The sequence below is a fragment of the Pipistrellus hanaki genome, assembly GCF_964339955.1.
Source record: "Pipistrellus hanaki genome assembly, chromosome: 1".
Taxonomy (NCBI): Eukaryota; Metazoa; Chordata; class Mammalia; order Chiroptera; family Vespertilionidae; genus Pipistrellus; species Pipistrellus hanaki.
This window is the reverse complement of record NC_140503.1, coordinates 66,741,955-66,814,043: the sequence shown is the minus strand read 5'-3', so window position 1 is coordinate 66,814,043 and position 72,089 is coordinate 66,741,955.

The following is a 72,089-nucleotide window of genomic DNA, read 5'->3' as shown; positions in this document are numbered from 1 at the left end:
GCACTTGGGGAGGGCATCCCTCAGTGGGGAGCAGGCCTAAGCCATTAGTAGGACATCCTTAGCGCTGCCATGGAAGCGGGAGAGACTCCTGCCACCACTGCTGTGTTTGCCAACCATGAGCTCGGATTCTGGCTGAGCTGCACTCCCCTTGTGGGAGTGCACTGACCAACAAAGGCCAGCTCCTGGGTTGAGTGTTGGCCTCCTGGTGGTCAGTGCACATCATAGCGACCAGTCATTCCGCCATTTGGTCATTTTGCATGTTAGCCTTTTATTATATAGAACTAGTGGCCTGGAGCACAAATTCGTGCACATTGAAAGGAAATTAATTACAAGAAATATTTTAATATCAGTATTTGCCCTTTATAATAGTAGTGTCACAGCTGAAAGATAATTAGTAAAATGTATATGCAAATAATATATAAATTGATTAATAAATAAACAATAACAATATGATATAACAATAAAGAAATGATATAAAAACAACAAAAACATGATATAAAAAGAACATTGATAAAAACTATGACTGATAAATTGAATAAACTTATTCTAATATCTCCTTGTATACCCATTAAGAGGAAAAACATTTTTATAGTGCTTGACTAATTTCCTTTCAGAGATACATTGTGTCAACAGTTGTTCTTCAGATATATTCTGTCAACAATGTTGCTTTATTTCAGCTTCAGAATGTCAACAACAACAAAAATTTCATGATCAATAATGACAGATCAAAACACACGCATAGCATTAGCGCCAGCAAGATCTTCACATGTATCATGCATGCACAAGTCAACATTTATTTATTTTTTTATTGCCAGTTCATGTCATATGTACCGGTCAGTTGGTCAGTTGGACGTTTGGATGGATGGATGGTCTGTCACTTAGCCTTTTACTATATATATTTATATCTTGGCTTTATTTTTGTTAGTGCTTGCTGAGTGTGGTAGTTTGATTGATTGCATTAATGGCCACGAGTGATATCTGTGCTCTTGGCCATGACTTTGTAGTTCCTCCCATGAAAAGGTGGAATCTATTTTACCACTCTCTTGTCTAGGTTGGTCTGTGACTTGTATGGCCAATAGAATGAATCAGAAATGACAATGTGTCACTTTTAAGCCTGGGCCTTATTAGGCCTTCCAGATTCTTAGAATCCTACAGTTATCCAAGTTAGTTTGCTATATGATGAGGGACATAGTCCATTTATCACCCCAGCCTTGCCTTTGCCAATATCTAGCATACAAATAAAGCCTTCCTAGACCAGCAGTCCCTGCCCCACCCCTGCTGACTATAGTTGTATGAAAGAGTCTAGTCAAGTCAGTTCATCCTGATCTATGTCAGCACAAATTCTCGGCTAATGTAAGACTCATGAACAATTATAAATACTTATGTTTTAAAATTTCTGAATTTTGGGTGCTTTGTTATAGAGCAATAGCTAACTGACACAAACAATATGATTTTTTCAAATTTTCCATGGCCTCTTTAGTTTCTAAATTACTGATAATATTCTGTTTAATATGCCATTTTACTATTAGTTTTCTATTTTTCCCACCTCCAATGTATATTTGATTCTCTTAAAATCCTATATAATAAACAGGCAATATGCAAATTGACCATCACTCCAACACACAAGATGGCCACCACAAGATGGCTGGCAGGGGAGGGCAGCTGGGAGGGAACAGGCCTGCAAGGGAGGGCATTTAGGGATGACTGGGCCATCAGGAGAGGGCAGTTGGGGGCAACCTGGCTGGCAGGGAGGGCAGTGCACATCATAGCAATCGATTTTCATACCAGCCTTTTATTACATAAGATTTTTTATTTTTAAATTAATTTTTTTTCTTTTACTCTCTGTGCTTTATTTTTGACTAGAGGCCCAGTGCATGAATTCATGCACCTTGAAAGGAACTGTGGGCTGTGAGGCTGCAGTGGGCACAAGGGCAAGTCTTGGCCCATCATCCATACAACCATTCAAGCCCCTCCCACTATGGCCCCAGGTCCCCTCTCTGCAGGCAGCCCCGCTCCCGCCACAACCACTCCCAAGGGCTGACAGCGCCAGTCCTGCTTGCACTGCTGATGGTGCCCAGTGAGTGACGGATCAGCACTAGGCACTGGCAGCAGATGCAAGCAGCAGCTTTGGCACTGGCTGTGGGTGTGAGTGGGACCCGATGCTGGCAGTGGGTGTGAACAACCGCTCTGGCACTCGCAATGGGTGCAAGAGGCAGGAGTAGGGGAAGGTGGAGAAGCCCTGAGGGGTGATTGGGGTCAGTGCTGGGTGCCGGCAGTGGGTGCGAGTGGGGCTGGCAGCAGCAGCAGGTGTGAGTGCTCGGTAGGATGGTGGTGTGTGGGAGCAAAGAATTTTCAGTAACCACCAGAGGCTCACCTTGGTGACAGCAACCAGTACCCCCCTCCCTCCCCCCCTGCCTTGGTCTGGTGCTCCAGCTCATTTGCTCAACCATCCCACTGTAGCTGACACCCATCATGTTCAGCATGTGCCCCCTCATGGTCAGCGCATGTCATAGTGACTGACTGTTTGGTTATTTGATTGTTCCACCGTTCGGTCTATTTGCATATTAGGATATATACAGTTTCCTAAGATCTATGCTTTTGATCATTAATTGACATTGACGTATTTTTGTCCAACCTCTGTTTAACTCAGTTAATGAAGTTTCAATGATTATAATTTTTATTCTTAACTTCTATTCATTTCTTATATAATTCTGTCTCTTCTTTTGCCTATAGATTTTGTTCTTGACTTGCAGTTTCTACTTCTTCTTTCATGTCTTTTACACCTTTAAGTATATTTGTTATGTTCTCATTCACATTGTTGTTTTATTGTTTTATGAGTTCTAGTTTCTCCAGAAGTTGATCCTGAGGAAATTCAAGTACAAGTGGTTTATTTGGGAGGTGAAGGAATGTGTGGGAAACAGCAAAAACACATCTCAGAGTCATCACACTTTTCTCTCTTGCCTAGAAGCAAGGAAGTTAGAATCTATACTAATAAAAGGATAATATGCTAATTAGACCGGGGGACCTTCCAGACATCCTTCTGGACACAGTCATGGTGGTGGGGGCAAGGCAGAGGCAGTTAGGGGTGATCAGGCTGGCAGTGGGGGCAGTTGGGATTGAGCAGGCCAGCAGACAGGGTGATTAGGGGCAAACAAGCAGATAGGCAGGTGACGGGTTAGAAGCCACTAGTCCTAGATTTCGAGAGGGATTTCTGACTGCTGGTTTAGGCCTGATCCCTGAGGGGCCCCAGATTGGAGAGGGTGTAGGTGGACTGAGGGACACTGCCCCCCTCCCACCCATGCATGATTTTTATGTACTGGGCCACTAGTACTTACATATTGGCCTTGGTTGAGGACTGCTCTGGGGTATTAAATTCTTGCCACATACATCCTGCTATGTATAAGCACAGTGACTTATGCCGATGCTTTGAAGACAGCCCTCAGGCAGACATGCAGACACCTGCAATTGGGAGTTGACAATGAACATGAATTAGTAAAGTCTAAGGCCCAAAGCATACTGGCAGGGCAATCAACAACATTTGCTTTAAGAAGTTTATCCTCGCATTGGCTTTGTTGCTAACTCTTGCTTATGTCTGTTTTATAAGTTTTAACTATGAGCTCATCTTGAGTGCTGCACTGTGTGTATGTGTGTGAATTCTGTTTTCTGGACTCAAGAAATATTTCTCCAGAGTGATTTTACTTTTAGTTCTGCATTGTGTCCCTAGGGAAAAATAAATTTTTTATTCATTTCTCATTTTAGGGGCATCCTGAACGATGAAGGTGATATAAATTCAGTCTCTAAATCTGTACATGGAGGCTTGGGATTTACTTCATTTTCTTTTCCCCAGAGCTCATAGGTAAGCTTTCTTGTCATCCCCCTTGGGTAGTGGTCTATTTTCTTTCTGTTATACTTTTCTCTTTGAAAGTCCTGACTTTTTGCTCAATTTCAGTTCTACTCCCTTGCATCATACAGACCCAAAGTTGTGTCTCTGATGCTTTGCAGCCCTAAGCCCCTGGCTGTCCCCAAACTAGAGGACCCTACTCAGGGCAGCTGCAGAGTCAGCTCATGTACTGCAATTAGTGCTTTCAGTTCCCTGGTTTCTGCCACCTGAGACCATTCTTTCTTTTTCTTTCAAATTCAGGTATGCATTGCACTTTTTGTCATGTTTTTCCATTATTTCTAAATGTTGGTAGCAGGATGACTTCAGATTTATCTGAGTTGGCTGTTCTGTTGGAATTGATCATTTAGATTTTAAAAGTATAAAACATACTTTGAGCATTTAAGCATATAAATATGAATGCTTTAGTAAGGTGTGTGCTATTCAAGTAAAAAAGATAACTTGGCCACTCTACCCTAATCAGGACTCTTCAATTAATGGGCTATAGTAGCTTTAGACAAGCTATTTACACTTTTTATGACTCAGTTTTATCATGTGCAAAAAGAGAATAGATATTTTGCTAAGGCCTCATGCAGGAATGAAATTCTATCAAGTAATTTACAATTTAGTACACAATGCTGATGCAGCCGATTTAAGGTAATCAATGTAATTAATAAATTATGTCTATTTGCCTATTCCGTTCACTACACTGTGAACATCTCATGGGAAGAAAAGGATAAAGTTTATCTCTCTAAATATCTAGTGCCTACTTCAGTACTGACCCTTCTTCCATTAAGTAAGAATACTTTCTTCCTGTTGCTTCCTCACTGCAACCAAAGCACCAACTTCGTTCCTAACCAAATGGTCTTTAATGTTATCTGCTATTGCCCTCTCTCTCTCCTTTTTTCATGGGAAGTTCGATGAAATGGTAATTTTGTATCTCCCCTCTTTTATAGATTCTTCTACATTTTCATTTATAATCTTGGCCTACTTCCATCTCTATAATTTTTATTTCTCAGTCAGTTTCATGCCTTCTCTTTGAATTCTGTTCCTAAAATTTTAATATGGTTGAGGGTCCTGTGTTTTAAATTTTACGTTCTTTTCTCAAATTGTGTCATCTATTATTAGGGTTTCTGTTACCATTTGAATGCTGGTAATTTTTAAAACTGATATGATACCGTGTGTGTGTGTGTGTGTGTGTGTGTGTGTGTGTGTGTTTAATTTAGTATAATAAAAATACCATAAACTGGGTGGCTTAGAAACAACAAGCATTTATTTCTCATAGTTTTGGAGGGTGGAAAGTTCAAGATCATGTTGCTGGCAGATTTGGCAGCTGATGAGGGCCCACTTTTTGATTCAAAGACAGCACCTCCTTACTGTGAATTCACATGATGAAAAGGTCATGGAGCTCTCTGAGGCTTTTGTTTTACAAGGACAGTTAGCTTGAGCCCTCATGACATAATCATCTCCCAAAGCGCACTTCCTAAGGCCATCATTTTGGGGATTAGGATCTTAGCACATGAATTTGGTGGCAGGGGTGGTGGTGGGGGAATAGGCACAAACATTCAGACAATATCAATATATTTTATTTATTTTATATGTTTACGTGTCTTTTCTGTAAGCAAGAGGCTTACCTAACATGTTCACCACTGTGTCCCCAAAGCATGAAACAAGACTTGGCATGTAGTAGGCAGTCAGTAATATCACTTGAAAAAATGACCAATTTCAGTATGTGATACCTTATCTAAGCACCATGTTTGGTTTCATCAGCAGAGAAATAGAAGTATTTCTGAAAAAATAACCTCAAACACTCAAAAGAATATCAACCAGAGACTATGGAGACAGCAGTGGAGATAGCAGTGGCAGTGTAGATTTTGCAATTCCCCCCTAAAATAGATAGTAAAATACAAACCTCATATCTAACCCTTAAGATAAAGCTAGGTGATAAGGCATCCCCATGAACCCCAAAAGACAAGTGGATAGCCCATACCACATGCAGCCATAGAACAGATTCTAGGGACATTAGTGGGAGAGAAAGTGGAGAGAAGCAAGGGGTGCAAAGAAGAGAGAAGCAATGGGCTGGAAAGAAAAGGTACTCCTTTCTGGTGACTTGCTGGGCCAATATAAGAGCAGCGGCTGAGACTGGAAGAGGTGTGCTCACTCCAAGAGCTGGAAAACTGCAGCATTCTCTGTCTCTCACCTCGCTTCTGCGTGCTCTCAAAACGCATGCCAGGGCTTCCTTCCAGGCCAGGGTCCCATGGTGAGGAGAAGCTGCTAGAAATGGCATCAAAACACAATAGAAAAAGAAAAGAGTTATATATAGGGGGTGGAAAGCAAATTAAAGAAGTCTCAGAAGGCAAACCACTATATTTATTTTTATTGAGGTATAGTTGGCATGTAGTTAATTATACATACAGTATTTGAAGTGTGCAATCTGACCAGTTTGGCATGTGAAACTATGACTGTGCTCAAGATGCTGAACACTCATCATCCCTCCCCAAATTTTGTGCCCCTTTATGATATCTCCCTCCTGCCCACTGTGTTCTCCACCAGGCTTTCTGTCATTGTAAATTACATTGCATTTTCCTAGAGTTTTATATAGATTGAATCAAAGTTTCTATTTTTTCCTTGGCTTTTTATAAAAAAAATATATATTTTATTCAATTTCAGAAAGGAAGGGAGGAAAAGAGAGACAGAAACATCAGTGATGTGAGAGAATCATTGATTATCTGCCTCCTGCATGCCCCCTATTGGGGGGTTGAGCCCACAACCCAGGCATGTACCCTTAATTTGAATCCACCCTTCAGTCTGCAGGCCGATGCTCTATCCACCGAGCCAAACAAGCTAGGGGTTTCCTTGGCTTTAAAAAAACAAAAACAAAAACAAAAACTGTGTAATTACTTTGAGATTTATCCATGTGGTTGCATATCTATACTATAATAGAGGAATATGCAAATTGTCTGGGACACCATCACAGTAAGAGAAACAACCAGCAAGCTGCATGGGGCAACCAGGCCAGCAGGGGGGGCAGTTGAGGGCAACGAGGCCAGCAAGGGGGCAGTTGGGAGTGACCAGGCTAGCAGGGGGACAGAAAAGGGCAACCAGGATGGCTGAGGGCTGAAGGGCAGTTGGAGGTGGAACCAGGCTGGCAGTGTGTGTGTGTGTGTGTGTGTGTGTGTGTGTGCGTGTGTGTGTGTGTGTTGGCTGCAACTATGCCAGCAGGGGGGAAAGTAAAGAATGACCAGGCCAGCAGGGAGGACAGTTATGGGTGACCAGGCTGGAAGCCAGGTGAGCAGTTAGGAGCCAGCAGTCCATGATTGTGAGAAGGATATCCTACTCCAGTTTAGAGGATCGGGCCTAAACCAGAAGTCGGACATCCCCAGAGGAGTCCCGGATTGGAGAGGGTGCAGGCTGGGCTGAGGGGCCCTCCCCCTGTGCATGAATTTCATGCACCAGACCTCTAGTTATAAATAAAAATGCTATGAAGGTTTGCATATACATTTTTGCATGGGCCGTCTCTTCATGAGTAAATATCAAGAGATGGAATGGCTAGATCACAGGATAAGTATGTGTGTAAGTTTTTCAGAAACTACCAAACTGATTTCCAAAGAGTGGTAGTATTTCACCTTCTTATCAACAGGGTATGAAGATTTCCAATTCCCATGTTCAGCAGCATTTGACATGGTCAGTGTTTTTAATTTTAGCCAATCAAAGTATCTCATGTTTCAGCTTTGTGTTTTTCTACTGATTAACAATAGTGGACATTTTTGGGTCTTATTTCTGTATACATGAAATTTGCCATCTACATAAGTTCTTGGTAAAGTGAAATGCCTGTTTAATTTTTTTGTCATTTTTTATTGGGTTGCTTGCTTTGAAAATTATGAGTTTTAAGAGATTTTTATATATTTGGATGCAAGTCGTTTATCAGATAAACCATATTATATACATATTATATATATTTATTTTAACCATACTAAAAATAATGTAAGAGAATGAATGCTCTGTTAATGTAAAAAAAAATGTACACTAAGATCCCTCCTAAAAGCTCAGGAAAACTAAATGCATAAAAATCATCACCAGGAAAGTATTGAATTCAAAGTTTAGATAAAATTACTATAAGAGAAAGAGGATTAAGGAGCGTCTAGGACTCTGCCTGATACATAGGACAAGGTTCTTTCCTAAACAATATAAATAGTTGCATTTTAGAATCAGAAAATTTCATTCATTGTATGTTTATTGCTTTGTCTTAATAATTTTAAAAGGAATACACCACCAAAGGGATGATATATGGTTACAAACATGTCAGTGAACATCATTTTCGGTGAGCTTTTACAATGTGATAGAAAACTGAGATAAACTTCTTAGGCAAATGGCTCGCTCAACAGATTTTTTAAAAGGGGAAAAATGGAGAGGCCCATCTATCATGTAAAGATTTCAGAGAAGAGTATCTTACGCTGGACGAGTTGCACTGTGCATAGTGTTAGTATTGGGGGGGCAGCATGAAAACTAGTTTCCTGGAAGACAGTGAGGAAAGGTCTGAAATGGAAGAAAACAGAACAATAATTGCTACAAAGTCACTTGCTGACATCATCTCTGCAGGTGGAAAAAATAGCATAACACAAAGGTGTGGCTCTGATGGTTAGAAACAGGGGAACTACTTCCTGATAAAATGTTTATGACTCAGGAAAAATATACAAGGAAGAAAGCAGATGGAGAAATGGCAGCCAAAAAGTGGTGTGTGTGAGGTGGGGGAAAGGATAGCTAGAAAGAAAAGAGGGCAGAACAAAACACAGATTAAAGCAATCTTTTTAAGGTTTGCTCTCTCTTGAAAAAATTTAAAAATATTTTCAGCAAACAACATTGGTTCTCTCTTGGTGTTGTTTTGTTCTGTCTTCCTTTCTGCACTGCTGTCTGTTCTTTGTTTTGCATCCTGGCTTTGCTGGGGGAATTCTGCCTAAGCAGACACCCAGGGAACTGCCAGCTATGTCAATCAGCTGTCATAACTAGGGCCAGAGACCAAAAAAGAACAGCATAAGCGAAAGAGGAAGAAAAAACTTAAGAAGAGACAGAGATGGTGTGTGGGAGTGTGTGGCTGGTGGGGGAAGCAGAGGGAGCTTGCTGGGCTGGGAAAATACATTTTACCCATTTCTCCCAAGTTACTTCAGCTATACTTTTTTTTTTTTTTTTTTTTTTATGTTCTGTGGGAAATCAAGAGCAAAGGCTCGGCTTATCAGTGATTGCACTGAGCCAGGATTCAGAAGGCTGAAGGCACATCCTGTACCAAACTCTGAAACACTGACCTCAGTAGAATCCCCACCCTGAAGATCTAATGGAAAAATATGTGTCTCGTTGCCTGTGGTGGCTCTGTAAGATATGTAGGGTAGGAAAGACAATAGGAAAATTTTAGAGTTAAACACTGGCTTCAAATAAAAGAATGGCCAAGGCAGTGGGTCCATTTCTTATATAAAATGCGGTATGCTGAAAACGTTACAAAATCCAGCCATTTGCCTGTGTTCATATTGGTCTCAGAAGGGTCATTAGATCTGTATTTCTGCCAAACACAGCTAGAATTTGCCCATGCTGCTGCCCAAATATAGACCTTGAGTTCAGTGTTGTGTCAACCATGTGCCTTCTCTAATCCAGAATGGACTTGCTCATCATCATGCTCTTTCCAGACCTGACATAAACCACCAGGACTACTATAGTTAACACTGAGAATACTGACTAACCTTTGGCTAGAACTATTTGGCCCAACAGTTGAATAAGATATCTAGGTTTATAACCCTAGCTGAGGTTCAAGACCCTTATATTAATAGATAATCCAACCCAGCTACAAAAGAAATTGAATTACATAACCTATTGTTGCTACTAGATATTGGAACTACAATATGCATTCTTTGGGTAATCAATATATTAGAACCCATTATCCAGGCACATTTGTGAGGTTAGAGTTTCCAAAGCCCTCGCAAATACAAATGATATTTCTGATGCCAAATTTGTCTTTAAAGGCTTTGACATAATTGAAATATAGATAATACATTCAAATAGCCATATGCCTATCTGTACATCATTATTGAAGAACACTCATTTTAACAGAGGTTGGAAGTAACACTCCTTAATGTGTCTCCAGAACCACATCCTTTACATACTTTATCTGAAATCTTTTCTGGCCCAAACCACTTTGATCCAAATAAAATCCATTTTTAAATTTGTGACATCTCATGAGGGAAATTCACGTCTACTTGTGATTATTGGGTTCAGGGCAAGGTTTTTTTTTAAACAGCTACCTCCAGAGAATTCAAAATCAAGCTGGAACAGATGAGAAAGCAAGCTTTCTCTTAATATGAAGTTTACTTTGAACAAAGTTGCATTCACTATATGCACCATAATAAGAAAGTGTGTGCACACAATAATATTTTTACAGTGAGTAACATCTTGTCATTTGTCAACACATTTGTCTTTTATAACCCCTTGCAGCTAAATTTGGTTAGTAAAAGCCTATATACAGACATCTATGTATTTATGTGCTCATCTCTGGAAGGTCAGTCAGTGCACTTGGTAAGCTGGCTATTTTAACACAGAAGGATAAAAAGGGATAAGGAGCAGATACATGGGGAGAATATTAGTCTTTATGTTAAATGCTAGGCTTCTCTGAAACTGTACATTTGTCACCAGATCAAGTTAAAAAACCGATATGAAAGAGGATAGCCTGCAGAGATACAGTGAAGGCCAAGTTCCATCATTCTGCTCCAAATTCTTAGTTGTGTTTCTTGAAATGAATTTATTTTTAAGTAAATCATATTCACTTTCTTTGCCAGCATGCAACAAAACTTATTTAATATTCAGAACCCATTACTGTGACTTGCTGTACTAAATTCAGAATGTGGATATAGAAAAGTGTAGTGAGTGGTGATCAGAAAGGATTATTATAGAAAAACATATGTGAAAGGTATAGACAAATCTCTTTTTTTGGGGGGGTGGATCCTAACTTCTATAGTAGGGTCATGCTCAAATAAGAGGGAAAGGTAACTAGACCCATGATTAATAATGTAGAAATTTTGTGATTTTATTTCTAAGACCTGTATTACTTTCAGCACTTAACAATGAAAACATATGCACTTATGGAGTATTAACTTCCCTAAGCTTCAAGAAGGAAAATTTTATGCCTTACTATTTCTGCCTGGTAGATTTTTAACCTAAATTCCAAACATTTGACTCCTCTTTTCATTCCATAAAATATCTGGAAAAATTTTCCATAAGCCTTCTCAGAGACCAGATAAAAATGTCCTTTCCCTGTCCCCTGTCTGTCACCTCCCATTTCCTGTTCATACTTCTTGGACAGCTGCATTTAGTGCTAGGTTCATGTCCTGAGTCAAAAGCTGTGACTTCCAAAGAGAGGAAAAGTTTGAAGTGATAGATGTTTTTATTTGCATCCTCAGAAAAGTATTTTTCCTTGGAGTGTTGGGTAAGAAGCTGGCAGATCAGCCTACAAGTAAAGAATGGGATAATGTGATTCACTCTTAAATGCCTTTGCTTGTTTTTGGAGTTAATGCTCAAAGATCATTCTTCTCAGAAATGTGTTTCTCCATGTGACCCGGAATTAGAAAGAAAAATAATGATTTACCTTAATCCTTGAGACAGCAACATCTTTGATGAATGTTCAGAACATTCCTAGGCATATTTGACGTTATAATTTCTGGATTTTTCCATAACATAATATTGATAGAAGGGGTCTGGATGTTAAAATTTCAGTATTTCCTTGTACCATAACATAATTTTTAGATGAATGTGCTCTCTGGAGGTAGTTCCTGGAATAATGTAAATTTGTCCCAGCAACCAAGCTATGTGACAGAGTCAATACACAGTAAGATATCTGACATGCTGTGTCTTCTGTTGAAGTGTGTGTGTGTGTGTGTGTGTAACTCTATTTAGAGCCCTTCAAAGTTTTCCAGCTTTCCCTAGCTTAACTGTTATCTTCATTTCTCTGTAGCTATCTCCTGGGCTTTGAAGTGCTGTGCTGTATTGCCCCTTGAGTACCTCAGCAGGACTTGAAATTCACTGTTAACATTAACAGGGTGAACACTGTTAGCAAGGTACTCTAAGTCAATTCCTATGGTCCACAGAGATAAATGGCATTCAAAGGACAGTTCTAAAGATATAAGATCAATAGAAAATTATTCAAGTAGTTGCCTATGTTATTTGGGCCACAAGTTTTCAGCAAGTTGTAAAGTTCCTTATTTTTTCTCTAATTTATTTATGGGGAAAAATCTACCAGATTAGTAGAAAGTATGCTTATATCTTTTGCACATTTAAAGAGATGTTGCTGATATGATTTTATTATTAGTAAAATAACTTAGATTATAAAGTTCCACATGAGACTGTAGGCTTTTTAAAGGCAGGAGATATTAGCTATATTTGTGTCTTTTGTTGTAGCTGATAGAGCACTTTATGTGCAATAGGTGCTAATGCATTTTTAAAAATTAATAGTCCATATTTGGTTTTCTCTGAAAGTTTTTCTGGAAGGCTCCCAAAGTGTCTTACTAAAATAGAATGTTACCAAAAGCTCTAGGAGTAATAGATCAATAATAACCCCATTTCATTGAAGAGGAAATTGTTATAAAGTATGTTGAAACGACTTCAATGGGGCCTTAATATAGAAACAAGCTAATAAATTCTAGATTTATTTTGTAGGTTTTTTTTTTTTTAACCTAGAGAGACATATAGTTTGACTAATATAACCTCTCCTGGAATGAACATATAGACATGTGGGAAAAGAGAGGGGAGATGGATGGAAAGACATTGGCAAAAACTAGAATGGCTCATCTGGTTTAATTCTTTTCAGGAATTTAATTCAAGTTTGTATTTGATGCCTATTATAAGATCTGTATGTTACAATTTATAGAATATGTAGAAGAGGGTAAAGACATATTTTTTTTTTTACCTTCTGGAATATAAACATTATCTCCAAAGACCTTCTTAAAATGTAAACCTAATTAGCTGGATGAAGTAATGAATTTATTTATCTGCATCACTAAATACTTAATCATTTTACCTGCAAAGACCAGGGACCAAAAGTAAGGGAAGTTAAAAGGTAAATGATGGTGGCAGAGAATGGTATGGGCAAGTACACTGGGCATTGTCCAGGAATAATGTGCTGGTGATGGAAGTGGGAATTTCCACAGGGGAAATCCCTTGGCAGAGGAGGTAGCCTGAAGTTTCTGAGAACCTGCTGGGGAGATGATACTGAAACAGCTCTGCTTCACAACCTGGCTTAGACCTGGTCCTGAGTGCTTCTATGGCGATGATGGGGGCTGAGTGAGGAATTGTTAATAAGACAGAGGGACAGGGAGTGTTTCAGATTCTTCATGGTTTTCTTAAAAAAATGAAATTAGTGATTCTTCAGAAAACAAGTCTGATGACAAGGACTTAAGTCTCTAACAGTGTTGTTCCTGACCTATTAACCTGATTATGGACAAGGCATGTTAAGAGTCCAATGAAAATGTTTATTCTTTTCTTAGCTATTTTCTTCTCTTCAGACCTGTACATAAAACCAGTGAAATCCATTTTAACCACAGCCAGTCCTTTCTCTGCTCAGATTTACTTAGAAACTCTTATTATAAATCCAAATTTATTATGTACATATTTTCTTTGAAATCATTCAGCCACCTTATGGTATGAGCTCATGTTTGCTTTATTGATATTTTTAAAAAAGCATATTGCCATATTAAATTACAGGTTTTATTGTAGATCCCAATGGATATTTCCTTGAATTCAGTTACAATTTTAAAAGTTGGTAGGAGAAATGTGATTTTAGCGTACTGGTTTTAAGTCCTTTGGAACTTGACCACACTATTCTTGTGACAGATCTGAAGGTGAAATAAAAAATGGACAAGTTTAGACTCACTCTTAATGCTTATGAATGGATTGATTCTAGAATTAGATAGTCAGAAAAGGGAGAAATCTTTTCAGATAAAGGTGCCAGGGAAATATTCAATTCCAAAATTTGAGTTATAGTTGTCACGTTGGTTCCCAGTAATAAGAAACAACTCAAAGTACTTGAGAATTTATAATGGACTACAGAGACATGACCAGGTACATGAAGGCAAGAGTGCAGTCCTTGGAGATGGGTCAAAGTAGTTCCTATGAGCCAAAAAGTTCTCTTTCTCTAATTCCCTCTCTACTTCAGGTACACATGGTCACACAGTTCTCAAAGGTATTTGCTATGCTTCCAATTGTGTATTGAGACTAACTGAATTCTCTAATATTCTAGTTCCAAATTCCTGTGAATAGATTGACCCAATTTGGATCAGACAGTCATCCTTGGTCTAATCACCTCTTTCCAATTGGGGTTGGGTAGGATGAACAGAGAAGTGAAGTACTAATGAAGACCAGCCAACTGGGGACCTACTCCTCCGAGCAATTTCCAAAAAGGGGCAAGGCAACTGAGTTGCACAAATACCCAAGAGTAAGAGTAATGGTAACAGAGTTTGAAAGGAAATCCAGTGGGTTCATTGGGGGAAAAAGAGAAGACAAGTAAAAGAAAAAAAAATAAATGGCAGTAGAGGTAAAAGTAGCTTTTCATCAACCAGGATTAGAGTCAACCACTCTTGAACTTCTGAGTGGGAATATTTCCTCTCCTTTGCCAGTGTGAGTGTGGGGAATGCTGTGAAAATTTCACATCCTACCTAGAGCATTTCCTGACTGGTCATTTCCTACTGATGCTTTTAACCTCTAAGCTTCTGCAGTGCTTGTAGTTTGTACCTCATAGAGCTCTTGCTAATATACTATCTTTTGTTTTGCTTAGTGTTGTTATGCAGAGAAATGGTGAAAATATACAAATACAGCCTTCAGAGTAAGATTCTTGCTTTTGTTTCTGCTGGAGTGTCTGAAGTGGAGTACCTGAGACAGTGAGTCTCTGAAAATTGGGTTACTCAAAGGCAATACCCTGTCTTCACTCCTCAGCATCTATTATTTTCTGTAAAATCAGAAAATTGTACTGGAAGGGCTATCACATGCCTTCTTGCTCTACCATTCTCTGATTCCAGAGTCTAAGATCTAAGAGCTTCCCAGTGAATGGAAAAATTTGTGACACACCACAACATTGGGGTGTCTGTGACAACTTTAGCCTGCAGGTGCTGCTGTGGTGTAAGAAGAATTCAAGGGTGGGGAGGAGCCCATCAAACAATGGGAAGAAAAAGATGTTTTTAAGGACTCTGTTTACATCCCACGTGCAGGAGTAGGTCTCCCTGCCCCAGCATCTCTGTGAAAGGCCTGGGGTGGGTTTCCGAACAGGGCAAGGACCAGAGGGTGTGTGTTCTCTCCAGCTGGACCTGGATATCTGAAAGGATGTCCTGTTTACATTTGGCACCAGAGCCCAGTGATTGCACCGCCCGAGTGCCCCAGAGATGAGATGAAACTCAAATGGATTTTTCACACAAGTTTAAAAAATAACATTCAGCTGACCCTGTCATCATACCACCTGGGATTAGTTTACCAAAGGCCTATATTTAACCAGAATGCTTCCTAAGAAGGGCGACGCCATGGTACCACTGAATGCAGGTTTTGGTGTTACAGAGGATTTTCTTCATCCTTTCTCTTTCTCTCCCCCTTATTTTATTTATTTTATTTTATTTCTTTGTTCCCAGTACTTTTTTTTTTTAACAAAGAGAAGAGGAAGTGGTAGAAGATTGACAGCCAGACTCATTTTATAAAATGACCTATGTAGGTAACTGAACACTCTGAATATTGTACAGTGTAATATTGTCATAGGAAAGCATTCAGCAAAGAGAAAATTAACAGAGCAAATATATTTTAAGGCTGGAAAAGCCTTTTTTTTCCCCTCCCTCCTTCCCTCTCTCCCTCCCTCTTTTTAAAGAAACTATTTATCTTTAAGAGAGTGTGTCAGAGGTGATGGTGGAGAGCCATAACAAAGAAGAAAGGAATGAGGAACTAGATAAACAAGTTACTGTGAAAACTCAGTGTAAATTTAGAAAGCCTTAAATACCTGAGTTTGTCTGTCCCCAGAGCTGAAATGCTGTGACTGTGAGAGTTGTTTTCCATTTGTTCATTGTGAACCTTTGTTAAGAAAACCCATTTTCTTCTCATACCTTCTCAGAAGGATCCTGTCCTTTTTTACAGCTTGCCTTTTGGAGCCTCTGGATTATAGTTAGTAGTAAATACTGTCAACCTTTACTGTTGGCTACTATTTTGCCTGAAAATCTTTCTGGTATGAAATGAGTGGGGAAATATATATGTGGGTATAGTTTCAGAGGTATGAATTCTTTCTCTCCAATGAGATCATAAGCTTCCTCAAGGTAAGTCACCACAAAATTCCATATTAGACACCATGGTGCCTACATGGAAAATAATCAGGGAAGAACCAATCAACCTAGAGACCTCTGACTTTTGGTCTTTTCCCAAAGAATTGGCACCACAGTTCATGATTTCTTTGTTTATTCTATATCAGTTGTGACTAATAAGCCTCAGATACCCATTTGTGTGTTTTTCATAATGCCCACACTGCTCTGGCGTTAAGTAGAACCAGGAGTAGCGATTGAACGGTGAAGCATGGAGGCCAAGTACTCATAACTCACCATTTATCAAGGGTTTGCAAGACAACTGCATTTATTTCAATCTGCTTGTGAGAGAACTTGCCTCGCAATCAGGTCAGCACTATGAACGTTGCACTGTATTTATCTTCAGTCCCTAAACATTGTGTGTAATCAAGGAAGTGAGATGGAGTAATAAAAAACCATTATAGAGTTCTGAAAACCCTCAATTTCATATTTACATCTTGGAAGCAGTTCATTCTGACTTCATAACTCCTTAATTAGAGGCGCAGTTTTCTTTTCTGTAGGGCATTTTTTTTTTCCACCCTCACAATGCAAGCATACATTTGGTAACTAATACCAGCAATTAGCCTCATCTGCTATGTAAATGAGTGTAATTGCAATTAAATACTTTAGTAGGCCCAAAGGGAAAACATGCAATCATTACAAAGTAAGTAGGAGAGCATGGTTAAGGGACATTTAGAAGTGTTAGCAGAAGTGGCTTTTCCCTGTGGTGTCAGGAGCCTTTTCTATGGTGAATTATTTCACTGGAAGCCCCGGAATTTGACTTGCATTTTTTGTTTTATTTTTTTCTAGAGAGAACAAGAGAAAAGTGTCCTTTTCAGCATTTCTAAGGGTTGGTTGGTTTTAGTAAAAATCAATTTGGTAAATACAGCAGTCCTTCCTTAACCACAGTTTTGCTTTCCGAGGTTTTAGTCACTCACAGTCAAACACAGTCCAAAAATATTGAATGGCAAATTCCAGAAATAAACAATTTATAAGTTTTAAATTGTCTGCTGTTATGAGCAGAGTGATGAAATCTCAAGGTATCTGCCAGGGTAATGAAACATCCATTTGTCCTATGTCATTCACTAGTTCTTTGGGTTATCAGGTGTGCTCAAGTAACCCTTATTTACTTAATGATGCTTCCAAAGTGCAAGAGTAGTGATGCTGGCAACTGGGATATTCCAAAGAGAAGCCTGAGAACATTTCCTTTAAGTGAAAAGGTGACAGTTCTTGACTTAACAAGGAAGAAACAAAAGTTCTATGCTAAGATCGACAGTAAGAGTGAATTTCCACCAGTGAAATTGTGAAAGAGGAAATAGAAATTCCTGCTAGTTTTGCTGTGACATCTGAGACTGCAAAAGTTATGGCCAGAGTGCATAATAAGTGCTTAGTAAAGATAGAAATGGCATTGAACTTGGGATGAAAAACATGAACAGAAAATGTGTTCCAGTTGCTGGCAACGTGTTGCACAAAATGCATTGAGCCTCTACAAAGACTTCAGCTAGGGATCCCTGGAAATGAGTGATGCTAAGCCATTTACTGCAGGAAGGGATGGCAGTCATGCATCTCCAACAATAGACTTGGGTTGAAAAATATAAAAATCTTCTGCCCAGTAAGAAGCTGTTGCCACATTTCCAACAGAATTGAGAAGTTGATGAGTATTTGGTACTCTCCGTGATTTCAGGCATCTATTGAAAGTCTTGAAACCTACCCTAGCAGTTAAGAGGGAACTACCATAGATTCTCTTCAGCATGGATCCAGGGCTTAAAACTATTAACTTATGGCTACTTTTAATGTACAGGTTAGAAAACAGCATCATATTTACCAAAAAGGTAATTTTAGTATCAATATTTACTCCTTTGTAGATCTTAGGTTGAGCATTGTTGAAAGACTGTGACACCCACAGGACAGAGAGATGACCTTCTAGGGAATCAGCAGTTCTGGTATTAGCCAGTAGCACCTAGCTAGTAGAGCCCACACTTTGGAGGCAGAGTGGGGGCCTCCAACCCCCACTAGCTGCATGCACTTGGCCAAATCATGCACCTGATTCCCAGATAGTGAACTGGGGAAGACTAGTAAATGCTTCACAGGGTTTCTGAGGATAAAGTTGTCTCATACACTTAAAACACCTAGAATACAGCGTGGCAAAAAGTAAGTGCTCAATCAATAAATGTGTATTAAAAAGATCTTTAGTCCTTCCATTCCTCCATGCAAATTTTCTCTCTGGTTAAAGCCAGACCTCAAGGCAGTACACCCAATGGAATAATTTTATTTTCTAGTTAGAAATGAGCTTATTGTATTTTCAGCATTATGGCATATGACTGTTTTGAGGAATAGGATCCCCATGAATCTTACTGTTAGAGGCATGCATTTACTCTAGGAGTGATTCACACTGTAATGCAGGGGCCTCTTAATGAGAATCCAAGAAAATTTATATATATATATATATATATATATATATATATATATATATATATATATAATCTACGAACAGTGAATATGTAATACTTCATTTTTCTTTCTTTGCTTTTGTTGCTAAGAGTCTCTGAGGCAAATTTGTAGCCAATACATCTTTGGTTATCTATACAGGACTTTCCTGTATCACAGACTTTTGTTTCTCCCTTCTTTATTTTTATAAACATCCATGTCCCTTTTAAAAAAATATTATGGTGTATACATCTTGTAAACCACCTAAATTATTCTGAAATAATAATGTACCACTGAGCAAGTCATTTTACCTCTTTGAGACACAGTTTCTTTGTCTTTAAAATGTAAGGTTGGGATGAGTAACTTTTATTTTATTTATTTTTTTATTTTTCTAGCTTCAGAAAACTGAGTCTTAACTTTAAAGAGTTTTTGTTGTTGAAAATGATAGCCTGTGCAAATGAAGGAGAGACTTTTCAGGAAACAAATGATGCATAATCTCATTATCAGAGCCAAAGGATGGAGGAGAATCTTTTAGCTCTTCTCACTTTGGATATTTCTGCTTTCTCTCTCACTACAAATTATCCAAAGCATTTAAAGACATGATCATGAATATTTCAGTCAGTTCTTGGTTCCTTTCCAGGAGTGAAGGAAAAGGCAGAAGGCTTTGTTTCTGGCAGTGGAAGTGGATGAAGCATTTTAGCAATTTCCCCCAGTTTCTCCTGTACCCTATCTAGGAAAAGAGAACAATGGGGCCTCAAAGAAGAAAGAAATAAGAGATGTCTGTAAAACTTTTTTGCCACTTTTGATGGAAGGGGAAATCTAGAGTTTTATCTCCTCTTGTTCACCTACCACTTAAGAGTTACAGGGAGCGCTTCAAAGGCTTAGCATTGTCCACTCTATTGAACTATGTTATCACAGAAAAGACTGCCAGATGTTTAGCAATCAAACTTGGTGCAGAACATAACTTTAATGGAAAACAGAAGGGTGTTTTGTTTCCTCCCACTGTGCTATCTATCCAAGAGACTTTCAGGAGCCCACTTTCCTTACCCTTTTTGAAAAGCACACATACATTTCTGAATTGTTATAATATGACCCAATTTGATGTAATAATAAGGTGAATTTTGCATATACTTATGAAGTAAGTAACTTGGCATACTTAGGGAAGAAGTTTATGAAGCCTACATTTTCTAGTGTTAAGACCACCTTAGAGAGCAATTAATCAAACATAAATGGGAACATGTGTGTTGGATCCACCCAAAGGAGTCAAATATTTATATCTGGTCAGTTTTCATGGGACCTCAGATTCAATACCCTTTTTTTCTTTTTATGGTAAAGACTTGGTAGCTTTTTTTTAAAAAAACATTTAATTTACTTTATTTCCCCCCACTGATCCCCTCACCCCTCCCCCCGTCCTGCCCTCCTCTGCCCAAGTCTTCACTGCAGTATTGTTTGTGTCCATGCATATAATTTCTTTTGTACACCCCCTTCTTTCTGAGATTCCTCAGTCTGTTGCAAGCTTCTATGTCTCTGGATCTATTTTGTTAGTCAGTTTATCTTGTTTCTTAGGTTCTACATGTAAATGAAATCATGTGACACTTGTCTTTCTCCGACTGGCTTAAGACCTGGGAAGTTTTTAATGGCCTAAGGAGATAGGAATATAGAAAGGAAGAGGGGAAAAAAATTCCCTTCATTATAATGCTTTCTTAAAGAAGAAGAAATATCTATTCTTTTTAGATGGAATTGAAGAAGTGATTCTTTCAGTGGAAGATCATTTGGATTACTTTGACAAGGAAGGAGTCACTACCCAAAACACTAAGGTATTGTCTGAAATGACTAAGGCACAAAGCTTCCTCATAGCTGCAGAAAACTGAGGTGTTCAACTTTTTCAAAACAAATATTTGCTTAAGGCAGGACTGGCTTGTTTATAATGGGGTTGTCCCACACACACAGCTTATTCTTTACAAACTTATCTTCCAGTAAAGTGCTCAGCTGAGGGTTGTAAAACAACTCTAAGACCTCTGGTTGTAGTAGAACCATGGATAAGTATAATGAAAATTTGATTTTAGTGACTACTTCTTCTAGGTGTTATTTATTCTGAGTCTTTCTTATAACAACAACGAAATGATAGCATAAACATTGGAAATTCAAATGTGAAATAATTTATACATTTTATTTTGTTACACTTTAACCTTCAGATATAGTAAACCCAGGAAGAAAAAAATCCCTGGTATAATTGCAGTAAACAAATGTACTCTGGTTGAGCAAATGTACTCTGTAATTTAAGACACAATCTCATCTCAGGTCTCTTGATACTCTCCCTTATCACTCTGCTTGTCTTATTTTCCATTGAATTTCAAGTGTTAGGTAAGCAGAGTAACCTCAAAAAAATAGGCAGTGTGAATTGATTGAATGCTAATCAAGACTACATGAGAGAGTTTTCTTTCACAGACCTTTGAGTATGCTCTGATTGCCCAACTTGATTGACAAACAGTGTTTGGAAAGGGAAATTGTTCAGAAAGTGGTAACAATATCTTTGTTTATAGTGTGACTGTTAAACAAAGTGAGAAAGTTCTCAGACCTACTTTCTAGTTCTCTGGTTCAGGCAGGTCACTCAGACTGTGAGCCTCACTCAGTTTCCATTTTGTCCTCTAAGAGGTGCAAGCTCAGGCTTTGAGGTTAGATTTACTATCCAGATGATTCCATCTTCCTTTCCAACGCATTTCCTTAAAAAAAAACAAACAAGCTTTTCCCCCCTGTTCAGTTGCCTGTATGCAGTCTTAGAGTAGAGCACCCTATGTGCAAATGTTACTTTTATTTTTCACTCTTAATAAAGGTGCTTCAAAGAAAAGTCAAGTTTTGGGCCAGATCTCTTTTCGCAAGTTCATGACCAAGCTCTCTATTAAACAAAATTGCCTACATTGGATTCTAGTGGGTATCTCCTATTTTAGGCACTCCAAGAAGGACTTGACTTTTAGGGAAATGTTTAATATAAAAATATATGCTATTTTTGAGTTAGTACTGTCAAATATTATATATACTTATTTTTTCATATCCATTTAAGACAAATTCATGTCTTTAAGTCTAACATTTTGAGTTAATTCTTGTATATAGTGTAACAAGGTGATCTCATTTTATCTTTTTGCACATATATCTGTCCAGTTTTTTTAAAGAATATTTATTGAATAGACTACCTTTACCCCAATGTATGTTTTTGTCTCCTTTGTCAAATATTAATTGATGATAAAGGTGTTGGTTTATTTCTGGGCTCTCTATTCTGTTTCATTTTCTATATTTGTATTTTTATGCCAGTAGTATGCTATTTTGATTATGATGACTTTTTGATTACTATAGTAGTATAATTTGATATCAGCTAGCATGATTCTTCCAACTTTGTTCTTATTTCTCAAGATTGTTGTGGCTATTCAGGATCATTCATGGTTCCATATAAATTCCTAGAATATTTCTAGCTCTATGAAATACACCATTAGTATCTTGATAGGAACTATGTTGAATATATAACTTGCTTTGAGTAGTATGGTATTTTAACTATGTTAATTCTTACTATTCATGAATACAGTATATGCTTCCACTTGTTTTCATCTTCCTCAATTTTGTTCTTCAGTGCCTTATAATTTTTCAAGTACAAGTCTTTTACATCCTTGGTTAAATTATTCTTAGGAATTTTATTTTTTTAATGCACTTGCAAATGGGATTATTTTCTTAGTTTCACTTTCTGATAGTTTATTATTGGTGTATTAAAAAATGCATCTAATTTCTGGAAGTTTATTTTGTATCCTGCTATGTTACTGAAATTGTTTATCAGTTCTAGTGTATTTTGGGTTGAATCTTTATAGTTTTCTGTATATAGTATAATGGTATCTTCAAATAATGACACTTTACTTCTTCCTTTCCAATTAGGATGCTTTTTATTTCTTCTTCTTGTCTGATTGCTATGGCTAGGATTTTCAGTACTTTGTTGAATAATAGTGGTAAAAACAAGCATCCCTATCTTATCCCATTCCTAATCTTAAGGAGATCCATTTTAGTTTTTTCTTATTGAGTATATGATGTTAACCATAAGTTTGTCATATATATGGCCTTTATTATGATGAGCTATGTCTCATATATTCCCAGATTGATGAGAGTTTTTATCAAAAATAGGTGCTGAATTTTATCAAGTGCTTTTTCTGCATCTATTTTATAATCATGTGATTTTTGTCACTAATTTTGTTTATATGGTGTATCATATATTTTTTTTTGATTTGTGGATATTATACCACAAATCTGTAACCCTAGAATAAATCCCACTTGGTAATGGTGTATAATCTTTTTAATGTATTACTAAATCCAGTTTGCTAATATTTTGTTCAGGATTTTAGAATCTATGTTAGAATCAACCATAAAAATCCTGAAAGTTTACATAGGAATTATAATCTTAGATATTTCTTATAGCTCCCCTCTGACAGCTGTCAGTCTATTTTCTGTATCTATGAGTCTGTTTCTATTTTATTTAGAAATATTTTTTTCTGATATATTGCCTAGGGCAAGGGAGATAAAATAAAACACAAACAAATGCGCCTACATCAAACTAAAAAGGGTTTGCTCACAATGGAAACCATCAACAAAAAAGACAATCCACTGAATGAGAGAACACATTCACATGTGATAGAGGTTGACATCTAAAATTTATAAAGAACTTATAAAACTCAACACCAAAACCCCCCAGTCAATACAATTAAGAAATGGGCAAGGATATGAATGGACACTTTTCCAAAGAAGACATGCATATGGTCAATTGACATATGAAAAGTTGCTCAATGCTAATCATCAGAGAAATGCAAATTAAAACCACACTGAGATATCACCTCACACCTGTCAGAATGGCTATTATTAATAATTCAACAAACAACAAGTATTGGAGAGGATGTGGAGAAAGGAAACCCTTGTGCATTGTTCGTGGGAATACATACTAATAGAGCCACTGTGGAAAACAGTATAGAGTTCCCTCAAAAAAAAAAAAAAATGGTTTGGCCAGTGTGATTCAGTGGTTGAGCATAGACCTATGAACCAGGAAGTCACGGTTCTATTCCTGGACAGGTCACATGCCCAGGTTGTGGGCTCGATCCCCAGTATGGGGCATGCAGGAGGCAATCAATCAACAATTTTCTCATCATTGATGTTTCTATCCTTCTCTCCCTTTCCCTTACTCTCTTTGAAATCAATAGAAAACAAATAAAAATGTAACTGACTTATGACATAGCAATCCCACTTCTGAGAGTATAATGAAAGAAATCTCAAACATTAAATTGAAATAATATATGCATCCCTCAGTTCATTGTAGTGTTAATTACAATAGCCATGATTTGGAAGCAGCCCAAGTATCCACTAGTAGATTTGTGGATAAAAAAGCTGTGGTACATTTGCACAATGAAATTCTACTCAGTGGTAAAAAAGGAGGAAATCTTACTTTCTGCAACAACATGAATGGACCTGAAGAGTATTATGCTAAATGAAATGAGTCGGTCTGAAAAGACAAGTACCATATGATTTCACTTACATTTGGACTTTAATGAACACAATAAACAAAATAGAAACAGACTCATAGATACAGAAAATAAACTGACAGCTTTCAGAGGGGAGAAGGGTTGGGAGCTGGGTGAATAAGATGAAGGGATTAAGCAAAAAGAAAAAAAACCCTCATAGACAAAGAAAACAGGATGGTGATTATTATAGGGAAAGGAGGGGGTAGGAAAAGGTGGAAGAGAATAAGGGGGATAAATGGTGATGGAAGGAGACTTGACTTGGAGTGGTGAACACAATACAATATGAATTATATATCTAAAACTTATAATTTTATTAACTAATATCCCAATAAATTCTATTTTTTTAAATAGAAAAAAAGGGAATTTCCTGAAATTGGATATATTTTAAAAGGAAAGCTAGTTATAGGAGTAAAAGAGAGATTGGGAGTTTATTTTAAGGACAGATTTATTATTTATATACTAGAGGTCTGGTGCATAAAATTCATGCACTGGGGTAGGGGGCTGTCTCTCAGCCCAGCCTGCACCCTCTCCAATCTGAGACCCTCGGGGGATGTCATTGGACCTAAACTGGCAGTTGGACATCCCTCTCACAATCCAGGACTGCTGGCTCCCAACCCTTGCCTGCCTGCCTGATTGCCCCTAGCTGCTCCCCTGCCAGCCTGATTAACTTCTAACTGCTTCCCTGCTGGCCTAATCACTCCTAACTGTTCTCCCCAGCCAGTCTGATTTCACCCCCAACTGCCCTCCTCTGCTGGCCAATTTGGTTCTGATTGGTTGGTTTCTATGGCAGTCAGCATCAAACCTCCTAGGCAGCCATTGGCTCCTCACAGTTGACTCAGATTTAGTTCCGATTGGTTGGTTTCTATGCCAGTCAGCATCTCTGGGCCTATCAACAGGTCCTGATCAGAAAAGCGGGGCTGATCAACATCCCAGTGGAGGCCTGGAGAGAAATGGAGGTGCAGCTGCTCACCAGGCTTGGAAAGAAAGAGAGAGGCAAGTACTGATCAACAGCTGCCACAGAGGCTATGGATCAGACCCTGCTTCTCTCTTCATGCCTCTCTCTGGGCATGATTCGCAGCTTCCTCAGCAGTCAGTGCTGTGTCACCATGCCTGCAGCCATAGCAGTCAGTGCTGGGTTGCTACAGCAGCCCAGTGCTAACTACAGGACTGACTTCTGGTTGGTTGAGCCTTCGGTCATTGTGTATGTGATGGAGCCAGGATTTTTATATATTAGGATATTTTAAAATTATTATTTTGAAAAAAATAAATTTGGAATTGTATGAAAATTAGTTGACAGTAGTGAGATGATCACTAAAGAAGTGAAACTTGTCTGATGAAAGAAGAATATATTTTAAGTCATCTCAGCTATACATTTTGGGATATGTTGATTTACAAGGACACTTCTTTTTCTTTACATCAGCAGTTTACATGTCTGAAATTTTGAATTAATGACTGCTACTGAGATACTTCCTGTCTGTAGACCAGACACATGTCAGAAAATTTTGTTTTTTAAAAAATGTTCCAAGTGCATAAGCCTTGCCTTTAGGATTTTTAAACACCAAATATTGTTTCTTTGTTTGTTTTTTTGGTTATGATAACAGAAATGTTTGATTTATTACCAAGGAAAAACCTAGGGTAAACCAAAGTGGAATTTGAGAACTTAGGATATAGTTGACCTGAACTACCACTTTTCTGTGGATTTAAATTGTTCCCTAAATGATGAATGGAGTATAAAGACTGAGAAAGAAAATTGAAAGCATGTTCCATATTGATGGACAGATAACATTATGTTTATGCTCTATATAAGCATGGGCTTATTGAGTAAAATAAAGGTTGAGCTGATAGTATTGGAAGAACATTGATACAAAATAGATGGTCTTTCCTTGAAGTAGTTAAGCAAAGGGTGTGATAAATAAAGATCACATCTGACCCAAACTACATTTAGAAGCGAAGCAGTATATATAAATACTTAATAATTCAATAATTGCTTCTTGAATGTCCACAGTGCCACTGTTTTGTCATGGAGTATCAGAGAGCTGTTCTTTAAAGTTTAGGAGCCCATAGGACTTGTCCAATGTTTCTGAAAGGCCCTTGCTCTTCCTGAAACATAGCAGGGACTTAGACATCTGATTAATGAATGAGTAGAAAAAATAATGTAAGATGAAGTCTTGGTCCTCAAGGAGCCTATTGATTATGGAATGCTTTATTATTCACAAAATCTACTGACCTACATTATTATCTATCGTAGTCAGTGGTTTTAAGTCTGGTTTGTATCAGAATCACCTGGGTAGGCTTCTTTTTTTATATGTAGCTGTTTGCAGCCCAACATGACTTCCAAAACGGAAAGGTGTTGGGAAATGGTGGAGATTGTGGAGGAAGCAGCATTAGCACTCACAGGTGATTCTGGCACACAGCCTTATGCTGACGCAGGGTGTCACAGTGAAGAAGACAGGCTGTTGGCTATGGAAGTAGTTTAGGTTTGAAACTGGCTTTGGCCCTTTCTAACTTTTTAACGTTAAGATTAACTTTCCCCCAAACCTCAGTTTTCTCATTCATAAATTGGGAGAAAAACAATAACTTTCCTCATATTACTATTGGGTTGAAGATTCAAGGAGATCACCTGTATAAAGTGCATATCCTATAGTTTTGTACAGAGTAAACTTCAATAAATTTTTTTTTTGATTGCTAACTGTCTAGACCCATGACTTATTTTATTTTTCAGTATTGGACCTAAGCTGTGAAAATCACACTCTTGGGTCTCTTGGGGGAGTATGTTTGTCATTTTCCCTCATCTATTTAACCCTGAGAAGAGAAATTGACTCCTCCTGAATCCAAGCAGGACCAACTAGACATTTGGTAAGAGCAGGATTGAAGAGACTGGCATTTCCGATCCTTATTGACTTCCCTGGAGGATGAATGTACTCGTGTTGTTTCAGGATTTCCAGCTAGGCCTGGCCTGGAAACCAGAAGCTAAAGTTATCCCACAGCGATAAGCTCAGGAACTCCATGAAAGGTTGATTTGGATCTAGTTCCAAAGGTTATCAAAGGTTCAGAAGCCAAGAAAGGGATGGCAGTTTAAGGGTTGATGGGAGGGGTGAGGCATTTTACCCACAGGCGAAATTTTTGCTGTAGAGAGAAAAAAATGCATTTTAATTGAAATGAGTTGCCAAGAAAGCAGGTAACTTTAAATGCTTGATAAACTGTAATCTGAGTCTCTAAGATAAACAAAATAAGCAGCTGTAACAGAATGGAGTTTATCAGAGTGTGATAGGAAGGTCAGGCTTGACAAATTGGGAGCTGGGATGTTGAGCTGGCTCATGACCATTATATAACTAACATCTCTGCTAAATTTAAACTCAAGCAGCCTTCTCTGGAGGTGTGTGAGTGGAGAGGTGAAGGGGCAGGCTGAAAACAATGGCCATTATTTCCATAATGTACTTTAAGTTTAGGCCAGGGCTGGATAAGAACTTTCAGCGAACACTATACTTTTGGCAGTTCTGTATTTTTCTGAACTGAGGCTACCTTTTGCCCCATGAAACCCCCCTATTTTTCTGTCAAACTACTATGTCCAGCACATTTTTCTCGGGCCTCCCTGGAAGTGGGATTGTCTCCGTCTTTCCCTTGCAGAACACAAAACATAAACATAAGGGCATTAAAATGGAAACAGGATCTTGGTTCTCACCGTTTCACCAGGCTCCTTAGCACTGACCTCTGACCCTCATTAAGATCCCATGGAAAGTCTGGGTATCTGGGCTGTGGAGCTCACTGTGGGAATTTTGCTGTTGTTATGATTGTTGTTTTTCCCCTCCTGGATTATTTTGGCTTAACCTGGGGCTACGATGTAAAATAAGCCTCTTTCAAGAGCTTTTCCTGATCTTGTTTGGGATAGGGTTAGAGGATGGGGTTTGGCTACTGTTGCTATCAACTCGAAGAATCCATCTGAAATTCATGTGAGAAAAAAAAAAAAAAAAAAAAAAAAAAAGCACAGCACATCTTCCATTGTCCTGCATTAATGACAGGTAACTTCTTGTTTTTGAAAACACATGTAGAATTGTAGAAGATACTGAGGCTTCATGCTTTTTCCCTCACTTGTTCCTTTTTTTTTTTTTTTTACAGTAGACTGCTCTATCAAAGCCCTCTCCTGCATTTTCTTGATTTTATGTTGCACCTCCATATACTTTCATTGAAGAAGACACCTTTCCTGATTATCGCGTGAGGAGGATCTCAGAGAAGTTGATGTTGCTTTATTGGAATTCTTTGTTTTCCTTGAGCAGTTTGAGGCTGAAGTCTAGAAATATAATTGGAAGGTAATTTTAAATATTCTGGTTGAGTGGCCAATTTATGTACACATTTAGGGATAATTAGTAAAAGATTTAGGAAACCCTTTCTTATTGGATGGGCATATGTGGAATATTCTAAAATCTTATTAATAGAGTTCATTTTTTTTTGCTTTCACTTTATTTTAGGACTTATAATTCTCACTTATATATATATATCTGATCTCTACAGTACTCAATCTGCAATTATTTAATGGATGAATTTCTGGAGGAGAAGCAAGGGGAGAATATATAATTGATAGATCAAATAGGCAACTAAGTTAAATTCTAGAATGGGTTCTTACTGTGCCACACCATTCTTTCTCCCTGAAAATACTGGTCCCTCTGCTTATTCCAGGCTCAGAACTTTTGGAAAAGTTGCCTCTTTAACAAATCATCCTTTATTGACACAGTAATCACCTATGAACACCTAGAGAGCTTATTTGATTCACACAGAGCAGGCAGTCATTGTAAGATTGTTGACTGATAATAATATGACATGAGTCGTAGGCACAATAAATGACTTAACTACATATAGGATTAGTACAACCCTGTCTTCTGTGTGGAGATGGGATGGAGCTAGAGGAGGTGTGTGTCTGTTTAATCCACATATCCCGTTCAGGGATCCCCAATTAAAGAGCATGGCCCAACATGGCAAAGTGGAGCTACCTTTATTAATAACTGTAACTTATTATGTATAGCACCTAAGAAATTAAAATATTTTTATTTTTTATTATCTTATTTAGTTCTCAGAAGAAAACTGGGAATCAAAATGTATGGACTCCATTTTATGGTAGAAGAACTGAAGCTCATAGGGATTTAAGAATTTGTCCATATTCACATCTTGCAAATAGTTGAACCTCTTACCTGATGTTTTGTTTGGTCTTGTTTCTTTTTACCACTGGGCTTCATGCTCTTTTCAACCCATCATGCTGTTCTTCTCATTCCATAGCTATCACTGTAATAGTCATAGCTTGTGTGTTTTTTCTGGAGTAACAACCCTGCCACAATGTTATTAACTAGGAGAGCTCCATGACTACTATAGGCCCGAGCTTCTAGCATAATGAAATTGTACTACTAAAATAAGAGGTCTCAAGAGAACCAAAGGTTGCATGCAAAAGAGCCACATGTAGCTCAGAAATTGCACTCTAAGCACATTGGGTTCTCATGCTTCATTTGACAAGCATGATTCTTGCTTTAACTCAGGAGGAAGTTTAGTGTAAACTTCTGGGCCAACTGACCCATCAGAGGGAAGATTAGAACATACCTTTTTCTTTTCTCAGAATCAGGAGGGTACATTTAGTAGCAACTTTCTGAAGGAGCAGAAAGTCCAATATATATAAAATTGTCTAAGAAAAATAATCTATTAATACAAGACAGTCATTTCCATAATGTTTTAAACAATGTACAACCACAAACCATTAATAAAATCCTACTAAGCAACATGAAATTATTGGTAGATTAACTCTTCCCCACCTACCCCTAAACAGCAATAACAATGCACTCTGTGTGGTACTTCCTGTTTTATTTTTTAGCCTATGTTTGATTTCAGCTAATTTAGACTTCATAGTCTCAATTCTCTTGTGAAGCATAGCTGTTCTGGCTTGGATCCTTCCATTGACCCCACTGCATTGCCCAGCCCCAGCTGCAGAGACCCAGTCTTCCAGATTTAGTAGAGATCATTACCATCCATAAATTTTATGTGCATTAAAGGTAGTTTTCCCCTCTTGTAATCATTATTAGTATTTGATGGCCAAGGTATTATTCTTTATCGATAATTTTATAGATCATAGTTAATTTAGAAAGAAAAAAAAATCAGACCTATAATGCAAAGTAGTGCAGTTCCACTTTAGAAAGTGACCTTGTCAAAGAGATGCATTTTTACTTCAATTAAATTCAAAGTCAGACAGTCCCATAGGTAATGTTAGCAATTATAAGAATACTTTGCAAAAGTAGTTAAAAAACACTCAGAGAACTTTTATGTGATGCTAGTTTTTAGAGCAAGAATGACTTTCTTTTAAAACTTCAATTCTTTATGAGATCATTTTGGAGTGTACTGTTACATAAAACATGAGGTCAGTAACTAAGGCTAATTAAATTTTAGTAGGAGCAAAAGTCACCAAAAGGTTTTTGCATTCATCTTAACCAATTCTAAAACAGTGATACAATACACCATTAATAGCCTTAGAATTGCTAATTATTTCAACATGAATAGCTATATCAGTGCTGTCAGTTTAATTTAATACACTCAGGAGAATTCCTGCAGAATGTATGATTTCTCTATTATTCCCTGGTTTTCAAAACCACTAAAAGCTATAAATTTCTTTAGTTCAGAGACAGAGACTGGTACTCTGGAGACTTCTCACCTTTTTGAGGAATGTTGCAGTTGTTATTTATTTATTTTTTTTAAAGAAATGAGAAGTACAAGCAAAATAGAAATTCAGGAATGATGGTAGACCAAGTTTAATTCTGTGATTTAGTGCAAGGCAAATTGTATCTAACTCCAAAAGAATTAAAATGCTCATGACTTCTATTTGCTTTGGTGGAGTTTATACTTAAGGAATGACCTTAGACTGGGGCTTGAATTGTCTTCTTTTTGGAGAGGAGCTAAAATGAAAGTCTGGAGGAGTGCAAGTGAAAATAAATTATTTGGCTGAATAAACAAGCAGGCTTTATTCATTAGAGGCTTTACTAATTTAAATACTTCATTTAGAAAGCAACAGAGAACAAGTACAGCTTTCTTGTAGGCTAAAATTTCTTCTAGAAAATATTAATTCAATAGCAACTAAATAAATAGTACCAGATTAGACCCTAAAATCATGGAATCTCTGGATGGGACAAAACCTTAAGGATATTCTCTTCCTAGCTTTTAATTCATATGGTCCCTCTATTATAGAGGGACCATATGAACATAGTGATTGACCAGTCTTGCCTTGCATAATCTCTAGTGACAAGAAACTTCCTACCTCATTTTTAGAATGTCTGAAATTTTTTTCTTTAAACCAAATCCTGTCATCCTTGAAATTTCAATCATTTGTCAGTTTATTGTCTCCTGAAATGTGGTAGTGGCCTTGGTTTGGGTGATATTCAGGAGTCTTTTAATTTTAGTGGGAGTTACATTGGATTTGTGATGGGAAGCCTTTGCTACAATAGTAGGCAGATATAACAATGACCTGAGCCATAATGGAAGCAGCATAAATGTTGAGAAAGAAGTGTACTAGTGGGATGTCATGGAAATAACACTGTCGTGCATCTGAGGACTCAAATCTTAGCTTGACCTTTCTCCAACTGGACTTCCACTTACTTCTCTGGGCCTCATTTTTTTTTTTTTAACCTGCAAAATATGGATGATTTCCTATGTGATCACCAATTATTTTTCCAGCTGATTACTCAAGAATCATTGTGAATATCTAGAAATATGGGGAATATGAGAAAAAAAGAATTGAAGATGGCCATGAGTTTTGAAGAGTGGGTTACCAGCACCATTCACAGAAATGAGAGAGGCAAGGGAGGAGGATAACAGAATCAGTGGGCAAGGAAAGATTGGTTTGAATTGGTTGCATTGGAGATGCCTTGACACATCTTTGTGATGAAAGACAGATCCTTGGACATTTGAGAAAGAGCAAGGCGCCATTTTTTAACTTGCAAAATAGAAATGAGATATACAGAGATCTGGGTGTCACTTACATAGAGAGAGTAGGTGAAACCGTTGAGATGGAGAAGCCTATCAATAAAGACAAGAAGTCATTGCAGGGGTAAAGGAGGAAATGTCCATTGAGATGTTACTATGTGCCAGGCATGTTACTTACTTTGCCGCATTGAATTCTCACAAAAAAACCTTATGAGATTTTTATAATTTTTCCTACTTTGCAAAATAGGTAGAAACGATTCTCAGAAAGGTCTAAAATTGAACACAAATAAACTTATAACTCAGATTTGAACCTGTCTGCCTGACTTCTAAATCTCTATGATATCAGTCCCAGGTGGGCAGACATGCATAAAACAAAGACAATGAGGGGAAGCAATGAGGACCCTGCATGGAAATCCTCTATGGAGTCAATGGAGAGACTTTGACTGTGGGAGGTGAGTGCAGCCAAAGCTGGGGAGAGGAAAGGAGGGAACAATTACAATAAACTTGGCAGGGATGCAAGAGGGGTGAAAACTGTAAAAATAAATTATGAGTGAGAAGAAGGTCAATGACACTACTTTAGGGAGCTTTTCAATATATTGATGTCTCAGATTGGGGGTAGGCTATGAAAATGGTGATTATAATAGTAATACATACTTAAAACTTACTATTTGCCATGCACTTTTCTAAGTGATATACAATATTAACTCAGGTAATCCTAACAACAACTAGCTTATTGAATGGGTTGAGTTCTAAGTAGGGTTCAAGGCAGGAAATCATTTTATTTCTTTTTACACAGCTGTTCAATCCCATTCCCTCAGTTCTCCGTAGACAATACAGTGCATAGATCCCCTAACTTTTCTTGATCAGTTTTTTCAGGTACCATAGTCAAAACTACAAGCCATACATTAATATAATGGTTACCATGTGGTGGCAAAGAGAATGAAGATACTCTTTATGCATGAAATAAAGTGTTAAATAGAAAAAAAAAAAAGCAAGCGTCTCTGATAACCTAGCAATGTCTCACAAAAGAAAAACATATATTTAATTATGTATATATTAAATATCACCAGGGAACTAAACAAAGTACTTTCCAATGGGAAGTGGGCATGGTTGGCTGAGCTCACTGTATAGGGAGAGAGATTTTTCACCGAATATCTTTCTATTCTTCTTATTAACCTATGTGAATGTATTACTATAGAGCTCAGTTAGCTATTGCCACATTAATGATGCATAATAACAATCACCTCAAGCTCAGGTCCACGAGGATTGACTCATACTCATAGGCAAGTGGTTTGGCAGAATGACTGACTTTGGGTTGCAGTTGTGTAGGTCGCCTGTGGTGGCGTTATTTCGTTTGTCTCATTCTGGAAGGCAAAGAGACTTTATGGTACAGGTTTTCCTTACAGTAGGGTCAGGAGCTCCCAGAGAGTTGACTGAAAACACTCATTCTTTGATCTAAGGAACTTACTTGCAACATTCGCATATTGACTTCTAACACACATGATTAAGCAGGGAAGCATGATCCCCAGGGGAGAGAGGGAATCGTCGCTGAACAATAATCTACCCCAATATGTAGAAAAATAAGTTTAGTTGAACATAATATCAAATTTTTAATCATTCCTCAAATCCCAAATCTCTTCTTTTTCTATGGTAGCTCAGGTTTGACCCACATTTAGAAGTCTGTAGTAGGGAAATGCATCATGGCCAGATTCTTCTCTCTCTCTCTCTCTCTCTCTCTCTCTCTCTCTCTCTCTCTCTCTCTCTCTCTCTCTCATTTCTTTCTTCCCCCCCCCCCCTTCCTCTTTTCCTTTCCTCCTTTCTCCTTCTTCTTTTTTTCTTTCTTCCTTGTTTTCTTCCTTCCTTCCCTTTCTTTGTTACTTTAGCTACTTTAAGACTTTTAGATGCTATTTCTGGCTTCTCAAAAGTTGGTCCAAAGAAGAATGATAAGAAGGAAAGAGCAAGTGCTAATGTGTTTCTTGTTCTATAAACTGGGGTCTTATGTGTGGCCATAGCAAGGCCACGGTTCTTTGTCTTATGAAACACTTTATGGGTTCATTTGAGATTGCTGTCAGGGACCTCCGACTCAACCATTCCTTGGTTATTAGGGTATCAGATCTATTGGATGGAATTCTTTCAAATATTTAAGTTCTGCTACTGTATAGGCCACCTATGAAAAACAAGTACCCTTACCTACAGGGGTTGATTAAAGTGTAACTTGCATCTGTTGTAGCCCGTGTTCTCATTCTGTTCACAGAGGCAGCTCAAGACAGCCACTCATCATTAAACCTTTCCAGGTGAAAGTTGGTACTAGTTTAACAGCTTAATGTTTACTTGAATTATTTCTTTGACTTGGTTTGATAGTCAGGAAACACCATGTCTGTTGAAATACATAACTCTAATAAACTGTTTCCACTTCTTATATATCTTTTCCCTGGTTATATTAAGCATTTTATTCCATAGGTTGGAGATGGATGCTGGGTTAGGGAAGTGTGTGACATCCAGAAAAATGGATTCTAGACACAGCTCTGCTACTCACTGTAGAAGTGACATGAATAACAATCTAGTTCAATACCATTTTTCTAAGAAAAGAGGAGACTGGGAGTCATATACTTTACATAACTTTCCCTCTTCAATCTAATAGTTAGTGACAAAGCTTTGCCTAAGTCTGTGTTTTGAACCATAGTAATTTTTTTTTTTTTTGTGTGTGTGTGTGTGTGTGTGTCTCCTCCCGCACCCCCCGCCCCCCCCCCCCCCCCTCAAATCAAAGCAGGAAGTTTTTCTGGTTTAAAAACCTTATTTTTGAGATCTTGTTCTGTTATTGGCAAAGACCAGACCAGGAGAATAGCTGGTCACCATTTTTTTTTTTAATATGTGAATATTATAAATAAAAAAATTTCAAACCTGTCCCAAGAGTTAGAATTTCTTTTTTTTTTTACTTTTTTTTATTAAATTATTATCTGTGTACATATTTTAACAATGCCCCCCCTCCCATACATACCCTCCCTCCCCAGAGTTTTGTGTCCATTGGTTGTATTTATATGCATGTATACAAGTCCTTCGGTTGATCTATTATCTCCCCCAGATCTTAGAGTCTTAAGTTTCAGGGATTTGTCTTTAGTCTTTTTAAACTACAAAATACTTTGGTTCTGAAATATTCTTCTGAGAGTTCCCAATAAAGACGTCTCCCTTCAGCACATCCTCCAGTTAGTCCCTCTCTAGGGTTAGGACGCAATATGCTGAACTTGGAACTCATTGTTTTTAGAGGAAGGTATATCACAAACCTATTAATTGGAATCTAAACTTTTATCTTTGTAGGAGTTGTGCCACTTACGTAATATAACATTCTTAATTCTGAGTCTAGAGTTCTTCACTAGGAATAGATACCTTCCTTTTTTTTTCTATTTTTGGAAATTTTAAATTCATTATGTTATTAACCTTTGAAAACTTCCATCCTCCCACTTTGTGGTCGGTCAGCCTAAGGTCGCTCCTCCTCCTTGTCACAGCCTCTCTCCCTGTAAGGTATATTCTGTTCCTTTAGTGCTTCATCTCACACTCAACATCGTTGCTCTTTGTATGCCTATCTTTGAAGACTCATGACTGTGACCTACCCCACATTTACATGCACAGTGCAGATGAAATGACAAATTCTAACTTCCTTCAGGTATTTAGGTGACTCGTTTCATATTACTGCTTGAAAATATAAGAGAGGCCCTGAATTATGATCTCAAATTATGTCTCAGAGCTGGCTTTCTTAAAAGTACAATTCCTTCACCAGAGCAAATGAGAGAGATATTTAAAACAAGCAATCACTCCATTTAGAACTCACCACAAGCTGAAGAACTTTTCTTATGATGATGAATCAAAGGAAGAGAGGCAAAGAATTAAAAAAAAGAATTTAAAAGGAGTTGTAGACCCATCAGCATTCACTTAGTTTAAACATAAAAATTCAGTTCAATTTATCATGTAGAGAAAAGATTAATCACTTGCAGAAATCTTAAAATCAGTATGCTGCATTCCAAATTGTTGAGTGAGAGTCATTGTTAATTACCACTATTTGCTCAGTATTAAATTATTTTCATGATTTGATGTTTTGCTGAGGTATGAGTTATTCTTAATTTCCCTTCCTTTCAACCCATAAATAAGTTCTGTAGTACGCCCTGCCAATTTTTAGGGGGCTCAGATTAATTCTCCCTTCTTTTGAAAAGTTTGCACCTCATGGAAAGTATTCACATGAATATGTACTATTTCAGTAATCGGTTACCTAACTATTGCTTTCATCTTTTCTTTACTCTGTGTGTGTGTGTATGTGTGTGTGTGTGTGTGTGTGTGTGTGTGTGTGTGTATCCTATATGCAAAAGTAAGGATCATCTTCTATAAATATTACTTAGGGAATTCCATTTCCATGGGGGATTTACCTACTACTATAGCTTCTAGTTATTTCTTAAACCAAACCTGAACTCAGGCTTATGCTTCCTGGATTGTATTTCTGTTGCTGGTTCTGGAGAATATTTTTGACTACTCAACTTTCATTTCTCCTGTATCATTATCTCACTTTTGCTATATTACATGAAATCATCAATCAAGTTGCCCCATCCTGCTCTGGCCTAGGCAAAAGTCCATGACCACCACTTTTTTTTTTCTCTGGAATTTGACATAATCAGAGTGTCAACAGTCTGAAAATGCAGGAGCGTATCTATCCTGGAGACTGTCCATTTGTCCCTGCTCCCTGGACCATCAATGTTGCTTTGACTCTTATGCTCGCTGAGTTGGTTTCTTTAGCTTTCTTTACAGTGCTGTGAGCGACTCAATATCCTTCCAATTAATTTTGTTTTCTGTTAAAATTAGAGTTTTTTTTTAAAAAAAAAATATATTTTATTGATTTTATACAGAGAGGGACAGAGAGTCAGAAACGTCGATGAGAGAGAAACATCGACCAGCCGCCTCCTGCACACCCCCCACAGGGGATGTGCCCACAACCAAGGTACATGCCCTTGACCGGAATCGAACTCGGGACCCTTCAGTCTGCAGGCCAACGCTCTATCCACTGAGCCAAACCGGTCCCAGCTAGAGTTGTTTTTGTTGATTAAAACCAGCAACTTCAGAGTGAGACCTAATGGAAATGTCCTTAAAAATCATCCAGTTTGGTTGGCTTTCTTACTTCTGGCCAAGAACAGGTAGGCTCTTTGGGAGCTATAATTATGCTGCTTATTTCTCCTATTTTTTCATTATTCATGCTAGTAAACTTTACCCCTTTTATTCTTTATAACATGTCTTCAAAATTCCTTTTTATGAAAAGTCACTGCGTTAAACTCTACACATTAAGGTGCCTCCAGAATGCTTTGTACTCATTTTCCAGATCCCAGAAGTGCCACAGAAATCTCTCAGCATTTGCAATAGAATAAGCTGCCAAAAGTTGAGAGAAAATAAGCAAAACAAAACTGAGCCAGGATGCATCCACTTCTTTACTTTTCAATGAAGTAAATAAAAAATAAATTATTTGTTAGACCAGTTCTAAATCACTATTATCAAAAGTAACTTGCCCATAGAAAAACCACTACTAGACTTCCCTTAAAGAGCAGGAGATAAAGTATAGCATAGACAAAGGTAAATCTTGGCAGATGGTTAGTACAAAATATGTTTTTAATTCATACCAGCAGAATAGCTAGTAAATGATCCTAAAATCGCAGTACTTCACACAACAAACATTGATTTCTTACTCATTTTGCAAGGATTTTTGTGTTTCAAAGTCTCTCAAGGACCAAGTAAAGATGGAGGCATTTTGTTGATAAACATATTTCTTTCTTTTGCCAATATTTCACTGCAAAGCAAGTAACACGATCACATTATCTTCAGTTGGGCAGAGAAATGAAATCCTTCCATGTTTTGGGAAAGGTGTAAATATTTGATAAATAGTCTTAATGATTACTTTTGATGCCTTACTTCTTATCTGTACTTCTCCCCTCACCATGCCCAGCATTCTTCAGCCTCAAACTGCCCACCTCAGTCCAGGCACTTGTCCTAGGTCTTGCCTTTGAGTTAACTGATCTATTACTTGATTTCCTCAAAGACACGAATCAATAATAATTACATATTGAATTGATTGCACCTTTATAGTTTACACAGCATTTCTATATAAAATACTTCCTTTGACCCTCATAACCACCCGGGGACATATTTGGGACAGCGAGCATTGATTCCCTTTCAAACAGATGACTAAACTAGAGAGTAAGGAAGCAAGGTGCCTGGCCTGAATCTTCAGTTTTAGAGCTGGGATTCAAACATCATATATTTCCATACTAAACCTGTTGCCTGTGTTTTTCATGCCGCATTTACACAATGAGCAAACAAGGCATATAGCCCCTACCGATTTTACTACCATATAGAAGAGGACCTCAAGAAGATATAAATTCCTTCCAGGACCAAAGAAATGAAGCTGTACTGATAGGCAGGGCAGCCCCTCCAGCATATTCTGATCACTGCAAACAGCTCCCCAGCTTTTTAATACACCACATAGGTGGCTGCCTACTTCTCTATCTACTTCAACAACTATATGAGGAAAGGGAGCAGTGGTTCTTCAGTGAGTGTTTGTTTCATTGTCAATTAGTGAAGAAGATGGGAGAGGGCGTATAGGCAAGAACTGCTTTATAGGAAAGCAAAGAATTCTTCTGATATTGCTAGTAAAAATGGTGGCTAAACTAACCCTGTACTTGCTATGAGTTCCTACCTTCATCTCAAAAGAATAGCTATGCATACATTTTTAACAGCCACTCGTAGGTTCAGAAATTGGCCTAATGTAAGTCAATTTAACCACTGAGTTACTAGGAAGTAGTTTGTTACAAGAAGTTATGGTCGCTCCATGCCCTGCAATGTCCTATTTCAGACAGATGTCAATGTGTCTCAATTTTTGGATTTGTCACCGGGGGAAATGGAAACTGTGGCTGTGGACTAGGACTTGGCTGTCTCATGCCACTCACTTCCCCTGTCAATCTCTCAACTTACAGGAGCAAGTTGTTGATCAGACATGAATTTCAAGGTGACAGGAAAAGAACAGTTGACGTATAATTGAAAAAATACACACCAAAAAACTCCACTAAAAAAGTCCGTAAGACAGATGAATATGTGAAATTGTCTTGCAACACTTGCCACTGAATATAAATCACTGCCAATCATGGGTAAACTTTCCCAGTAACTCAGCCTCATGTTCAACACTCCCCTGGGAGGGGTCCTCATTTTGGTGTGTGCAACACACCTGCAGGCAGGCCTCCTGCATTTGCCTACAGGAAGGTCATTAAAAGGCAGAACAAATTAGGGCAGCTCCCCCAGCAGCAGCAATTAACCTTTGGGAATCTGGCAGACATAGGTATATTTTAAGACTGCAGAAGCCACTAACCTTCTTGTTATTTAAAGAAGTGAACAGAAGGAGGAAAATCTGAGATGCCCTTTGCCAACTTTCTCTTCATCTCCCCTTCTATATCCCCACCTCTCTGTCCTGACATTCCTCTCTGTTTTATTCATCCTATGGCTGTCTTTGAGTCCTGTGGAGTCCCCTGCTCATGCTGAGATGGTGGCAGTTGTAACTTGGTGCCAGTCTGAAGTCCCCATGTGGGCAGCTCTCAAGAAGGTGACTTGCATGTAGTTCAGTGAGGTATTTTCTGATCTGAGTCCATCCTGGAGGGATGTGATGCAGGTCCCAAAGACTCCTGGCCTGATTCCATATGGTGACAGGTGCCACTGATGCTTTTCTATATACGTCACCCCTGCTGGTGCCTCTTGAATGCCCATCCATCTCCTTCCCATCCTTCTCCCTCTGGCTCTCTGGTAAAGAAGGAAGCCCATCTTCTCTGCAGGGGAGAGCAAACAGTAAGTTGGCTCATCCATCATTGCTTGTGTCAAGTGCAAGCTGTGGATGAATGTTCAGAGACTGACACAGCACTGGGCAGAACCTACGTAAAATGCTCCCTTTCCCTGTTGGCTAGGAATTTCTGATTAGGAAGAAAATAATACCCACATTATTTAAAAATGTTAACATTCAAAAAATAGCATCTCATTCGAATAGCTGCTAATTCTATGTCTATCAGTGAGGATCACTTACATTTGGATCCTAATGTAGCAAAAAGAATATTTTGGCTTTAATTTCACTTTCAATTAATGATGTTTCATCCTAGAAGAGCAACAGTAAAGATAAAGGGAAAAGCAAAGGACAATAGTCTTGAGTCTTTTATAGCAAGTGTCATTGATGTACACCCATTTAGGAGAGATAGAGGGAAAATTAATTTTATTTTTATTTTATAAAGGAACCAGATGCTATGATTTTATTTTAAAGTAATTCCTGGGTTATTAAGCAACAATGTAAAATTTTAATCTGGCAATTCATGACTGACTGTCACAAGAAGACACTTGTAAAGAAATTCTAAGAAGACAACTGATTTGGGATTTGATGTGGCTTGTGGCTAAGTGAAGAGATGCCAGGATGGCCCAGCCTCTGAGGAAGCCTCTTTAATTTAAATGTGCATGCTGAGATGCAGCTGTGCTGATGAATGCAGATTTATTGGACCTGGATAGGAGGCAAATGTGTAACTAATTAAACTATCCTGGTGTCAGCTATTCTGGCCAACATCCTCCTTTTAAAAAAGCATCATTGTTTAAATGTATTTTGGAAGCAAAAAGTTACCACTAAACTGGTTGTTGAATAATATCTGTGGAGGAATGCTAAAGCAATTTTACTAAGATTTGAAAAAGAGAGTTTAGGAACGACTAATTTAGAGGTGACTTTATGATACACTATGTAATAACTGCTGATGACTATCCTTGTCCTCTACGTGAGACTAGTGTATTTTCATTTTATAAGATAAAAAGGACAAGTTGTCTAGACAAGGTATAGAATGGTATGTGGAGCACATCTAGTTCACCTGTCCCACTTACCATGAGACATTGGAGCACAGAGAAGGGACTGAGTGAGCACTGAGCCAAGCAAGCTTCTCTGTTTCCCAGTGGAGAGTCCTCCCCTTGCATTACTGCTAGCCAATGAAACATTTCATAAGGCTAATCTCTTTAAAAATGAAACTCATTACCAAAGAAAGTATTGGGTCGGCAGCTAAGTAATTGCGGGTTTCACACATATATGGCTTCAGTTGAATTTTTAGGTTTGCAGACGTAGTACAAATGTAAAACACATTTTGTTATTTGATAGTTGGCTATTCAGCTGTTAATCAGTAAAAAAAGTTTTTTGATCTGTTTTGTAGTTTTCGTTTGGCGTTCGTTGAAAAATGGAAAATCAAAAGGAACATTTTCGTCATATTTTGCTTTTTTATTTCCTCAAAGGGAAAAACGCATCGCAAGCTCATAAAAAGTTATGTGCTGTTTATGGTGACAAAGCCTTAAAAGAACGGCAGTGTCAAAATTGGTTTGCCAAATTTCGTTCTGGTGATTTTTCACTCAAAGATGAAAAACACTCTGGTAGTCCAGTTGAAGTTGATGACGCCCTAATCAAAGCAATAATCAATTTGGACTGTCACAGTACAACACGTGAGATTGCAGAGAAGCTTCATGTATCACATACATGCATTGAAAATCACTTAAAACAACTTGGCTATGTTCAAAAACTCGATACATGGGTTCCTCACGAACTGAAAGAATCACAGTTAACGCAACGCATTAGCAGCTGCGATTTGCTAAAGAAACGTAATGAAAATGATCCATTTTTAAAATGACTGATAACTGGCGATGAAAAATGGGTTGTTTACAACAATATCAAGCGGAAAAGATCGTGGAGCAGGCCAGGTGAACCAACTCAAACAACATCAAAAGCTGATATTCATCAAAAGAAGGTTTTGTTATCAGTTTGGTGGGATTACAAAGGAATTGTCTACTTTGAACTCTTACCACCCAACCGAACGATCAATTCTGATGTCTACATTGAACAACTAATGAAATTAAACAATGCAGTTGAAGAAAAGCGGCCCGAATTGACAAATCGAAAAGGTGTTGTATTCCATCATGACAATGCAAGGCCACACACATCTTTGGTCACTCGGCAAAAATTAATGGAGCTTGGTTGGGATGTTTTGCCACATCCACCATATAGTCCTGACCTTGCACCATCTGATTACTTTTTGTTTCGATCTTTACAAAACTCCTTGAATGGTAAAAATTTCAATAATGATGATGATATCAAATCGTACCTGATTCAGTTTTTTGCTAATAAAAACCAGAAGTTTTTTGAACGTGGGATTATGATGCTGCCTGAAAGATGGCAAAAGGTCATTGATAAAAATAGGCAATACATTACAGAATAAAGTTATTTAGTTCCATGAAAAAATTGTCTTTGATTTTCTTTAAAAAATCCGCAATTACTTAGTTGCCGACCCAATATTTGATTTAAAAAAATTTTTTTTGAAAAGATAAGTGGCCCTGACCAAGATGAAAGCAAAGAAATGGGACTGGTTGGCATCAGAATGCTAGAGTTCTGTTACCTCTTACCCTTTGCAACACATTAAATGCTTCAGGCTAAGCATTTATTTCATATATACTATGCACACTTTGGATTTTCACTATCTAATGATTAAGTATCTATTGGTAGATTGATCTAGGTTGAAGAGGATATTCTTATGGGGGAGGGAGGGGAGGGATGGTTTCTGAGGCAGTGCAGTAAATAATGTTTTTCTTCCTTGCCCAGATTCCGAACTAATCAAGAAATAAATCAGCCATGAGCCAATGGAGTACTGAAAGATATACTTTATTACTGATAAAATTTCAACAATATATCGTAGAGTGCATTCAGATGGGCTAGCTGATATAAAAGATATGAGACCTAACATTTTTGGAAGGCACCCTCCTTCTTTATAAGATTGGGGACCAGTAAATATGTGTGAGTGTGTGTGTGTGTGTGTGTGTGTGTGTGTGTGTGTGTGTGTGTGTGTGTTGAATGGTTTCCTTTCCATAGGGCAAGGGACATATCTCTCTGGTGAAGGTGGGAAGAGAGGAGGGAGGAAGCATTCAGGTTTATTAAAGAAGCAATACAAAGTGGTGGTGGTGGTGGGGAAGAGCTAACATTCAATTTCTAATATTCAAATAAAGATTTTGACAAACCTGCACTGGGTGAGAAGACTAAAGATTAAAAAAAGCCAAGCTATGCCGAAACCGGTTTGGCTCAGTGGCTAGAGCGTTGGCCTGCGGACTGAAAGGTCCCTGGTTCGATTTTGGTGAAGGGCATGTACCTTGGTTGTGGCACATCCCCAGTAGGGGGTGTGCAAGAGGCAGTGATCCATGATTCTCTCTCATTGGTGTTTCTAACTCTCTATCCCTCGCTCTTCCTCTCTGTAAAAATAATAATAATAATAATAAAAAAGTCACGCTAGAAAATTCACTTATCCCAAATATTACTGAGTTCTGACTATTAATGAGAGACTGTTCAAGACACTGGGTATACAGAACTGAGTGAAACTTGTTGATGGAACTCTGCCCTTGCTGAGTTTCTATTCTAATGGGAGGAATTGAGACCTAGAGGGCCTCCCATGGCATCTGTTCTGCTGAGAAAATCGGGGCAGAGCTGAGTGCCAGATGCCTATGCCACTTCAACAGAACAGTCAAGGGGCCACCAACAAGCCCCAATCACATTGCAATGGGCCATACATTAAGCACACCAGCCACTGACTTCAGACCTGAGTGCCTCAGAGGAAATAGCAATCAGTTGAAAAAGAAACATGAGGACAGAGATGACAACAGATCTGAAAACCATAGAGACTTAGAAAGCATCTTCCCCTACCTTACACCTAGATAACATTTTGAGTAGAGAAGGGAGAAGATTGCAAAATTTGCCAGTTGCTGGATCTCCAATGGGAAGTACTTGAGTGGCTCTTGATTAAGAGTTGTTAAAATTAATAAACAAAAACCTCATTTAAAATAGAGTTGGGAGACTAGACGAGAGAACTCTCACATAGGTGTCCCTCAGCACACACTGCTGACCTGACCCCAACAGGAAGTGATATGAGGAAAATATTCCTCTTTGTCCAGCGATAGCTCAGCCAATGGGAGACTGCCATAGCTTAGCCAATAAAATCACTATACTTTGAACTTTCAGTTTTCTCCAAGGGATTCTTTGTTTATGAAAGCCCCTCCCAAGTCCATAAAAGGGCAATCCTCTCCTTTGTTTCTCTGGACTTCAGCATGGCTCACCATTAGATCAGGTGCTCCAAATTGCAATTATTTTTTGCTCTCAAATAAGTCCTTTTTGCTGGAGAAATATGTGGCTGTCTGCTTGTTTAAGATCAACAGAGTGAATTATTAGTGAACCTAATGTTTAACCTAAAGGAAGTTTTATACTAGAATGGCTGAAATATTTTGATTTGTGTTAAATTTACTTCCTTTTTCCTTCCATCTGCCAGGATGGAGATCTGTCAGAGTGGTGTGGGTAATTTTATGACCTTGCCATAAGATGTTGTGGAGATCATGTCACATACATATCAAAGGTACTTGGATGCTTCATTGCTGACCCTTTCTTCCAGACTATTTTTGAGACAAAAAAAAGAACCCCTTTCTTTCCTTTCTTTGAAACTGATGTTCTTTGGGAAACTCAATCTACTGACTGGGAATACTTGTAAGTGATTCCCCTTGTACACTTTATCTTAAAGTTTACAGAACGTTTACAGGGTAGGATAGAAATGGTCCCAGGACCTAGGACTTTTAAGGTACCAAGATTCTGGGGAAGTGAAGATGTGCCTCCATGGGAGAGAAAGGGAGTTGGTAAGTCACAGCAGGGCTGGATCAAAGACCGCTCAAGGACTTATGTTTGTTTTATTTTGTCCAATGGATCTCTTTAATCTTTTTGTAATGTCTTCTTCCTCTTTCTATCCTGAGTTCAACCCCCAATTTTATCATTCAATCTACTTTTCCAAATGTCAGAAAAAACTTGAAAATTACAACTACGACATTATCCACCGTTCTCCCTTTGCTTTCTTGTTTCTGGGATTCACTTTTGAAATTCTGCTTCTTTAAGATTCTGAAAATGCAATGCTATTTTGGTTTTTTTTTCTTCTATCTTTTTGAAAATTATTTGCCAGTCTCCGTTATGGGCTGAATTGTGTTCCCCAAATTCATATGTTGAAGCCTTCGCTTACAATATCTCAGAGTGTGACTGAATTTGGAGATAGGGTTTTCAAGGAGGTAAATAAGTTAAAATAAGGTGATTGATTAGGGTTGGCTCTAATACTGTATAATATGATTGACATCTTTGAGAAGAGGGAATTAGGACACAGGCATATACAGAGAGAAGACCATATGAAGACAGAGGGAGAATATAGCCAGCCAAGGAGAGAACTCCCAAAGAAACCATCCCTGCTGACATCTTGATCCCAGACTTCAGAATTGTGAGAAAATAAATTTCTATCAGAAGCCACTTCATCTAGTTGATTTTGTTACAGCAGCCCTAGTCATTTCCTTCATTATTTTCTTTCACTGCTCATCCCTTAAAGGTATAAATTTCCCAAAGATCAGTCAGTGCCTCTATCTTCATGCTTAGCTTTACTAATATTATACATCTCCACACATTCAATTATTATCTCCATGACTATGAACCTCAAATTTTATTAGGTTGAACTGCATGACATGGCCATTGTTTTAGGTTAAAGTGATTGGCTACTTTCCTGCAGCTCCACACTTGCATGACCCCTTGCTTTTTACACACATCCATATGATTACACCAGAGGAACTTTCTAGATAACACATCCAAATAAATTGACAATCTTCTTAGGAGACGTTAAAATTTAAAGCATTGGCCTTATCTTTGTGCTATTCCTCTCTTTCAGTGTCACATACTATGGTAATTATATGTGACACCCACTTCCTTAGTTCAGCTCTTTTGGGTGAACTAATGCGGAACCTAACTCTACCATTTAAAGCATAGTCCTATACCTGTGGCACTCCCATTGCCTTTGAACTTCTTAGAAATAAAGAATCTCAGTCCCCACTCAGACTTATCCAGTCAGATCCTCGGTTGGTGTGTGTGTGTGTGTTTAAAGAGGTCCCAAGATATTCTTGTATCAATTAAATGTTGTTGAGAAGGACTGCCTTAGTATATAGTGGTAGCTATGAGAATTCTATCTTTCCAGAATAATTATTAAAATTAATTTTCCCACCAGCATCAGGAGAGTATAGATAGTATAAGAAGACACTATAGTCTCACATGGATAGAGTATTGCCCTTAATTTAAAAAAATACTGCATATTTGATAGGTGAAATTCTATATTTTAAAAATGTTAATATTTATCCCTCTTTAATGATGGGTGAATTAATATTTGTCCATGAGTTATCTGTGTATAGAATTGTAGTTTTATTCTGATCTAATTATTTGTATACTTTTCTAAATTCCGCTCTTAGTCTTACTCTTATTATTGCAATGTGGACAACTACTAGTATCCTTTGTTAACCTGCTCAATTTGAACTGGAGGATTTTTAATGTCCCCGACAGCCTTGCTTATAAACTATGTAGAATTGGAAGAATAAATTGTTTTCTTCCAAAGTGCTTATAGTCATCTATACAAGTCACTAGTCTTTGCTTAATTCATGAGGACAATTTGAGGAAATTAATGAGTAATAGTGATTGTACAATGAGTGCCACAGTGCTTGATACACAGCAGGTGATGGGGATGATTCTGAACCAGGTTGCAGAGCCCTAATAAAGTGAGGCCCTATTTAGAAGCCTTTGAGAGAGAGAGAGAGAGAGAGAGAGAGAGAGAGAGAGAGAGAGAGAGAGAGAGAGAGAGAGAACACTTCTAGGGAGCCAAGCTGGATATGGAGGCCCTGATCACTAGAAATCATGCCCTTTCTTATCGCTCAGAATGATTACTTTGCTGGTAGTGGCGATCTGGGCAACTTGGGAGGTGGCTTGACAAGGTTACTTAGGTCAGAGCAGGATAACAAGCAGCAGAAGAAAGAGTTCTAAGCTATTTTAAGAAAATAAATAAACAGCCTGATCATGCCCCTAAAGCCTGCAGCTTCACTTTGCAGTTGAATAAGCTGTGCTTGTCTTCCCTGCTTCTCTTTGTTTATGAGGATTTCTATGTTCTTGCCCGTTGATGGTGTAATTTGCTTTAGCCAGACAAGCAGGTACTGTACACAATAAGTTATTCTAAATAAAGGGAGTGATTATTCAAGGAAAATCAAACTGTGAGCCCTAGTACCACTCCTTCCTGGCTGGTCCCAGACTCCCAGCTTGTTTATTTAGTGTCACCCATAGTCTGTCATGGCTGACCTAAAACTATCAGGAACAGCCATGATGGCAGCCAAGCATAAACAAAAACCTGAACTGGAGGTGCAGAGGGACCGCCATTCCACAGATAAGATCTATTGCTGTAATAGCCCTTGATTATGAAGACCAAAGGAGAAAAAATACCAAATATACAGACACTTTTCTGTTTATTTATACATGAAGAAGGAGGGGGAAGCAAATCATTTACAAAGAAGAGGCGGGGGAAGGGACTAAGGTTCCATTGCATGTCAGGGTTTCTCAGTTTATGCAACAAGATGCTGTGAGAGCAGGGGTTTGCTTCTGGTCTCCTTTGTTTGCGTATTGACATTGTGCAATGCTTTACAAAACTGCACACTGGGCCAGAGAGAGCAGAAAGGAAAGGGAATGAAGCTGGGAAAAATGACTGGACTACTTGCCTAGAGAGACAAAGTTTTGTACTTCCATGCAACAATTCCAATGGAGCTATAGGTTTAGGCCCCAAATGAGTAGATTGTTAGACCATCGCTCAGGTGACATGATGTGTTCGGTTGTGCTTTTCAGGTGAACAGGATCCCTTCCTCACTGTGGAAGTGCGTGATACATCTCTGAGATGTAACAGGCAGTCTTGGGTGAAATCCTCACTCCTCTGTTTGCCATGGTATTCTGTCCGCAGTAAAATCCTTTCATTTTTTCATCAGATCATTTAATCTTATGAAGGTTGGGTACTACTTGGAAAGAAAGTTAGCTGGAGATGCTTCTTATCAGAGTCAATAGATGTAAGTGCCAGCTTCAGAGCCAATCTGGTCACTACCTTAAGATGCACTAAGAGAAGTTTACTTTCATTCTTAAAGAGGCCCACTAGTTCTGGGAAGTAATGGCAATGGATCTCTTCCTCATTGTTTGCGGGTGCCACACTGATGTTGTGCTCATGTTCCAGGGGCCAAATTTACCCATTTCAAGGGTAAGTGTGCTTGTCCAACTAGCCTTCCAATTTATAAAATGTGTTAGAGGAAGAGCAAGATGCTTCCAATAGGATACTAGCATTGAGGAATACTGCTTTATTGTTCTCTGTTGGTCAATTACTGGGACAAATGACTGCAAGTCCTTCTTCCCAATCTATTTCCTTCCAGCCCGGGCAGCATTGCATTTCACTCCAAACAGTACAGCTCAAATGCTTTATCACATTCCAATGCTCAAAAGGGAAATGGCTGGTAAGGTACCAAACACTAACTGCATCCATTTTGCCTGCTAATATAGATACATTTCAACAAATCTGACAGGTACACTAAGGAATTGGGATCTCATTCTCTGAGGCTCTGGTGGAAAGAGAAGGCTCTGCCTCAGGAGGGCACAGATTAGGGTTGGCATTGTCAAGAGACTGCACTGAAAAGGTGAAATGTCCTCTCAGCTGCTGTGAAAACTCCAACTGCATTCACTTGCATAGCTGGCTGAAAATTCATTTTCTTCTCTCTCTTGGATGTTTGTGGTTAAAAACCAAACAAACCACATTTGGGCAAGGCTGGCATGAGGACTTACATGGGAGTCAGAGAAGGAAGAGTATGTATTGAGGACTAAACCAGCATCCACATTTAGATGGGTACTTCAGTCCATTTTCTCCAAACTGACATAAATGCATACTTCTACGTTAGCAGTCTTCTGATGAATTAGCATCCAAAGTTCCCAAAATGCTTCTGAAGTACAACATTGTTTTTTATTTGCCTGCATGAAGCCTAACTCTCTCTGTCTCTGATCCTTCCCAGTCCTTCCTGGCAGGGACCTACTTACCAGCCTGGAAGAGCTGTTTGGGCATGGGCATTATTTGTGAGGGGCACTTTTGTGCATAGACTGTTTACATCACTGAAGCCAATTTTAGGATGAAATATGACAGCCAGAATTAAGTGATTTATTATCATGTGCATTGGTTATTTTTATTTAATTTTCATTGTCTATAAAAAGGGTTTTTCCTCATATAGTTTTTAAAGTTCAGATATAATTCATATACATGAAATTTACCATTTAAAAGCACAGTTCAGTGGCTGTTAGTATATTTACAAAGTTACATAAGCATCACCACTATCTAAATCCAGAATATGATCATCATCCCACAAAGAAGCTCCCTTCCCATCACCAGTCAATCCCTGTTCTTCCCTCTTCACACCTCCTGGCCACCACTAATTTACTTTCTATCTATGAATTTCTTGTTCTGGAATCACGCACTACGTGACGTTTTTTGCATCTGGCTCCCCCTCCCCCATTTTCTATTGAATTTATTGTGCATTTAGCATAATATAAGCAAGGTTTGTCCATATATTCCTATATGTGTCACTATTATTTTATTTTTGAGAAATTTCACATTTACAGCAACATTGAGAGGGAGGGATTTATAGGATTTCTCATTTACTCTCTGCCCCCCCCACCCCCCCCACACACACAGCTGTCCCTATTATCAACACCAGTCACCAGAACAATATATTTTGCCAAGAAAGAACCTATAGTGACACATTATAATCACCAAGAGTCCATAGTTTACATTACTGTTCACTTTTGGTGTGCATTGTATCAGTCTGGACAAATATATAATGACATATCCATCACTATAATATCATACAGTGTATTTTTACTGCATTGAAAGTTCTCTGAGCCCTGCCTGTTCACCTCCCTGCTCCTACCACCCCTGGAAGCCACTAATTTTTTAATTTTCTCCATAGTTTTTCCCTTTCAGAATGTCATATATTTGTAATCATCCAGTATACTAGTGGCCCTGTGCACAAATTCATGCACATTGAAAGGAAAATAATTAGAAGAAATGTTTTAATATTGCTGTTTGCTCTTTCTCAGCACCTGGGAGCTGGGTGACAGCCCTAACCCCTGCCGTCCACTTGTTGCCATCTGGGGGCAATCTGCTAGCACCAGCCTTGGCCTGGCACCACCTGCTCACCTGCTCCACCATCCTACCATGGTCCTGCTTGGTCCTGATCTTGTTGGGGCCCATCAGGGCTGGCAGCACCTCCACTGCCACTGCTGCCAGTGCTGCATCACTGATGCCCACATTGTTCCATGGTGCTCCCTTGTGGTCAGCACATATCATAGCAAGCAGTTGAACACTTGGCCAAACTCCTGGTCGAACTCCTGGTCAACTACCTGCCCAAGGGGACAATTTGTGTATTAGGCTTTTATTATATAGGACAGCCATGAGATTGGCTTATTGCACTTAGTAATATGCATTCAAGCTTTCTCCATGTCCTTTTATGGCTTAATAGTTCATTTCATTTTAGTGCTGAATAATATTCCATTATCTGCATGCACCACAGTTTATCCCAGCGTTTTTCAACCGCTGTTCCGCGGCACACTAGTGTTGCCTGGTGTGCCGTAGGTGCAGACAAGACAAGAATTTTATAATTTTTCACTATTTTGTTTACTTAATATTTCATAATAAAGTAATTATAAAATACTTTCTTTGTGTTTATTTGATTCCTATTCAAGAGAATTACTTTATATATAGTCAATGTAGGCACAGAGTTAAATTTTTTTAACATTTTCTAATGGTGGTGTGCCTAGTGATTTTTTTCATGAAACAAGTGTGCCTTTGCCCAAAAAAGGTTGAAAAACACTGATCCATTCACCTACTAAAAGACATGTTGCTTGCTTCCACATTTTGGCAATTAAAAATAAAACTGCCATAAACATCCTTGTGCAGGGTTTACGTGTAGATGTGTTTCCAAATCTTTGGGTAAATATCAAGGAGTGTGATTGCTGGGTCATATGGTAAGAATATGTTTAGATTTTTAAGAAACTCCCAAAGTGGCTGTACCCTTTAGCATTCCCAGCAGCTTTGAATGCAAGTTTCTGTAGCTCCACATTCTCACCAGCATTTAGTGTTATCAATGTTCTGGATTTTGGTCATCTTAATAGGTGTGTAGTTGTATGACATTAATGTTTAAATTTGCATATCCCTAATGACATATGATGTTGAGCATCTTTTCCTATGCTTATTTGTCATCTGTATGTCTTCTTTGGTGAGGTGTCTGTTAAAGTTTTTGTTCCATTTTATAATCAGGTTGTTTTTTTATTACAGAGTTTTAAGAATTCTTTGTAAATTTTGGATAATAGCCCTTTATCAGATGTGCTTTTTGCAATATTTTATCCCAGTTTTTGGCTTGTTTTGCAAGTCTCTTGATATTTGTTTTTCACAGAGCAGAAGTTTTAAATTTTAGTGGAGTCCAATTTATCAATTATTTCTTTTATGGATTGTATCTTTGGTACTGTTTCTAAAAAGATGGCCCAAGATCATCTTGGTTTTCTCTTCTTTTATCTTAGACTAAAGACCCAGTGCACGAGTTTTGTTCACTCAGGGGGGGTCCATCAGCTTGACCTGTGCCCTCTTGCAGTCCGGGAGCTTTCGGGGGATATCCAACTGATGGCTTAGGCCTGCTCCATAGGGCCCTGGAGCAGGGCCCTAAGCCATTACTTGGACATCCTTAATTCTGCCACAGAGGAGCACACTGACCACCAGGGGGCAGCTCCTGTGTTGAGCACCTGCTCTGTGGTGGTCAATGCCCATCATAGCGACTGGTCATTCTGCCATTTGGTCAATTTGCACGTTAGCTTTTTGTTACATAGGATGAGCTTTATAATTCTGCATTTTTCATGTAGGTCTGTGATTCATCTTGACTTAGTTTTTTGAAGGGTGTAAGTTTTGTGTCTAGATTTATTTATTTATTTATTTTTTACATGTGGATGTTCAGTTGTTCTAGTACTATTTGTTGAAGAGTCTATCTTTGCTCCATTGTGTTGTCTTTGCTCCCTTGTTAAAGATCAGTTGACTATGTGTCCCAGTTTTCTGTTTCATTCTATTGTTTTATTTGTGTTTTCTTTTGTCAATGCCACACTTCCATGATTAATGTAGCTTTATAGTAAGTCTTGAACTTTGGCAGCATCAGTTCTTCTTCTCCTTCAATATTGTGCTGCCTATTCTGGATCTTTTGCCTCTTCTATAAAATTGAAGTCAGGTTGTTGATTATTTTATACTTTTTATGATTGAATAACGTTCAGTTGTATGGATATATCACATTTTGTTTATTTATCAGTTTATAAACATTTGGATTCTTTTAAGTTTTGGCCACTATGAATAATGCTGTTATAAACATTCATGTACAAGTTTTTGTGTGAACTCCTGATTTCAGTTCTTTTGAATGTATAGTTAGAATTGTAATTGATGAATCATATGTTAACTCCAAGTTTTGACTTTTTGAGAAATTTGTGGAGTATATTTCAAAGCAGCTAAAATATAAATATTTATAACTTGGATAGTTTATAATTAAACATTTTTCCTTATTTTTATTAATTTATTTATGATGTTGATAAATTTTAATCTTTAACACAGGATATTTTTATTAGGGCTCCATTTTATCTATATAATGATTAAGTTGAATTTAGTTTAATTAACATACCCATTCTTTAACCTTTTTCTGATTTAAAAATTTTACTAGCCATTATAGTCAGTATTAATGACAAACTCAAAATATAATTACATTAATAATTGGTAATAAATATTGCACATATATTAATAGCTATTGATAGAAAAATACATTGATAATATTTATTAGTTCTGCTTCTTTTAAACCTTCTTATTTTTTGTTTATTTAATAATACCCTGTTTCTATTTCTTTCACCAGGTAGGGGAGTTTTCTATCATTATTTTTTTCAAATAGGTTTTCAATATCTTTCTCTCTCTTTTCTTTCTGGAACCCCCATAATGCAAATGTTGATACACTTAAAGTTGTCCCAGAGGCTCCTTACACTGGTGAAAGAAATAGACTTATAAATCCAGGAAGCACAAGAGAGTTCCAAACAAAAGGAACCCAAAGAGGACCACACCAAGACATGTTGTAATTAAAATGCCAACGGTTAAAGACAAAGAGAGAATTTTAAAAGCATCAAGAGAAAAGTAGTTAGTTAGTACAAAGAAGAAGAAGAAGAAGAAGAAGAAGAAGAAGAAGAAGAAGAAGAAGAAGAAGAAGAAGAAGAGATAAAAAATATAAATAAATACATATCTACCAACAATTGAATCTAAAAACCAAAATAAACAAAGAATCTTATGAACAAAATGAATTGTGATGAATAAAATAAAACCAAAGGCATGGAAACATGGAACAGACAAATTAATCTCAGAGAGAAGGGGGAAGGGGGCCAAGAAGAAATTAATCAAATAACTTATATACATACATGCATTACCTATGGATATAGAAAATACGGTGATGAAGGCCTGGTGTGGGGCAGGAACTGCGTGGAGGGGTGCAATGGGTGAAAAAGAGGGACATCTATAATACTTTCAAGAGTAAATATTTAAATAAATATGTTCTTGCCTCCTTTGTCAAATATTGATTGTGTATAATGGCTTGGGTTGGTTTCTGGATTCTTTATCCTATGACATTAGTCTATGTCTGTTCTTGTGCCAGTACCAGGCAGTTATGAGAACAGTGGCTTTGTAATACAGCTTGATATCTGGTATAGAGATACCTCCTACTTTGTTCTTCTTTCTCAGGATTTCTGTGGCAATTTGGGGTCATTTCATATTCCAAATAAATTTTTGGAGAGTTCATTCTAGGTCTGTGAAATATGCCATTAGTGTTTTAATGGAGAGTGCACTGAATTTATAGATTGTTTTGGGTAGTATGGACATTTTAATGATGGTGATTCTACAAATCCACGAACATGGTATGTTCTTCCATCTGTTTATGTCTTCCTCTATCTCTTTTTTCAGTGTCCTGTAGTAACCCCAGTACAGGTCTTTTACTGCCTTAGTTAAGTTTAGTCCTAGGTATCTTAATTTTTTTTTTTTTTTTGGTGCAATGATAAATGTAATTGTTTTTTAATCTCTCTTTCTGTAAGTTCATTATTGGTGTATAAAAAAAAGCCATAAATTTCTGGGTGTTAATTTTGTATCCTGCTGTATTGCCAAATTCATTTATTAAATCTAATAATTTTTTGATGGTGTCTTTAAGGTTTTCTATGTACAAAGTAACATGTCATCTGTGAATAATGACAGCTTTACTTTTTCTTTTCCAATTTGGATACCTTTGATTTCTTCTTCTTATCTAATCACTATGGCTAACACTTTCAGTACTATGTCGAACAGGAGTGGTGAAAGTAGGCATCCCTGTCTTGTTCATGTTCTTAGGTGAAATGGTTTTAGTTTTTGCCCATTGAGTATGATGTTGGCTATAGGTTTGTAATATAAGGCTTTTATTATGTTGAGGTATGATCTCTCTATTCCCTCTTTGCTAAGGATTTTTATCAAGAAATGGTGTTAGATTTTATCAAATGCTTTTTCTGCATCAATTGATATGACTGTGATTTTTATATTTCAATTTGTTTATATGATGTAGCATGTTTATTGATTATTCGAATATTGTACCATCCTTGCATCCCAGAAAAATCCTACTTGGTCATGGTGAATAATCATTCTGATGTAATGCTAAATCTGATTTGCTAGAATTTGTTGAGGATTTTGGCACCTATGTTATAAAGGATATTGGACTATAATTCTCCTTTTGTTGTCTTTATCTGATTTTGGTATTAGAGTCAAGACAGTCTCTTCAATAAATGTTTTTTTTTGAAAATTGGACAGATGCATGCAAAAAATGAAACTAGACCATACACAAGTTGCACCATACCATACACAAAAATAAACTCAAAATGGATAATGGACTTAAATGTGAGACACGAAACCATAAAAATCTTAAAGGAATCCATAGGCAGCAAAATCTCAGACATATGCTGAAGCAAAATCTTCACCAACATAGCTTCTAGGGCAATGGAAACTAGGGAGAAAATAAACAAATGGGAATACATCAAAATAAAAAGCTTCTGTACAGCAAAAGAAATCATCAACTAAACAACAAGAAAGCCCATGGCATGGGAGAACATATTTGCCAATGTTATCTCCAATAAGAGTTTAATCTCCAACATTTACAGGGAACTCATACAACTTAACAAAAAGAAGATAAACAATCCAATAAAAATATGGACAAAGGAACTAAATGGCAAAGTCACTAATCATCCAAGATTTGCAAATCAAAATGACAATGAGGTATCATCTCAGACCTGTCAGATTGGCTATATCAGCAAATCAACAAATGACAAGTGCTGGTGAGGATTTGGAGAAAAAGGAACCCTTATGCATTGCTGGTGGGAATGCAGACTGGTGCAGCCACTGTGGAAAACAGTATGGAATTTCCTCAAAAACTAAAAATGGAACAAACTCCCGTTTGACCCAGTGATCCCACTTCTAGGAGACATCCCATGAAACTAGAAACAGCAATCAGAAAGAATATATACAATCCTATGTTCATAGCAGCACAATTTATCATAGCTAAGATTTGAAAACAGCCAAAGTTCTCATCAGCAGGTGAGTGGATTAAAAAACTGTGGTGCATCTACACAGTGAAATACTATGCTGCTGTAAAAAGGAAGGAACTCTTCCTATCATTTGCAATAGCATGGATGGATCTGGAGAGCATTATGCTAAGCAAAATAAGCCAGTCAGAGAAAGATAAGTATCACATGATCTAACTCATTATATTTGTGGAATATAATGAACAACATAAACTGATGAACAAAAACAGATCCAGAGACAGAGAAGCATCAATCAGACTGTCAAACCTCAGAGGAAAGGTAGGGGAGGGTGGAGGTAAGGAAGAGAGATCAACCAAAGGACTTGTATGCATGCATATAAGTCTAACCAATGGACACAGACACTAGGGGTGGAGGGCATGAGCAGGGGCGGAGGGGAGGGGGGGCAATGTGGGAATAAGGACACATGTAATACTTTAATCAATAAAAATAAAAATATTTATATAAATAAATAAAATCCTGTTTCCCTGAAGAAGATTACTTGAACCCACATCCCAGCTGAGAAATATTCTATTTTACTTAAACATATTTATAAAATAAAATACATTTTAAATTATAGTGACTAAAAAAAAAAAAACCTTTTAAAAAAAGAGAACCCATAATTAAAAGAAAGCAACCATTAACCTTGACAATAGAATGGTAGATTAACTACTTTGCAAATTGTTCTCTAGGTACTGAACTACAAATAATTAGCTAATTGATTGTTTGTTTAAAGTCTTAGTCTAAACTATGTTGTTGGGACCAGTTAAAATTTGGAGGCCAAATATATTTTTAAAACTCTGATGATATTTAAGAATTTTTTCAGGGCTAAGTACAGATATTGGAAACAAATCCTACTGTTTTTGTTTTCAGTAAAAGAGACATGACCCTTTATTTTGCATTTGATTGTGTAATCATGTTATTTTTAATAAATTAAGGAAGGGCTGGATTCTCTGTTAAACTTAGAAAATTGCCTTTCTCCTAGCTTTTTACTTGGCTTCTATTTATGCAGCTGCTCAAATCTGTAGCAAGTTTAGATGTACTATTCCTGTATTTAGTAAGGAGAATGGAATTGAAGACCCATAAAACATTGAATGAGAAAACAACAACAAACAAACAAACAAAAAAGCACACCTCTGGAGAGAGTATCAAGTGCATTCTAGAAAATGTTAAGTTTCTCAAAAATCAATAACTAAACATTTCTAAAGGTAAATAATATTAGTCAGGAAGCAAACAAGCACCATTATGGTCAGTGGTCAGATTGGAGACATTTTCCCAGTAAGGGTCTCTTGGCTCCAGGGAAACCAACCCAGACTCTGTTAAGATGTTGAAACTGTTATTCATTTAGGACAGTGTCTCATATAAAAGATCTAATAGTGTGTTTGAGACCACATTCCCCTCTCAGGTGGAGAGTTAGTTGTAGGTCTAAAAGGCTTGGTTGTTACATGAAAGGCTGATGTGCTTTTGTGGAGTAACAGATCAATTTGTGTGGCAAATTAGCAGCACAGATTTACATAGTGAGCTTAAGACAGGTAACAAAGCTTGCAAATTTTTAATCTAAAAAATAATGAATAGTTGATTCCAATTGAAAAATGGCATCCATTGTTCTGTTTGTCCACTCTTGAGATTAATTATAATAATGTCTTCATTATTCTTCTCTCAGAGATCAAGTCTCTCATCAGTGCTGCATTGGAATATTTCTTTTTCTTTTCTTTTTTCTTTTTTTTTTTTTAGGTGAAATAAGCAAGTAACAGATAACAATTCAAGTAGGTAAGGGGAGTTCATTATAAAGATGTAGGGATGTCTAATGGAACCCAGGAATGGGAAGAAACTTAGGCTTAGAAAGAAGTTGGAACCAGAGAATAGTAAGTGTTTCCTTTCTCTTTGAAAATAAATTTCTTTTCTGCATGACAGGTGATAATTTCACATTTGTAAGACTATATCTTATATGTGTAGATACCCCAAAATGGAACATCTTTAAGTTCTAAATCCAGTTTCTAAGAGAAGGTACTCTGGCTGAGATAGAAGCAATCCTGGTCCAATCCACCATGGCCAAGGGGATGTAGTGATAAAATGGCTGTTGGTTTGTTTACCATGATGGGTGGGCTGGCAATGGATGTAGGCTGCCTAGCAGTGTAATGTAGTTTGTTTTGTGTTGTATGGGGAGAAATTGGTTCAAGTATGTATCATTTAGAAATAATTTCAAATAAGTCACATAGAGAGAGAGTGTAAGCAGACAACTATTTGTCCCACTTCCCAACAAGAGTAGCTATATAATATTACAGTCTCAGACAACTCTGCATGTGGTTACTATACAAAGAAAACAAATATTGATTTACATCTCTTTTTTCCCCCCCAAAGTACAAATCAAAGATGCATTCTTAAGGGAGATCATGGCAGATATTTTTTTTTACCAATCTTTTGAATTCATATTCCAACCAGGGGGAAAATCAATTGCTTTTTAGTTGTCTTTATTAAAAGTCTTATGAGGTCTTCAGCAAAGAGCTGTCAGTTCAAGAAATTTCAGAGCCAACTAACTATTTATTCAAGGGCAATGTATAAAAGTACAATTGCACACAGCAATGGGGGGTTGTTGTAATGACTGCTAACATATAGTGCACAGTGTTGTCTTTACCCACACCCTTGAGGAATAGAACTTGAATAGACTTTGTTGTTAACATAGATATTTTAGAGGTATTCAGTGTTCAATAAAAACTCAAATAAAAAGTCATAATAGCATTTAAACTGCTTTCCAGAAAAGTTATGCTTTAGGGAAAAAATTATATTTCGTAAAATATAAGTACAGGCCCAGAGTCTTGGATGCAGACATATCTTAGAGGGGGTGTGGAGAAGCAAAGAGATTAACCAAAGAATGTATATGCATATATGCATAACCAATGGACACAGACAATAGTGTGCTGAAGGGTTGGGGTGGGGCAGGGATTGGAAGAAGAGAGTTCAGGGAAGAATTAGGGTACATCTTTAATACTGTAAACAATAAAAAGAAAGAAACCAAGAAACTATTAAAAAAAAGTTCTAGTATCACTTCCTTTCTCTATTTTGCCTTTATTTTTATACACATATGTTCAGCTATATCCCATTTTAATCTGCAATCCTCTATTTGCAAAAACAAAGACAAAAAACACCAAAAACTGATAACCAAACATACAGGTCTTTACAACCAAGGTATATTAAGTGGTGATTGTTGGATTGTTTGATAGATGTATTTTTTTATTATAGTGGAGAGAGGCTTCCAAGGAGGAAGAGAAGGATCACCTTAATTTGGAAGCAGGAAGAATTCAGGTACATCTTTAATATATATCCATGAAGGAAGATGAATTTAAAATTGTGAGAGGAAGAAATTACAGGGTAAGGAAATATCATGATCAAAGATAAAGGGTAGGGAGGAAATAAATATTTTTCAGCCAATATTGTGTCAGAGAGATGTTGCTAGAAAGTATACAGATATTTTAAATTGCCGGTAATAGTGAGCATTTGACTGGCATGTGGAGTGTAAAGAATAGAGTACAGGTTGTTATAGCTTTGTATTGCAGTGTGGAATCATTGCAATGGCTGTGCAAGCTGAAACCATGCAAAGTGATCTGAATAATCAATGGGAAATATTACAATTTTCAGTAACTTCAAACAAAAGCTTTTGCCAAAAGAATAAGAACGACCTTATAGATGGTTATAAATTTTTAAGGAAATAAAAAATACACTATAATTAACAATCAGAAATATTGATGGTTAAAGTACATTATTATTTTTGTAAAAATCCTATCAATGGTAGTTTTAGCTAGTATTTGTCCTCTTATTGCCTATAGATTGTGGCAGGGAGTGAACATTTTCTATGCATTGGCACACTGTCATACTCCTTTGTAAGCTTCCACATTTTTTCTCTTGCTTTCAATGCGGCAAAATATCCCTGAGAGCTTTCTTCATGTTGAAGTTGTTTGCCTGCATCTACCACTTCCTCTGGGACATCATCATTTTGTCAAAACCACTTTCCTTGCGTAATTGGTAAGTTCACCTTCACTAAGTTCTCTGGTTGCCTATCCTAAGTCTCTCAAGTGGTAGTTTTATCAACAATCCCATTGTTGGCAATTTCTCCTTAACTGCATTTACATTGCTTTGGAGTTTCACTTTTGATGTTACAACTCATTTTTTGCTGCATTTTTATCTTTTTTGGCCAATTCTCTCTTTCAATTACCCATTTTTTTGTAAATGTCATGTGGGTTTATCAGTTGGAGAGCAGGATGCAACATAACTGTATGCTTTGCTGTCTGTGCTTGAACTGCGTAACTGTTGCTCTGACCAAGCAATCACTGGCCGACTTTGAAAGAAGATTGATTAGCCATTGATTATGATGCATATCTGTTGTTCACTTAGAGATTAATGGAGGGAAGAGCTAGTTGAAAAGTTTGTACTTTGTGTAATTACTCACAAAATACACTGTGGTCACTGAAATTTGAGCCATTTTGTTGGGTGACTGGTGTAACTTAACAGTGGTACCTGAAAGTCATGCCAGTTGCCAGTAAAGTGAGGACAGCCATAGATTAGGAATACAGTTTCTGGAGAATATGAAAATAAGGACAAAAGGGCAATTTTAATGTCTTTTAAAAAAATTAAGGTGAAACAATTTAAAAATACATTTTCCCCCTCACCTGGGGGTATTTTTCCCCATTGCTTTTGGAGAGACTAGAAGGGAAGTAGGGATAGGGAGAGAAAGAAACATGATGTGTGGGAGACACATTGAATGGTTGCTTCCCACATGAGCCCTGACCAGGGATACATGCCCTTGACAGGGAATCTAACCTATGACTCTTTGGTGCCTGGGCACACTAGCCAGGGCTAAAACACATTTTAAAGTATACAATTGAGTGGCATTTGGTGTATTCCCAATGTTGTACAAACACTACCTCTCTCTAGTTTCAGAACATTTTCACCTTGCCAGAAAAACATCCTGTACCAATTAAGTAAATGCTCCTCATTTTCACTCCCCCTTTTCATAGTAACTACTAATTTATTTTATGTCCTTATGAATTTGCCTGCCTAGATATCTATATCTATCTATCTATGTATCTATCTATGTATCTATCTATGTATGTATGTATGTATGTATCTATCTATCTATCTATCTATCTGTCTATCTATCTATCTATAAAAGGATAATATGCTACGTGTTTGACCATCCGACTGGTTGCTACGACACTTACTGATCACCAGAGGGCAGATGCTCAAAGCAGCAGCTGCAAGGCTGCAGTGACTTGGCAGTGATGGTTCTTGGGTGATCAACCTGGAACCCAGAGAGGAGGGAGCTTAATTCCTTGTGGGGCCATGCAATTCCACCTTCGGCCATGGGTTATATTGTTTCTGGGGCACTGTCAGCCCCAAATCTGGTTTACTGCACACTTGTGTTTGTGTTCCACCCCCTGTATGACAGCAACTTTGCTGAGTTCCCTCTTGAACTCTGGGACCCCTTGTTGGATGTCAGAGAGCCAGTTTCGGCCTGACCCCCACAGGCCAGGTCAAGGGACTCCATCTGCTGGAAGAACCCTTGTTCACTCTGCAGACACTGGGGAGGGACCAGGAGAGTTTGGATCCAGGGCACGTCCAGCCCATCTCACCCAGTCCTGCCCTGCTGTCTACCTTCTAATTATTTTCCTTTCAATGTGCAGGAATCCATTCACTGGGTCACTAGTATTATATAAAACATGCCAAAACCGGTTTGGCTCAGAGGTAGAGCGTCGGTCTGCGGACTGAAAGGTCCCAGGTTCGATTCCGGTCAAGGGCATGTACCTTGGTTGCGGGCACATCCCCGGTAGGGGGTGTGCAAGAGGCAGCTGGTCAATGTTTCTCTCTCATCGACGTTTCTAGCTCTCTATCCCTCTCTCCTCCTCTCTGTAAAAAATCAATAAAATATGTTTAAAAAAAAAAATAAAAAAAAATAAAACAAATCATACAATATATGATTATTGTGTTTGGCCTCTTTCACTAAACATAATATGTTCATGGTTCTTGTAAGTTGTATGAATTAGTACTTCATTCCTTTTTATGATTAACTTGGGGTATACTGTATGAATATGCCCCAATTTGTTCTTCCATTCATCTATGGGCATTTGGGTTGTTTTGACCTTTGGGTAATGCTGTTATAAATATCACTGAAATTTTTGAGGAACTGTTTGTATATGTCTTGTAAGGCAGAAATGTGTGAATTTCCTTTGGGTGAGTTCTTGGGCCTTAGGGTTTGTATCTACACTTTAGAAGATGATGTTAAACAGTTTCTCAAATCAATTTTTACCAATTTTCATTACCATAAACATTGTGTAAGAGTTATAGTTGTTCCACATCTTTGTCAACATTTGGTATTGTCAGGCATTCTAATTGTAGCCTTTCAGGTTGGGTATTTGTTTTACTTTGTATTTCTCTAATAATCACTGAGGATAAACAACTTTTTTACATGATAATTGTGTTTAGATATCCTCTTGTGAAGCACCCATTCACATCTTTTTTTCTGTAGGATTATCCATTTTAAGACATCTGATTTATAGAAATAATTTATTCATTCTGGGTGTGAGTCCTTTGTTAGTTATATGTATGTGAATATTTTCTGCTTTTTCCTCTCAAAAGTGTCTCTGAGGAAAGCAAATTTTTAATTTTAATGTCTTTCATCAATCATTTCTTTTATGGTAGTATTTTTGTGTGTGTCTTGTTTAAGAAATGTTTGCCTTATTCCAAGCTAATGAAAATATTTCCTATGTAATCTCCTAGAAGCTTAATTGATTTTCCTTTCACTGTTAGATTTATAATCCACCTGGAATTAATTTTAGTGTAGGATGTGATATGCAAAGATAAAGATTAGTTGTGTGTGTGTGTGTGTGTGTGTGTGTGTGTGTGGGTTTCATATAGATCTCCACTTGATCAAAAACCACATTTTTCCTTACCACACTGCAGTGCCATATATGCAAATATCTGTTTCTGGTCTATTTTGTTCCATTGATATTTTTGGTTATCACTATGCCAGTACCACACTACCTTGAATATTGTAGCTTTAAAATCAATTTACATATTTAGTTGTTATAAATCATTCAGCTTGGTTTTTCACCTTCAAGATTTTCTTGTTTGTTTTTGTCCTCTTGCAGGTTTATATGCATTTTAGAATTCATTTGGTAATTTCTACACACATGCATACTATGTACTCTCAAATAACAAACAAAACAAAACAAAACAAAACAAAACAAAACAAAACAAAGCAAATTCCTGGTGGAATTTTATTTACTCTATAGATCAGTTTGAGGAGAATTAAGATCTTTAGAACACCGAGTCTTCCAGGCTACATTTATTATAAATTCCTCCATTGTTGAGGTCTTACTAATGTTTTATAGTTTTCTATGTAGAGGATTTGCACAACCTTTTGTTAGATTTACTCCTAGATATTTAATAGTTTTAATGGCTATTGTAATTGGTATTTTCCAAATTTTACTTTTAATTGCTTTTGCTGATGTATAATTAATTTTTGCATATTATTCTCATATCCAGTGACCTTGTTCATTCTAAGAATGTACATTCAGATTATTCAACCACAGTCCTGTCATCTTTGTATAATGAGATTTCATTTCTTATGAACTTTTTGTTCCCTTGTTTATGCACCTTGCCACTAGTTAAAACGGGAATCCAGTTTTGAATAGAAGTGGAGTTTGCAAAGATTATTGTCTTGTCCCTCATCTCAGGGGAGGGGTGTAATGAACATCCTTATACTCAGTTCCCATCCCCTTGCTCAGATACCTACCTCTTAATAGTTCAGTGTTTCTCTTTCCTATACTTTTAAGGTACATAATCATGTACAATGCTAGGTAGAACAAGGTGACAATATTTGGAGGGACAAGTGTCTTTTATGTAATATGGAGCTATTGTTTAAAAACAAAGAAGAATAATCTCTAAGTCAGGGAGGAAAAGTGATGTCAGTACTTGGGCTGGTGGGTGGAAGGGAAGGAAAGCGGGTCTTGATTGCCATCATCACCATGTCCTCATAAGCAAACAGCAGGTAACATTAGCCTTGCACTTAGCTCTGTTATTTTGAGAATGATTTCCATTGAACTATCTGGTTGATTGGAAGTCCCTTCCTGACTTCATCATGGATCCATTCTGGCACAATTTGTTGGCCATCACCAACCTTCCTTCCAATAGGAACACTCTTGAATGCCCCAAGTCCCTAAGCCTGGAGGTAGCTCTCAGAAAGCATTGATATCCAGGCCATTTCACCATTGGAGATTCTAGAGAATTGCAGAATTTGTGGGATTTTCCTAGAAGCTAGACTAGAGAGAGCAGAGGGGATAGGTAAGCAGAAAAGGACCATTTTGTAAAGGGTCTTAAAAGCTAAGCTGAGATGTTGGCCTTAATTGGGTGTACAGTGGAGAACCACTGAAGGCTTTTGCTTAGACAAGTGCAATGATCAAAGCTATATTTTATAAAAATCAACCCCAACACAGTGTGCAAGCTAGTTTGGAAGGGGAGAGATCAAGCAGAAAATGATTTCAAGAGTCAATCTGAGACTTAATGAGAGCCTGACCCATGTTTGTAGGCATGAGTAGGAAAAGTGGGCAAATAGGAAGAACATGGTCCCATCCCAGCTCCCTGCTCATGGTGGCTACTCATTAACTGCTGAAGTATCAGGTAGATCTAGGACAATAATGAAATTTGTTTCCAATAGTTGAATAATGCTTATTAATTTTCCTATCACTGTTCTCCATAAGTATAAGGAAATGATTTCATAAATTATTTTCCAATTACTCAAATTCATTTTAAAATTTCTTGAAAATTTTCCATCTAGTCACACTTTTTAAAATTTTCTGGGTTCTCTGGAGATAGGATCCATAGGTAGGAAAAGTCTTTAAGATAAAATATTAGAATTTAGACTTGGCACCCTAGTTACAAGGTGAGGTTTCCACTTGAGCTCATGTTGAGTTATAATAGCTAACTCAACACATGTAACAAACATTTGTGGTAAAGACTGTCTGTATTATTCTCATTTGCTTGTGAAAAAAAGTGAGAATATGAATTTAAGAAGATTCCTGAGGTCCCTTTATGTTTGAATGATGATGAAGCCCTGGTCTTCTGACTCTCTCCTCACTGTGTCAATTTTGCTGTCACTTTATGAGAATTAGCTATTTACCCTTTTTTTATTCTTGATTTTATTGCTTTGGCATATTTTGAGACTTCTTTGTTCCCAACAGTGTCTTTTCTTCCCCCCTCATTGGGATTTTATACTTCTTTACATCTCTTAAAGCAAATGGTATCTTGTCACTAAGATTTTAGCAAAGGTTTTCAGCCGAATAATGTCTCCTCTACTTTGTGGTCCTTTACTTCTCTATTCTTGGTCAGTCAATCAGTACTCATTGATTTGATGATTGTCTCATTCTTTTTATCATGAATCTATTAATTTCTAGTGTATGTGAAAGAGGCCAAGGACACAAAGGATTGCCTTCATAGGCTTATGTAAGTTACACCCATCTGCTATGAATGTCTATGTAGCCTTGCCAACCATGCAGGGGGGCATGGTTCCTCTACACTGTGTAGTAGAATAACAGTGCAAGGTAAGAGGAGGAACACCACGTGGACTTGTTATGGATGGATTTACATATACATATGGGGTTGCTTGAGTCATATTTTGTCAGTATTAGTGTGTTCTCTTCAGTCCAGAAGACAATCCTTTGGGCAGCCTGATGGCTTTTGCCACATTATAACTATGAATACCATGGTTTGCTGGTCCCAAACGTGCAAAGCAGTCAAACACAAAAAGTGTGGAATTTCTCCTTTCTTGCTTTGACCAGGAAGGAGGCCTTCCATTCCCTCAGTGTCTAATTTAAAAAGTAGGAATGGTACTAACACAGTTGATAAGACTGCTTCATAGCATATGAAAATGGAATATCAAACATTGGCAAAGCTCAATGATATACATGGATGAAATTATGGAAAGCAGAGATACAGCCCTTGATCTGTGGACTTCAACTGCAGCTTCTGATGCTCATTTCCTACTGGTTCATATTCCCCATCCTATTTGCACATGGAATGAATTCACAAGTTTACTTTTTTTTATATGTAGTTTGGTCAAACTAGAAAGAAAAGATTTATAGAATGTGTTATTATCATTGTGGGGGGAGGGAGAGGCTTGTACTTTTCATCACTACTCCTCATCTGTAGGCTTTACAACTAGCCTATAAAATAGTTGACCCAGACTGAAGCACAGCAGATGAGTTCTCAGTCAACCTGAAAGTGCTAATTTAGAACAAATTTTCAAAACTGATTGAGTGCTATTTTTAATATGGATGTGTTCTAAATTATAGTAAAACCTAGTTTAAAGAAGCCTGCTTTCATGCTAACAGGTTATGGCAATATCTTTACAAATATTTACTAATGGGTAGATGGCATCACTTTTGTTAGCAAAGTCTGATGGACATTGGGGTCAGCAGATTGCAGGGAGAGAAACGCCAACTCCTGTTTGTGTATTTTATGACTGGACTCAGGCACTTCCAACTATCCCTAGCTGGGGGAGGCAGGGAGCGGACATCCCTAGCACACACTTCTTAATTAACAATATAGGAATGGTGTAAGATAAATTGCCAGTTCATTTTGTTGATCTTACATTAATGCATGCTTTTTTTAAGATCATGTTTTATTTAGTTGTGTATTAAGATTATTACTGGAATTCAGTTATGTTCATAACAATCATATTAATATTGGTATTATCTCTCCTCCTTTTTTGTAACATTAAAATTATAATTAAAAGTATTAATCATTCAATTCCCATAATCATCTATGTCAAGTAGAATATTGACCATGGTTCATCTTTTGCTTTAGAAGTTATAAACCAATAGTTATTATATATTTTCTGCAAGGATGCTAAGAACAATTTATATCCAAAGTAATATCTTTGTTGTCATTTACTTAATTTTGATTGCATTTCTAATCTTTGCCATGTATTCTAAATCTATATTTAGTAGATATTAACAAATTTAGAATTACATTAGAGCTCAATACATTCTTATTTCAACAATATTAATAGAAAAAAATGAAGATGACTAGAATGGCTACCTTTGTCATAAAAATATCACTGAACAGTGATTTTAAATTCTTAATAATTTGATATCTACTAGAATATCAATATCCAAGTTGACTAGGAAACTTTCTATAGAGTAATTTTTCATTTTGTCTTAAGACTAAGTAAGAGACATTCTAGGTTCTTTCTATTTTTCTATGCTCCTTTGCCCAATTTTCATTATCCTTTAACCACTGTTCCTTCTGTAATCAGTCATTTTTTGGACTCCTACATAGGCTTGCTCCCACAGCTCTACTGCCAGGGCTCATATCCTCAGGCCTCCCCTAGTAAAAGTGGGTAACACACTGCTAACAGCATCAGGTTACTGCTCCTCTCGCATACCCCTGTTGCCACATTTTGCATGGAGGGAATGTGAAGTGGGAATGGAAGATTAAAAACTGACAGTATCAATATGTTTTAGTTAAATGCAGTAAAAAGACTTACTGGTCCATGAGGTTCATCCATGTAGTATTCTCAGGGCTGGAAATTCTTTGATGAAATTGTTTTTGGCTTCTGTAGAAAACTGGCATTAAAAATAAAGAGCTAAATGTTTATCATTCTTCCTAGGCTGTTGTTTGTCTCTAGTGGTGCTGCCATCTAATCAAGGCAGGATATCTGCTAAAGAAATGTTTGTTTCTGTTAATAGGTTGACCTTTCCTTAAATTGCTCCTCTCAGGAGGAATACCGGACCTGAAGCAAGCCCAAATGTGTTGCCAGAAAATGAGGGTGGTTAAATAGATCCAGTTCACATTCATTGTCCTTCCTCCATGCCCATCCTCCTTTAACTCCACCCTTCCTGCCACCTCATGCAAATACATGAATGAATGAATAATCAAGGAAAAATCATTACTTCTCTTTTCCAGATTCTTTCTATCTGCAAGTTGAAATTATATCACAAATTCATCCATTTCTCTGCCATCTCTAATACTGCCATTCTAGAACAAACCCAAACCATCTCTCTTGGATTGATGAATTGATCTCGTAATCCATCTCCTTGCTTCTACCTTTTACTCTCTTTCACTCTATTCTCCATACAGCAATAGACAGCATGATTTTTGTCCCCTGGTTTCGAATGCCACCCAAGCTTCCCATTAAATTTGGACTAAAATTCCAACTCTTTACTGAAGACCAAAGATCCAGGGATATGTTGAGCACTGCATACTTCTCCAGCCCTTTCAACTAAATTAAGTGCTTTCTTCTATGTGCTTGGTACATAGCTCAGTGATGGAGACATTGCATAAGATCGACTAGATTTCTCCTAAAAAATTGTGTTTCAGGAGATGAAGATATACCATAAGTAGAAAGTGAAGAAGAATAAATATGGTGTGCCATAATGGGAAGAATTTTGGATTGATCCCTGAAGAAAAGCCTCATTTAGATAATGGCATTTAAGTGAAAATCTGAGAGACAAGGCAAAACACATTATATAGATATCAAAAGAAAGAGCAAAGGAAAGATATTAGAGGGTATTTTATGTAGGGTAGTATGTAAATTATTTTACATTTAAAAAAAGATAATTTTGGCAGCTGTGAGAAAAATGAAATTAGAAGTGGCTGGGAGGAAGCAGGCAGCCCAGTTTGGAAGCTATAGCAGTGGTCTAGGCAAAAGAAGATTCTAAATTGGATTAAGATAATGAATGGAAAAGGCTGGATAAGGATAATGAGTCCAAACCAATAGGATTTGTTAATTGATTGGATGTGGGGTGTAAGGGCCAAGAGAAATTGAATGCAACTCTTATTTTTCAGCTTGGACAGTTAGGTAGAAGCGATATCAGGACTGAGATGGAGAAGGTTGAGGGGATGAATGTACAGACAATAAGCCTTCATTTTGTACCCTTGGACTTACCACTCTCCAGTTTCTTGTGCACATACATGCAACTTCTTTCAGCCTCAGATCCTTTGCACCTATATTTCCTTTTGCGTATGATGCCCTTTCCACGTCTTGGTATGATGATACCTCATTTTTAAGATCTCAGCTCAAATAGAACCTATTTAGAGACATTTTCTGATCACTTGCTCAAATTAACATTATTCTCTATTCAATGTGTTTTTTACTATTTACAGATTTAAAAAATGATTTTCCCACTCTTGTAAAGGCAGAAATACTTTCATTTTGCTAACTACTGAATTCCCACCACCTAGAATAGAGTGAATTGGTCATTAAGTCATAAACTTGCTAGGCAGTCAATAAATACTTTTTGAATTATTGAATTGCATTATGTACATCATTGTGCCAGTTTATTAGTTTTGTATCAGTACTAATAAATTGTTTGATTTCAATTGGATAGATTTAAAATGAATCAAATGTATGTGTCCCCTTGGTTTATTCACCAGTAGAAGTTTTAATGAGTGGATTATAGGTTTCTTCAGGAAATAGACCGCCTTTCAGTCCATCTTTGAATGCCCAGGGCTTAGCTCAGGGCGACATGAACAAGGCTCTTTACTTTTGTCTGTAAGCCTCAGCTTCATAATCTATAAGAGAGATATAAACATCACGCTTGTTTTAAAGTTATTGTAAAAATGAAATGGAATAATCTATATAAAGCATACAGCATGGTCCTGAATATATTCTAAACAATTAATGGGACCATTGTTATTGCCATTATTATGGATAGTTATTGCTGAAAGAATAGGAAGTTTGTGAGTTTGTGACAGCTAAGGACCTTTTAGACAAGCAAGCGTGCTGCATTCTTATTGTCCATAAATAGAAGCCGTTATGTTAATGTTCAAAATCTGCATACCAAACAATATTTTATAATCGTATGTTCTTCCAAGGTTATTGTTAGAACTGGTATTTAAATGCTTTAACTGCATGATTCTTTCTATGATTTAAATAGATTTAATTGCTAGTATAGGTCTGCCTTTTTTAAGGTTCATGCTTAGAAAGATTTTTGTAGTATTAGGCGTTTAGAAATTCTAAAATGTAAAAAGAGAAAAGCATTTGACCGACCCTTCAGATTTGTTCAAGCAAGAGCAAATGATTATATATACTAAGTAGATTAAAAGTGCCATTGACCATTAGCTAAATACCATTTTAATTTCCACATAAAAACACATCAGAATTCCACATAGCAGGTTGCCAGTGGGAATCGCTTGTTTTTCTTCAGTAAATATCTATAGATTTAATGGCGTGATGTCATCCTGAGGTAAAATGTTGACGTGTTTAAAGACGCAGCATTGTGAAAACAGATTTAAAAAAATATTTAAAAAGCTTATGCAATTGTATATAAGGCAGTGCATCCAATAGCAGAGCATGCTTCACGAGGAAAAGATGCTGTATTTCCTTGACCTACTTTCATCTTCATGTTTAGGAAACAGTGTCTGAGAAGTAAACAAAGTGGCTGTGCCTCACGCAGGAGATGATTATTGTTTGAATTTATGATTCATGCCGTGAGCAAAATTTTGTTTGTGGCCTCATTTGCAACCGTAATTTACAACTTTACCAGGGATATGCTGTGTATTTGGGAGGTAATATATCAGACTTACTTTGTACTGTAACAGTTTTCTAGCTCTGGGTATAGTATTTTTGGTGTTCTGTTAGCTATAAAATTTCTAGGCATAACATTTATTGTGGCAAATATGGAAATTTTTAAGAAATTGTATTTCCCTTAGGAATGTGTGATTGTATTTATATTCTTATTATAGCTCAATCCAACTAGTGTTTAAAGGAGGTGTTAATCCTGCAAATATCTGCTTGCAAAAGTAGAAAGAATTAACCTTTTCAGATTTAAAAAAAAATAAAGATTACCTAATTTTTGCATTTTGTGAACCTCTCGGCTAAAAAACTAATATACTATATGTGACTCAGATACACTGGTTGTGTGTGCCTTTAAAAATCCAGATTGGTTTTTTCTATTGTAAATAACAAGTAAGCTGTAATACTGAAAAGTAAGTTTTGCCTTATTCTCTTTGATCTATGAGTTAGTAAGAATTTCCCACAGTCACTGCAGGGTTTTTTTGTTGTTGTTGTTGTTTTTTTTTTGTCTGTTGTAGTTTCAATTGTCTTAAGCAAGACATCCAGAAATTCTGGGGATTTTAAAAAGAAACAAACAAACAAATAAATAAAACCACTCCAAATTGCCAAGATCATCAACTGAATGTAAGGGTCTTCCCAGTACTGACTTATTCTTCAAATCTTCAATTTATATCACTTTTAATATATATATATATATATATATATATATATATATATATATATATATATATATATATATATATTATTGCTGTTTTACAGAGAGGAAGGGAGAGGGAACAGAGAGTTAGAAACATCCAGGCATCCAGGAGAGAGAAACATAGATCAGCTGCCTCCTGCACGACCCCCCACTGGGATGTGCCCACAACCAAGGTACATGCATTGGGGACCCTTCAGTTTGCAGGCCAATGTTCTATCCACTGAGCCAAACCGGTTAGGACCATTTATGTCATTTTTATTAGAATGGTCTTTTATTAAGAATAATAGTTATTCCTCCAAGCAAACATAAACAAATGGACTTTAAACTTCCATTAGTCTAGAAAATTTAAATTAACTTGATTTGAAAGTAGCCATTTTCATAAATACAACTAACAAATATGATCTTAAGCTCTAATTTAAAATTACTGAAATTATGATTTTATATCTGATTATATATGTTTAAAGCACAGTTCAAACTAGAAAGTACTGGCATCTTTTCTGTTTGCTGATACAACCCACCAGAAAGGAAGCTTAAAAGCCTAAAGGAAGTTTAAGACTTTAGACAAAAGCTTGATAATGGACATTATTAGCCTAATATGGTTCATGCTGCATGTGCTTACATCATAAAATAAAGATCAACCTAGAATCAGACTCTTCCAGAAGTTGTGTGTGTGTGTGTGTGTGTGTGTGTGTGTGTGTGTGTGTGTGTGTTTTGTCCCTAAATCAACTTCAAAGTAAACTGGATAGTCTACTGAGAAGGGATACAGTCACTTTTATGGAGTTACACACTAGGGGAGGGAGAAATAGGATAATGCCTCTGGTCACAATGCTGGAACTTCAAAACAGAATCACAATTCTGTCTAGTAGTACGTAGGCTCAAGAATCATTTCAGCACTATTACACATTCCTTTTCTTCCCTCAGTAATTATTCATTCAGCTATTATAACTAACCACAGTCATTTTCTTAGAACAAAGACAAGCATGGCAACAATAGCTTTAAAAATGACGAAATTGAAATGCCCAAGGTCAGAGTGTAACATTTTGATTTTCCTTAAGCATTTCAAATGCTGCAGGCTTT